This window comes from Crocodylus siamensis, chromosome 1, assembly GCF_052110815.1.
Source record: "Crocodylus siamensis isolate JL-2025a chromosome 1, ASM5211081v1, whole genome shotgun sequence".
NCBI classification, from domain to species: Eukaryota; Metazoa; Chordata; order Crocodylia; family Crocodylidae; genus Crocodylus; species Crocodylus siamensis.
The window spans coordinates 378438094-378510182 of NC_143395.1; the positions used below are offsets into that span (position 1 = coordinate 378438094).

At 43.3% G+C, this 72089-nt stretch overlaps 1 protein-coding gene and 1 long non-coding RNA gene across 2 annotated transcripts; both read left to right on the forward strand.

Annotated features, from left to right (window-relative positions):
- Positions 1-5469: 5469 nt before the first annotated feature.
- On the forward strand, positions 5470-13666 carry HMGB1 (high mobility group box 1). Its single transcript, XM_090028123.1, has 5 exons — positions 5470-5627; positions 7848-8010; positions 8353-8498; positions 9583-9757; positions 11751-13666. Exons 2-5 carry the CDS (start codon positions 7861-7863, stop codon positions 11925-11927), a joined length of 648 nt encoding a protein of 215 aa, XP_089884249.1. The 5' UTR covers positions 5470-5627; positions 7848-7860; the 3' UTR covers positions 11928-13666.
- Positions 13667-17899: 4233 nt separating this feature from the next.
- Positions 17900-44174, forward strand: LOC149875121 (uncharacterized). The gene is made up of 3 exons (XR_016439234.1): positions 17900-18250; positions 28782-28900; positions 37901-44174. It is a non-coding gene; the product is annotated as an uncharacterized LOC149875121 (long non-coding RNA).
- Positions 44175-72089: the final 27915 nt, after the last annotated feature.

The window sequence follows — 72089 nt, forward strand, 5'->3', positions numbered from 1 at the left end:
GGTCAGACTAGATGATCTGCTCAGGTCCCTTCCGACCCTAGAAACTATGAAACTATTTTCAGATCTCATCTCAATACAGTGTCTATCTTCCCATCTTCGTCTAGGTTTCTCATTAAAAGGTACTCAGATTGTCTATTGGACCAATTATCAATAGCATTTGAGAACAATTATCAAGAGCGTTTGGCCTCTGCACAGCCACAAAGGCATTGGCAAGCATTAGATCAGGGCTCTCCAACTTTGGCATTGCTGGGCCCACATGTGGCATAAGCATGTGGCGGTGAGGCCTCATACAGCACAGGCAGCATGTTGTGGGGCTGCCCCCTAGAGTTCTCTGCATTGCATGCGGTGCTCCAGCAGTATGTGGCCTCTACTGCATAAGCTTTGCAAACTGCACCAGCAGAACACATCCCTACTCCCCACACCTGCTGCGGGACATGGCAGTACCTGGCCTGCCCATCCCCTATGGTATAGACCTCTGGGCTCCCTGCCCCCCACTTCACAGCAAAGGGAGAAGTGGCCTGGGAAAGGTGGCTGCTGGGGCATGTGGGCTACATTAACCCAGGGCGGGCAAAATACAGCCCATAGGCTGAATCCAGCCTGTGGGCATCTGCCAATTAATTGTATCCTACCCAGCCCTTCTACCCACAAGGGTGCAAATGAGGAGCTCATATATATACACCTCCCAGCATACCCTATTATGCCCCACTCCCACCTTTGTGGGTAGAAGGGTCTGGCCCTGCCAGCATACAGTTTCTGGGCAGGGGTGCTGCTGCCAGTGCTGCAGTAACCAGGGTACCTGCTTGGCTTCCCCAACATCCTACTCCAGGCAGCGGGTAGGAAATAAGTGGGGGCAGGGTGGGACGGAGCTGCAGCTGGGTAGGGGCAGGAAGTGTGGGGCTAGGGTGAGTGGCAGTGCCCAGCAGGGTGGCAGGAGTGCTGAGCTCGGGTGGGCAGGATATGGGGATCCCCACCATGGTGCACAGCCCCAAGCAATGGCAGCAGGAGCACCAGATGGCAGGGGCTCAGTGTAAGCACTGCTGCCTGGCACTGTGCAGCTCTGGCCAGTGCTGCACGTGGGGATGAGGAGTGCAGTGCAGCCAGGCTGCCTCTATCATAGGGACTCCGAGCAGCACACATGCAGCCCCTGGCACTCACGAAGCGCTGGAAAAGCCCCACACACTGAAGCCAGCTGCCTTCCCCACCTCATGCTGCACAGGTCCTGGGACTCTGCCAGAAGTGGAGAGGAGTCCTGCCCACTGCTTCCCCTTGGAGTCCTAGAACCTGTGCAGTGGGAGGGAGGGGAGACAGGGATTGGGGATGGCAGCCAGCTCCAGTGCACGGGGCTTTCCTGGTGCTGCGCAAGTGCCGGGGGCTGCGTGGGTGCCACATAGAGCCCCCATAGAGGTGGCCCAGCCAGGCTGCGCTCCTTGCCCCCACATGCAGTGATGGCTGGAGCTGTGCACTGCCAAGCAGCAGCATCCGCACCAGGCATGAGCGCCCCAAGTGGCCCCACCTGTTGGTGCTCCTGCTGCTGCTAGTAGGGGTTATGTGCCATGGGGGTCCCAAAATTCCTCTGTGATCCCTCTCACCCCGCAGAAGACACACACTCACACCCTGCTCCCACAACCCTCCACATATACACCCCCAACATACCCTATTGCCCCCCTACACCCCACCATACACCGTCCCACAATACACACACTTTATACCCTACCATACACACACACACACACCAACCACACCCCATAGACAGTATACAAGAATAAGACTTTATTTCTGAGTTATGATGCGATCGCCACTATTATACACTATGCAAACACAAATCACAACAAAAACGTTTTGTAATAAAATTAAAATATGTTATAGTAGGTGTTTAACTTTTAGTGTATGAGTTGTGTTTTTTTCTGGTTCCAAGATGGCAACCCTTCCCTCCCAAAAGGAGTATTTCTGGGGAACAAGGGAGGGACTTCTGGTGGCAAAGGTCAGGGATTAGGGGAGAAACTTTAAGTCCCAAGATGGCAACCAGGGGCTGGGGCAGTTGTCAAGGGGTAGGGGTACCCATGTGGCCTTTGACGGTCCAAAACTCATTAAGCAGCCCTCAAGCCAAAATAATTGCCCACCCGTGTGTTAACCTCTTACAGCCTGTGAGCCACCAGTTGGACAGCCCTGCATTAGATAGCTGTGATAGAGCACTTGAATAGCAAATTTGCTTGCCTTCCCACTGACGAGCAAGAATTTTTTCTTCAACCAGGAAATAAACAATTCAGAAGACGAGCAGCCATGATCAGTAAAGAGCATGTAGCTTTATTATCAACTTGAAACAAAACAAGTCAGGTATTCTACAGGGTTGATCAGGTGAACTCCAGAAGAGAGATGCTGTCAGAAGATAGCTTTAAGCAAGTCATAAGGTCTATGTAAGCTTCTTCTCGCATGCAAAGAATGAGTGATCCTTTTATCTGACTGAGGCCTGTCCACCCTCATCTACATAAGCAAGTTTAAATAAAAGATCTGAATTTGCAGGAATGGGAGGAAAATAGTTCATGAAAGTTAGAAGAACATTCAGAATAAATCCTTAAAAAATGAAGTTTGAAGCTCTGCCTTTCTGCATTGTCAAGAGCAAATCCAGAGGTGGTTGTCATCTTGTGAGGCTACACAACAGCGGCATGGAAGCATACCTTAAGGAGGAGGGGCGTATCTGATGCCAATCTCTTAAAGACGGTATTCACTTCTTCCATTGGGCAAAAGGGATAACTGTATGTAAAATATTACTCAGGAAAGCAGTATGGATTTATCTGTTAAAAAAAACCAAACTGACAAAAAAATAGACTGAACTGATTGTGAAGCATCATCCAAGAAGCAGAACAGGAAGAAAGTCTTGAAGTCAACCATAGCAAATTGGATCAAAGCTTGCATAGGACATTCCTCCTCTGGACGATATCATGACTTATACTAGCAGATCAGTACATATATCAAAGGCTGAGAGAGTGTAGGCCTCCTCATATAAGACTTAATAGCAACCGCTTTAGAAACACTATGAACTGTTGATTTGGCCAAGGTCAAGCAGAAACTCTATTGTGAATCAAGCAATAGAATATGTATCTTATGCTTTCTTGCCTTGTACCTTTACCACCAGGGACCCTTCATTGGAAGGTCCTTCTTCATTGGAATGAATATGTAAAGCAACCACTTGAATGTGTAAAGTAACCACTAGACTTGACTTTGTGAGGATTTGTCTATGTGCAAAAGTGTGTTTATACTAGCTGATTCCCATCAGGAAAAGGAATAAACTAAACCAGTACAAATATGTGTGGACTTGGTTTTGTATGAATATATCAATTTAAAAAATACCTGTCAAAACCTAACATAGCTATACTTGTACAACTGTTCAGGATACTTGAGGTGTAAACTGAACAGTGTTCTATGCTGCCTCCTTCTGAAGGATAATTACAGGGGTGACTGGTGCATCCTGAGCCTGTGGGGGCACAATTTGTGGGCAGGTCCAGCGGCGGGCAAAAAGCCCCATATCCGCTCCTATGCTTTGGTGCCGCAGCTTAGTGCCCCTCCCATGCCGCCAGCCCACGCGGCAAAAAAACTGCCCTGTCCTGAGCAGTGGCAAGTCAGGGGCCAATCTCAGGGGGTCATGTGTCCCCACTACCTGTGGACAATTTATATAGATAGTAGTAGATACAATAAAAAGTTAAGTGTTGCTGTTGGATTTTAAGGACTTGTTTGGTTTATTTATTTAGCCTTCTTAGGATTCACTTTGCGCTGTAGTCACTTCCCATTATTGAGGGCTGTTTGCTATGCTTCTGCCAGAAAGTGTTGCTTTTACCTATTAATTTACCCAGCTGATCATAAGAGAAAAGAAGTTGGATCTAATCTTTTATTTTGACCTATTTTATAATTCTAATTTTTACAGAATGTATATTTACCTATTTGACTAGTGATATTCCTTCCTCATATTTTGTATTATTCTTGTTTGGGAATGACCATATGCAAATAATTAATTCTGAATATTCCATTTTTGTCATGCTTTCTTCAAGATGTCCATTCCTCTAATTGAAGTGAATTGGAAATGCTGGTGTGGCTATGTGTTCTGAAAATGGTGCTACTGGCACTTGGATTCGTGCTTCTCCTACCTTTCAGTCACTTCCCAAACTCTGAAGAATGTATGGAGGTTAGTTAATGAGAGCTGCTGTCCATATTATCAGAGAAAATAAATTAAGAAGTAAAAATAGCATTTTCTTTGTATACTTGTTTAGCTTTTTGTATTTGAGGATCTTAGCGCTAGCTAATTCTAACAACTCCCTGTTAGAGGATGGGAGGGTTCTTAGTTATCTCTAACCTCCACCTATAGTCATTTGCAGCAGAGCAAAGTAGATACTAATTTAATTTGGTAGCATTTTACAAAAGTGCAAGAAAAGGAGCTCAAACAGGAATAGAAGAAACCTAGATTTATGTTTGCCCATGAATTTTGAATCTCTCTCCTTTAGAATGTGCAAACTGCCATATAAGGCCTTATTCTTAGAAGTTTTGAACACTCAGAGGTCTAATTAAATATGTAGGCTTAAGTATTTTCGCCCAAAGAAAACTGTTGCAGAGCTATAAATATGACTAGATCTACCAAGTTGTATTATTTTAAGCACTAGAGATCATTTACCTCTAAAATTTTGGTGGCTGAAATTAGTGAGACTCATATTGGTGAAATCATGCATGTCAATGATGTAGTTAACAGTAAAAACATTTTGTTGTGTTACAGGATGAGAGGCTTGTGGCATATGCACTACAACAGAAGAACAGGAGTCAGAAAACCTGGATTTGATTCCTAGAGACTTGCCACAGATGCAGGTCTAACCCTCCTGTACCTCAGTCTCCTCTTCTGTAAAATGGGGTTATCTTGTTAATGCTGTTATAACAAGGGCTTGCTTTGCAGAGGGCTCTGATATTCTAGCTGAAAAATACTCATAGGAACCTGTGACAAGTTCCGAGTGGTGCCCGGGGAACAGCTGTCTGAGCTGCTTGCACCGCTAGTAAGGGTCAATATTGGCAAAGGGTGTAAGAACAAGCTGTCCTCCTCGAGCAGCAGGACCCTGGCGGGTAGGGTGTGTGGCTCGGGAACCCTCTCCTCGGGGCTCTGGGTATGCTTTATGGAGGCAGAAGTGGCTGCCCGGCTGCTGGAGCGGAGCTCCCTTTGGCTGGGCGGCAGCGTGTGGCTGCCTATGAGCCGCTCTCTTCATACACAACAGCACAGCACTGAGCCCAAGCCTCCGAGCCGCACATCCCGCCTCAGCCAGTCTCCCCTCCACTCAGTTTTATATTTGCGCGCCCTTTCAATCCTCAGTGACGTGTCCCCCGCCGCGCCCAATCCGAGGCGCCCTCTGGTCAGGACAATGGAAGGGGCTCCGCCAATCGGCGCGGCGGCTGGCTTGGCGGCGGCCAATGGGAGCGGGCCTGTGTTGAGAGTAATGTTACCAGCGCTGAGAGTGTGAGGAGGCTGCGTATCGATCCCGCTCTCAGCCATTGCAGTGCATTGGGCTCCGCCGCGACCCAGACCCAGCAGCATTGGGGGCCAGCGGCGGCCGGCGAGGGGCTCTGTGGCTGGGCGAGCGCGGGCGGCAGTGACGCGGGTGAGCAGGAGCCGGGGCCGGGGCCGGCGGGGTGTTTGCGGCGCCGGCTCAGCCCTAACCCAGCCCAGCCCCGCGCGGCCGGCGGCGGACGCGGGGGCAGAGGCAGCGGTAGCCCCGCTCCGCTCGCTCCTTTCCTCCTCCTGGGGGCTCCGGACGGGCGGGCGCACAAAGGCGGCGCGGGGCGAGCGGGGGAAGGGGAAGGAGGTGGCGCGCGCGCGTGTGTGTGTGTGTGTGCGTGCGCGCCGGGCCGAGGGAGCCGCTCGCAGCGCCCAGCCGCAGCCGGGGCGCGGGGCCCGGCTCGGTCGGGCGCCGCCGGGGCTGGGCGGGCTCGGCCGCGCGGGCCGCGCTCGCTGCATGTAACATGGCTGACGCGCGCCGAGCGCAGACAACAAGGCGAGCGGCGGCTGCGCCGGGCGGGGGCGCAGTTCCGGGAGCCGCGAGCAGCCGCCCTTGCTGTGGGGCGAGGCCGGCAGTCGCGGCGGGGCTCGGCTCGGCCCGGCCCGGCCCGGCCCGGCCTGTCATGGCCGAGTGTGCGCGGGGCGCCACACAAAGGGGAGGAAGGAGCCATGTTCTCGCGGCGGCCATGGCCGCAGGGCCTCGCGGCGCGGCGCGCCCCGCCCGCGCAGGAGCCGGTGACCTTCCTCGAGCCGATAGGAGCCAGCGCCATTGCGCGGCCCCGGCTCTGCCCGCGCCTGCCGGCCCCAGGCCGCTGCCTTTGGGGGAAGAAACAGGCCCCGAGACGCACACGGGGGCCGGGGCTTCACCCACGGATTAGCCCAAAGCGCCGCCCGGCCCGGCCCTGCCCGCTTCTCCCAGCTCGCGCCCGCCCTCCCCCCACCCCCGGCCGAGCGAATCGGCTCGGAGCAGCCCGCCTCCCCCCGCCCCGCGGCTTGTGCAGAAAATGGCCCTGAGGGGCCTTGTCGGTTTCACTCCACCTCCTCGTGTGAGGAGCCTTCAAAATGGCGGGAAGAGGGGTTTAAACGCCAGCTAATGGCAGAGTCCGGGCTGGAACTCTGAAGTGAGGCGAACTTGGTGGCTCAGCCGGGATCTTAATAAACGGGGAGGAGGGGAGCCTGGCTCGGGTTGGGGCTTTTTTTCTTTCCTGCTACCTCCGTCCTCCTTTCTCTTTATTTTGCTCCTTTCGTTCTGCCAGGAAGAGCTGAGCAGCCCCCAGCGGCACGGCACACGTCCCCAGATTAGTCCTGGGTAAAGGGGCTTGTGCCTGGAAGTGTCTCCATTGCAGACCTTGTTTACTTGATAGAAACTTCAAACCGGACGCGTTTAGTCAGACCAGAAATCTGTTTTTGTCCTTACGCCAAACCGATAGGAAATGCTGCTTCTGTGGCATTGTGAGCAGGCAGCGGGTGCACATTTTACTCCTCTCAAGGAGCAAAGTTTGTGTGGGTCGGGGGGTACAGTGGCTTTCCACTGAAAGCTCAGAGGAAATGGTCTCTCCACTTCTGCTGTGGGGTTAAAAGTACTCAGAAATCTTTTTATAACCCTTCTCTTTCTACTATTTAAAAGATAGGGAGACAGTAATCTCCATGAACACTGACTGGCTCTTCATCATAAGCAAGTATGCTTTTCAAGCCTTTGGTTTCAACATGTCTGAATGCAGTATTCATTCCAGTATTTCTAGTTACACCTTGTAAGGAAGAGTTGGGTTTGCGTTATAATTGAAATAAAGTAACAACAGATGGCGTGGCTCTGTGTTCTCATAAACATTACTGTGCAAAGCATATACAGGAAACTAAGAGCAGTTACTCGAATCCTAAGCCCCGACAAGGATACTATCAACTGTCATGCTTGCTTTTCCCTCCTGTCCCACCATCTAATTTCTTCCTTTCTGATAAGTGGTTGCTGCTCTGCAGAAGAGATGCAGCTTCCATTGAGACTAGTTGTCTACAATTCATCTAGCCATAGGCACTCTTGGTTACAGATGATCATTTATACATATCCTTCAGGAAGTGTTTCTGATGATGGTTAAATGTTGGTTACATTCATGATGCTGGTTTATTGCATCTACCAGGCTACCTCAGAAACTAGTAATTATTTTTATAAATAGGGACCTTTCCAGGAGAGGAGAATTTAATTTTAATATATTCTAAGAGGTCCTTATAAAGTTAACATGTTCTTCAACATACTGATCCCTTCTATCTTGCTGTCACATTGTATGGAAACAAAAATGTCTGAAGGCTGGCTATTCCTTTATAATTTCAGAAAATCATCAAAAATGGGCAAAGGTGATCCTAAGAAGCCGAGGGGTAAAATGTCTTCATATGCATTCTTTGTGCAAACTTGCCGAGAGGAGCACAAGAAGAAGCATCCAGATGCTTCAGTGAACTTTTCAGAGTTCTCAAAGAAGTGTTCAGAACGATGGAAGGTAAGAACAATTTAAAATATTAGTATAAGTTAGGGTCAGCAGCATTTTTGGGCAGAGCGCCAAAACACCCACAAGTTACAAGATGTTGGCGTGCTGGGGGTGGACAGCAGGGGAACTGCGAGGGGCCCAATTCTTGTTGCAGACCAGCCTAGTCCCTTCACCTTGATGTGTGCGCCAAGCAAAATGCTTTCATGTGCCATGCTCTGGCACCTGTGCTGCAGGATGAATATTACCCAAGATTAACTTGTACTTGTAAATGTATTTGCAACTGTAATGTTACCCCTGCTATAAATTCAGAGGGGACTCCGATGTACTTTTGCATTGTTTTTATTCATTTTACAGACTATGTCTGCTAAGGAGAAAGGCAAGTTTGAAGATATGGCAAAAGCTGACAAGGTTCGTTATGAAAGAGAGATGAAAAATTATGTACCACCCAAAGGGGAAACAAAAAAGAAGTTCAAGGATCCAAATGCACCCAAGAGGCCTCCGTAAGTAGATTTTTTCCAGTTACTATTTTTTTTTAATTCAGGAGCATTGTACTGATGCATCTCCATAAAGTAATTTCTCTTAAGAGTCCAGTTACAGTACATAGAAGTACACCATTTTTTGTACACTGGTGCAAGTATCCCTGCTTACAATTGTAAATGCCAGGGTTTGATTTTAAGTCTAGTCCACTTCAACTGCTGTTTGGTTGGAACTTCATATGGAACTGTTGCTATAGGTCCAGTTTTGAAAAACAGATACAAATATCTTTTGCAAGCCATTTTGATATATTTTTGTTAACAACAACCACATTTAAAACTGTTGTAAAATATTAGAGACCCATACTATAACTAGTCTGGCATGAGTGGAATATTTGGCCCACACCGTCTCCCTTTTGAAGTCCATAGGGTTCTGCCACCATTGCCTGGTGTCTTTGAACCTGCATGAAATAGCTTGCAGGGGGCTTACTCCTTAAGTGGACCACATGACTGAATTCAAAAGCACTGCCACAGGGGTTTAGTACCACAGTAAATTTTTATGGCTTATTTTAAAAATAAAGCCAACATTGAGAGGAATGAGGAAAGTATGTAGGAATGGGGATTTTTGTTTTGGCAGCTTCTGACATCTGGAAAATCTTTAGGGTATTCTAGTATTTGTTGCAAGACAGTTCATGTAGCATCCATGTTGTTACAACTGTTAAAGACAAGGAAACTTACTATATGCCACTCTGGCATCCTTTGCTCAGATCCTTTGCTCACTGCTGATTGGCAGTACATTTGGCATGTGAAATTAACCTTTTCATAGGTCTTGCTAAAAAAAAAAAAAAAAAGGAGGACCGGATATTCTGTAGTCCTTGAGTGTAAGGATGCGTTAAGTTCCCAAAGCCAGCATTAAAGTGGTTACTTCGTTGTATTAGATTTAAAGGTTAATTATACAACTTTTGTGTGGGATAGGCAAAGCCTTTCAAAGTGCTTTTGAAGGGTTATGATGAAGTGTACTCCAAATCATAGTGAAGATTCTACCAGCATTTGCTGTCTGTGGTCCAGTAGATTAACCTTTTCAATTTACAATTAAAATTTTCCTTTTCAGTTCTGCTTTTTTCTTGTTTTGCTCTGAGTTTCGTCCAAAAATCAAAGGTGAATATCCTGGGCTGTCCATTGGAGATGTTGCAAAAAAGCTGGGAGAGATGTGGAACAACACTGCTGCAGATGATAAACAGCCTTATGAAAAGAAGGCTGCTAAACTGAAGGAGAAGTATGAAAAGGTAAACATCAAGGTTTAGTGTTAGCTGGGTCTCTTCTCATTCAGATTGTTTTGGCTCTGAATAGCTCTGAACAGATGAATCATTAATCATCGTAAATGACGTTACCCCTTTTTTATGGCTCAGTGGTGCAAGCTCACTGTCCTTCATTTCCCTTGCTTAAGTCTTGACTTGAGTCTGCCCTTACCCCCGCCATACTCTTACAGTGGATATCAAATATATAATTATGGAAACGTCAAATATCTTTTCATACTTAGAGAAAATTATTCTAATTGCATGTCCATATAAGAATTTTGATACTGAAGAACTGCTATGTTGCATGTTTTCTGTTTTCATTCATCTATATTTCAGTTCTTTTTGATATTTTAGTAGATACCATTGTTTTAATATTCAGTACAGATACAGTGGTTCATAGCAGCATCTAAGTGCAGTTTGAAGCACCAGGTGACACGATAAAAGATAAATTTATTTTTTTTGTCGTGAACATATACTATATAACTTTCTTCAATATACATGTCAGTTATCAAAAGTGAATTTTTAGTTTATTCTCCATAGTGTAACGTAAGGGGACAAATGAGAAATGCTAGTAATAGACATGCATTCTCCTGGATACACTTTGTGCCTTTCATCTTTCCAATAATGAACATGCTATTAACCTGATTTCTTGTGTCATTAAAACAAAATCCTGTTTTAATGATTTGAAGCTGTATTGGATGTGGGGATGTAGAGCAGTTCTGACTGCATGTTGATTTCTAGAGCAAGATTTCCATCCCAAAATAGGCGAAGGGAGAAAGGGATGCATGACCTGATGTTCTTTATGAAGGATCAGTGTACTCTCCAAGGAGCAATGTTCTGTGTATTACAGCACAGATGCTATCATTGATTATGTTCCCTTACTAGCAAGTTAAACCACTTTAGAGTTGTGGCACACTAGTGGGCAAGTGTAACTGGTGGCCCTGTCTAGTTGTAGGGAGGAACTATCTTGCAGATATATTGTAGGATTAGAAGACTTCCTGTGCAGCTCTTCCTGTGCAACTCAAGGTATTATTTGGCCTTTGACATGTAAATTATTCATACATAAAACCATATTTTTGTATGATTAAAATGAATAGGAAATTCAGAGCTGAAAGTAAATCCTCCTGGCAGTTAATGGTTATGTATCTAAAGCTTTTTTTAGTTTGTAAGAGGATGTTTTAAAAATTACAGAACTGGTAACCTTTAGTTAAAGCTATTTTTTCTCTTTACTAATGTCAGCTAGGGTTGATATGCTTACCCCTGTATTTTAAATCTGAAGTTTTTATGTTAAATATTATTTCTGGAGAAAACTTCTGAAGATCTGTTATTAAGTATTCTGCTGATAGAAGGTTGACCTGTTAGTGTCACTTCTTTCCAGAATATATGATAAATTTTTAGGATATGAAGGAATGATGGGAATAGCAGTTTAAAAATGTTACATAAAAGAATATTATCAAGTTTTAAGCCATTTGCCCCAAGGCACTCATCTATAGGATAATATCTTCTAGAGTTATTAGAGATCAGTTATATTCCCTGCTCATTATATTCTATAAACCCAGAGGGTCCAACTGTTCTTATGACTTCTTCCACTGGCAATCACTTCAGTTTGACTAATTTTTGAAGAACTAAGTTTTTTGCTTTGTGAGCCAATACAATACATTTATTGCATGCAGAAGGTGGCACTGTCTACCCTTTAATTACACTTCTTGTACTTTTTTGTTTTAATAAACTTCAGTTAGTCAGAATTCTATATAATTGCTCTTCACTGAGGCATAACATTGCAAATATTAAACCACATCACTGTGTTTTGGATGGCTGATTATAATTTTGTGTGTCCTAAGGAGTTTGTGTGCATTTCTTTGAAGATGTAGAGATGAGTGGCTACATTATATCCACAAATTCATACGGGTCAATTGAAACTCCAACAGACCTCTTGTCTGGTTAAATCTAAGACCTGTTTGCCATTTTTTCCTCTTCTAAGGATATTGCCGCATACCGGGCCAAAGGAAAGACTGATACAGGCAAAAAGGTAGTTGCCAAGGCTGAGAAGAGCAAGAAAAAGAAGGAGGAGGAGGAAGATGAAGAGGAGGATGAAGATGAAGAGGAGGATGAAGAAGAGGAAGAGGAGGAGGAAGAGGATGATGATGATGATGAATAAGTCTCTTTTAGAGCAATTTCTTTCTTGTCTATAAAGCATTTAACCCCCCTGTACACAACTCACTCCTTTTAAAGAAAAAAATCGAAATGTAAGGCTGTGTAAGATTTGTTTTTAAACTGTACAGTGTCTCTTTTTTTGTATAGTTAACACACTACCGAATGTGTCTTTAGATATCCCTGTCCTTAGTGGTATTTCAATGGCCACTAACCTTGCCTGGTACAGTGTGGGGGTTGTAAATTGGCATGGAAGTTAAAGCAGGTTCTTGTTGGTGCACAGCACAAATTAGTTATATATGGGGATGTAGTTCATTTTTCATCTTCAGTTGTCTCTGATGCATCATAAAAATAATTGTTGTTCTGTTAACTGAATACCACTCTGTAATTGCAAAAAAAAAAAAAGTTGCAGCTGTTTTGACATTCTGAAGGCTTCTAAGTAAATACAATTTTTTTATTAGTATTGTTGTCATTTTAATAGGTGCCCTTGAAAAATCATAATTTTTCTTTTTTGAGGGGAACTCATCTTTGCTTTATTAAGTATGCCCATTTGGGATCACGTGAATATTACAGTTTTCATCTTTTCATATAACCAGCTGATAAACAAAGCTTTGATCTGCATACCCTGCATAATCATGATAGGGTAGGAAAAGAAATATACAGGCATATGTTAAAAGAATATTCTTCCGTAACTGGAAACAAAAAAAAAAATTCAATCTCAACAAACTGATATTTGCTCAGATTTTTGTGAAATATAATATTCTATTGAGTTGCGTAAGTTTACCAGTCTTGGAGAGTTGAGAAGTATAGAGTTCAATTTTACAGCACGGAATACTTCCAATAAATAATATGCTGTTAAAAAATTCTGTCCTAGAAGGACTAATAAGGTGTCCACCCATCCTGGTGTGGAGGGAATTTACATATGTGACTCCATTGCTATGTAATGAAAGTTGTATTTGTAAATCTCTGAACACCTGAGATGAGCATACCCCTAAAATGTATGAAGTTAAAAATATAAAATTACCATATTAATTTTCTGTGACACCATGTCTAGTGATGGCCATGGGCTTTATACCATGAAACTCTCCTGGTAGCAAATGGCCCACAGGAAAGGATTTTACTTTCTAAGGTTTCTATAAATGGTACCATTATTATTTGTTAAATCTATGTAAATTCATATTTGTATTCTTAAAATTCTAGTTTTAGCCCTTTAAAAAAGTTGTATATTGTCTCAAATTGAAAATGAGATAAGATGTATTTTTCCTGTTAGGTTTTATACCGCACTCTTGATGTCTGCCCATTTATAAGTTAAATATAGCTGTATGGAAAAGTACATTTTATTAAATTTTGCATTAAAAAGTGAAATGTTTAACCAGTATACCAACAACGTCTAATTTGATCAAATATAGTTCTCTTCCAAAACCAAAGTGAGGTCTTTTTGCATATTCAGTAAAACTTCAAGTGCTGGCAACTGTAACTATTTTCACAATATACCTGCTTACCAGTTTGGGGGACAATTTGGCAATTTTGTGGTTATAAAAATTATGGTTCTCTTAAGTGCCAGTGTTTAAAAATAGCATTCTTGTAATTTTACACGCTTTTGTGATGGAGTATTGTTTTGTTATACAATTTTGACTTTCAGATTCTTATTTCAATTTGCATTTGTTTATGTATAACTTCAGGAGAAATACTGAACACCTGAATCCTGGATGATACTAATAAACTAATAATTGCAGAGGTTTTAAATATTTAGTTAAGTGACTCAGTTAATATCCTAAGGGTTTTTTATTTTCAGGTTCATTTGTGTACTTGTTTTGAATTCTAAACAAAAAAGCCATTGCAATAAAAGACCTCTTTATGGAGAGCAGGGGAGTTAGGGGTTCATTTAAATAGTTGATCAGACTGTTCACTCAAATTATCATAACTTATTAAAAACAAATTACAGGTAAATCTTTCCTTGGACTATACTTAACAGGATCCTGGTTTCTTGGATCTGTTTCAGTGCTTGACTTTGGCAAAGCTGAAACTCAGAGTGGTTAATCAATTTTGGAAGGTGGCTGGCTGCTTGAGAGGGACCATATTTATCCTTTTCTCTATTATCAGTTCCTTGGCTTATGGGAAAACTGTAAAGTCAGATACAAATATGTAGTACCTCCAAGGCTGAGGAAGGTAAGTGATGTTATGTTTGCTACATTTAAAAAAAAACAACTGATGGTAACCAGTTTTCTTCAAGGCTAGAGGTTAAACCGCTGAAGCTCCGGAGATCTCGGAGCCAAATTCTGCAATCAAGTATGTATCAACAGCTTTTGAGATCAAGTTGTACTTGTGTACCTAAGGGAAAATTATGGTTTAAGGATCTCTTACTACATGTAGTGCCTTTGTTTTTTGTGTCCTTACATGACAAGGTATTTAGTAGAATTCAGAGATTCATTGGAATTAGGCCCTTGCCGTAAATGCTTCTCTTACGGTCTTGAACTTGAAACTTTTATGCTGTCAACTGTGCCTCTTACTGCCCATGCCACTGCCACATAGAGTGGAGGTATCAGTGAAAATGTTTGTTGGGGTAGTTATAAGAATGAATTATTTGTAGGGAAAAAATGCCTCCCAGTCTAAAACACTAGTTCTGTTTTAAGATGCAGCATGTTTCTAGGAAAGTTACATAGCACTGGGAAGGATCTCGCATCACTCAGGCCAGCCCCCTGTTTTTGCAAATTATATATTTGTAACCTGTTCGTAAGAACCCAAACCAGTTCTAAGTCAAACCTGGCTGTATATTCCAAGACTTGTCAAGTTAGGCCACTTATCAATTGGCACTTGTTTCTATGTGCCTTAATTGAGCTTAAAAGTGTGTTTGTTAAGATCACAGCCATTTAGACATAGGTCTTCACAAGAGAACTAGACAGTATTGTGATAAAAAAATGTAAATGTTTTAATCTTCAGATAAAAACTTTAATTTTGAAAGGATTTTGCTAACTACAGGTAAGGATTGGGGTGGAAAGAACTTCAATGTTGGAAGTAAGGAGCAACTGGTTAAAGTCTATAGCATGGGTCTCGCAGTTAGCACTTGTTCTGTCACAAAGTTGAAGGTGCTACCACTGATTTTCAAATTGGTCTACATCAGTTGTACAAATTCCAAATTCCATTCTATTGGGTTAATCAACCATGCTAGTGTGTTGTGTAGATTTAACCAAATCCGCTTTTCTTTTTTCTGTACAGAAGCCCTTAGAAATTTGAAGTAACAGGTATCAGTTGGCTCAAAAGATGTCTGCAACTTAATTAGGATAAATACTAAGCTGAGACTGAGCCCATCTTAATCGCTTTTTTAATGCAACAGACCCATCATGAGCATGATGGCTTGAGGCTGAGTAGAAATTAGTCTCTTAAAGTTCACAGAAAGCTGGGTAGCTAAATCCTAGCAAGAGGATAACCCGGACAGACTGGAATGAAATGTAACAGCTGTTTTTGTGACTGACAAGCAGAGCTTGAGAAATATCCCTTATTTTTACTAGCCTGATCTATTGTCCTGCCATTTGCTTGTCCTGTGCCCTCAGAAAAGTAAAAATCCATTTATATAATATACATATTATCAAGGCAACAATCTAAAAATTCAAAACTTGCATGTGTTAAGTTTTACACATTTTTGTTAGATACTTGTCAATCATTTGACCACCTAGAAAACAGCTCTGATGATAATTCAACAAATAGTTTTCCTAACCAATGCTAGTTACACCATCTCTTGTTTGTTACAATCTTTTCTTTCCTGGCTTCAGTCCATACTTGTTTTTATAATGGAAAGGGTGTCTTTTCTGAATCATTTAAGGAAAATGCTCTTAAGAAAGAAAAAGTATTGGATATTTTGTTTTTATGAAACGTATTGTGGAAGGTTTTGTAGGCTTGTCTACATAGAAGTTATTCTTGGTAAAAGTTTTACTCTGCTTCAGGTGTAAGCAGAGGACTCTGCTTTAAGGCAAACCTGAAAAGGGCACTTAGGACAAGTTTCAGAGAAGCACATTCCTGGCCATAGAAGGGAGATTCAAAGAATTTTTTTTTCCTGTACAGTCAATTAGAGAGTGGGGTAGATGCCTCCAAAAGTTGACCTACAAAATCTTGTAGGTGGAGTAGCAACCCACTTAGAACTAGCTGGTAGGACATTGTAAGTATGGGGTGGGAGAAGAATCACAATGGAGTTTCCTAATCACTGTTCTGGCTGGAACTGGAGTTTAGGTGCTTCTTTTCATTTGAGGACCAGTGTACTGTCTTCTGAGGCTATGCGCTAAGCTCAATTCTGGCTGCTTGCGGGGTTGAAGTTTTTTGAAAAGTTTTTAAAATACAAAAAAATCCCAAAAATGCTTTGTGAGGAAGCTCCTCTGTCTGTATAGATCGGGCGCTTCAGTGGGGCTTTTGGTACTTTTATTTAAAGCTGAGTAAATCTTTCAGATAAAAACACCCAAAAAACCCCATTAAAGTGTCTGACACATACAGGTGTTGGGTGAGCTGGGCCCAACTAACATGCTGCCTTTTCTGGGCATGCACTGGGCTTGGTGTGGGAGTGCACCAAGTTTAAAGTACTGTTTTTGTTCTTGGGTTTTGTTTTGTTTTTTTTAAATATTTGCAAGCAGCCTTTGTAACAGCCAGTGCTGGTGATGCTGCCTACCTTTTGCATAATGGGCAACTCACCCAGGAAGTGGGGGACCTGAGTCATGCTGCTACCAAATTTCCTATCTCCCACAAAAGTACTGCAACCACCTGGATGTGGAGTAGTCAGTGTGTGGGGGGATTGAAATGGACATACGTCACTTGCAGAAGCTGAGCTGCACAACTAGGATCAATAATATGAAGTACATAAACAGGCTAGAGATTTTTTTTCTCCTGTCCCCTCAGCCAAATGCTATCATCACTAGCTTACAGAGTAAGGCTTATTTGTTTTTGGCACCAGGTTGCTTATTGTGACATTACTGCCATCTCCCACCTATGCTTCTGAGTGAAAGAATACTTTTTGGTACATATTAGATAGATATGCTCTGAACATACCCACCAGGATCCTCTAGGGACTTAGGTAGAGGTTAGAGGCTGCTCTACGTGGTATATAGATGTGATACTGCTTGGGCAGGAATTGGGCACATTCCTCCTTAAAGTTCAGGGAACTTTTGTGCTTTACACAGAAGCCTTAGTTTTAGGTGCTTTGGGGCCAACTTTGTTTTAGAATCACTTGGGCAAAGACAAGATGTCAGACTTCCTTTTATCTGATACTTGAGTAATGTTCAGAAAGAAATGTACTTGTTAAGGGTTTTGTGGAACTGGAATACCTTTTTATGACTCTCTAACATACATTATGCAGCAACTTTTGATGACTTTTTTTTTTCTTTAGGTGAAACACAGAGCTTTATTTCATATGAAAAACAGAATTTAAGAGTGACTGTCAGGTATTTCCTATGATCCTCTGTGCCATTAAACATATTGGGTTCCACTTAGGGACCACCTACTTTTGAAACTCATCTTACAGGAAAGATTGCTATTCAATGTGACCTGCAAAGCGGGAGCTCTCCTTTTTGTTTCTTTATGATATGTAAAAATATGTGAGCTCTAAAATAAACATATCTTTGGGTTTTTGTTTTGTTCTGTTTTGTTTTTTTGTTTTTAATTAGAAAATCCAGCCTCATCTCAAACAGATATCTAGAAGGCTATTGCAATGGCATCTCAAAGAACTAAGATGATTACAGGTGAGCAACAGAAATGGGAAGAGGTTTCTAATTGTATTTATTTAAGACCTTGTTTATATCTGTATTTCATTTAAATAATTAGGACTAGGTAAAGGAAACCTAACAATTCAACACTTTTTAATCAATTAAGCTGTTAAAAGCTCGTTATCACTAAGACCTCCTGCAAAACCATAATAGATCAAAATTTATGTTTTTAATGTTTAAACATTTCAGACTTAAACAGCAGGAAACATGAGGAGACACAATTCAAATATCCTCTGTGGAACCTTTATAAAATGCTACTTTAAGTGAGAGGTTATAGAAAGGAGGTCTTATAGTGCTAACGGGTGTCTGGGTAAAACATATTTGATACCATGGCAAATGAATTGTAAGAAATCTTTGACATCTGGATTGCAAGAAATTATGGATTAGATATTACGTCACTTTTATTTTTAACATTGCAGGGAAGAAATTCTGATGTGATTGTCCATCCGTGCAGGAGTGGCTTGCAAAATGTGTATGCAGCTGATGCCCTCAACATGGCAGAGGTGGATTCTTGTCTAGCTAAATCCCATTAAGAAAATGGCCTGAAGACTAGGACTGTTGCATTTCCTGCTGATCTAAGAGGAAGGTAGGTACAAATCCGCTTGACCAGCACCTTTTTTATTAAGTAATAATGATTTTAGGAACAGACAGAGGTTATGTTTATACCAAGAGAATTGCTGTTTGGTCAAAATTGCCAGCCTACAGTCATTCATTCAGTTTTTCCACAAGGAAACATGCCCCCCTCCAGGAAAATGATCTTCCAGATTTGACACCTGGAAAATCACCCCTATGAGAGAGTTTCTCTTTATTAGAATGAACACCTGTATGCTTGACTCCTCCCTGATCAGGAGTTGAGCAGCAGCTTCTTCTGTGCCTTCCTCAGACTGGGCAACTGTGGTCTGGGGAAGGCTGAGGGGCATTTCAACTCCTTCCAATTACAGGAGTTAAGCTGCTGCTGCATACTGCCTGCCCCCACCCCCTCTAGCTTTCCAGAGACTGCAGGGAGCATTGCCTCTGCTCCCCCTGCCTCCCAGAGCCCAGGAGAGGAGTGGAAGAGCATCCGCACATTGCTCCCCACCCATTCCCAAAACCAGGAAAACTACAGTCTAAGTAACAGGCAGGGAGTATTGCCTCACTGCTCCATCTCTCCCCAGACACTGGGAGGGGAGGAGCAGTGCTGGATCCCTGCACTTCCCCAGTCTGGCCTTTCTCTGCCTCTCCAATCCCCCTTGGGGTGGAATTAATTTCCAGAGCTAGAAATTAATGCCTATCCATACCTGTTGTCAACTGTCTTTTATGCTTTCTCCTGATGTTGCCTTTTTAAATACCACAGGTCATTAGAATCCAGGAAGTTCCTTACAGAGAAAATGACATAACATGCAAAAGAAGAAATTTTGGATGGATTTTCAACTTTGTTTGCCCTACTAAGAAATGTCTTTTATTAAGCTAGTAGCGTTGCTGTCAGAAGAGGGAAATCAGATGATTTTGAACTTCCTTAGTGGCACACAAATCTGAGTATAGTTGTTCTTATCCATAGATGTGGGTTAGGAATAATTTTTGTAGAGCGTGAGATAGATATAAAATTGTAACATTGAAGGAGTTGTCCAAGAAAGGGTGTTAGTTGTGTGGAGACATCATTGAGCTGGTTGCAGTATGGATCACTACTGGCTGATATAGCTGTAAGAGAAAGCACTTATAGCTATATAACAGTTGTTTTGCCATCTTCTGGGCAATAGCTTCCATCACAAAGGATCTTCAAATACTATTCCCTGGTCATTGGACTGAGAAACTAAATGGATTAAACCAGTAGTCAAAAGTGTGAGATTCCATTCTTTTGGAGCAAGGGAGGCTCTTACCTTGAGAATCACTTTGAAAGGCTCCAGGCTTGTCTTAAGGCTGTCTAAGCAGGTAGGGGGATTGATTAAGATATATAGCGTAAATGAATGCAGTTCTTTATGAATTATCTGGAAACTTTTTGTGAATTGGATAATCCACTTCAAAAGTGATGGAATTAATTTAAAGACGAGTTACCTCAGAAAAACCGTTTGTGTGCAACCACCTGCAATTTGGATTCAGTTTTCTGCTGCTGGCAGGTTTCCCACTGTTAACCTGCACTGCAGTGCTTCATACCTGGGTCAGCCTGTTTGTTTACCTGAGTTCCCCCTTTACTGCATTAAGATCAAGTTAACTGACTATTTCCTTTCTGTTTACATGCTGACATAGCCAGCTGCGTGACATTTGTGATTCCATACTCATATATCCATCTCAAACATGGCAGCCATGCCTGTGCATCTGGGTAGACTAGTGCACAGATCATTGAGTTTCTTTTGTTTGTTTCCACGGTCTCTCTAGGTGTCATTAATATTCTGAAAATATTTGCACCTTTGCCACCCACCCATCGGTAAGCTCCATTACTTTCACAGATGTTAGGCCATCAGGGCATGGCTGAACATCACTTTTGAATTAGTGTTCAGTAAAAGGCTTCATGAGGAAGTAAAGGGTCAGGTGGGCCTTCCAGGCTGACTTTGGAAACACTTCCATTAACTCTGTTCATGTCCACAAAGGTCTGAGGCATAATTGTTCTTTTTCTCATTGATATTCAGATCACAGCCTTCTCCAGTGCACTTCAACCAGGTCCTGGAGTACCAGGGAAAAAAATCCTCCTTCTCTTGCTGAACTCTGAATCGTGTATGGCAGGGACAGCGAATAGGCACAATAGTCCCATCAATAGCACAAACACAATCTGGGAGTCCTAGTTGTGAAAACTCATCAATGAATTATGCAGTACCAATCTCAATGTCCCAGGGCATCAGCACCCACTTTATGGCAGCATAAACCTCCATGACAATAACCTTGACAAATAATCTAGTAGCACCTATCCTGTGAGCAGTCAGGAGCATCGAGCTTCCCTTTCTTGACAGGAACTATCCCATTGGTCTACTGCCACTGAAGCTCAAAGGCTGAGTTCTGCACAGATCTTGAGGGAATGGTCTCTAGTAATTCTGCCACAACTACTGGTCATCCCAGATTTACTTTACTATCTTTTCCTACTAGTCACTGATAGTTTTCCAAGGCCAGACACAGTGCCGTAAGTGAAGTTGCTCCAGGGGCGCATCTACACATGCTATTACTGCACATGAATAAACTCCAGAGCTTATTGCTTTGAAGTTTATTGCTCCCAAGCATGCCATTTGAACATGCACCCTGGAGCAATTAACTCCAGAGCAATAAACTCCAGAGTTTATTCATGTACAGCATGTGGAACCAGGTTGGAGCAGCCTCAGCTGGCAGGGGGTGCTGGGGGTCAACCTGCCAGGCTAGAGCTGTCCCCCAGCTCAGTGTGTTGTGGAAGGGCTGCCTGGGGCATGAGGGAACTTCACTGCAGAACTAGCCAGCAGACAGCCCCTGTACTGAAGCACCCTCGTGTCCAGCCAGCCCCTCCAGCATCTACACATGCACTGCTGTGGAGTTTTTTTACTCCAAAGCAGGATAGTACTTGTATTTACAAATGCTATCGTGCTGCAGAGTAAATTAGTTTACTCCAGCTTAATAAGGGTTCATGGGTAGATGCTGAGACATTTAGTGCACAGCTAATTAGTCAACTGCAGTAAACATCTTGCGTAGATGCACCCTGAAAAGTAGTCGGACAGAAGTAGTCACTTCATTTCATCCTCTTTTTCCTTTACTCAGATCAGCTTGGCAGCACAGCAACTGACTCCCTCTAACAGAAAGCTTGTGGCTCTCTGTTCCTTTAAGGCAGAAATAGCCCAGCCAGGCAGCTCCCCAGGCTAGGCAGGAGGCAGCAGCTGTTGGTTGCCAGGGCAACTGGGCAAATGAGGCAATTAGCAGGTACTGCAAGCAGCCTGCTAAGTGGAAGTGGGCAGAGCCTGGGAACAATTTAAGCCTGGGGCTTAGGTTGGCAAGCCAGCCTAGCCCGGTCAGCCCCAGGGTTAGGAGCTGCTCAGGGACAATGGACTGCTTGCTTTGCTGCCTGCAGGAACACTGAGGCTCAAGGAGCTCACAAGGCACCCAGGCTGGGAGGAACACCAGTGCAAGGGTTTGCCGCCTTAGTGGTGTTTGTGTTTCTGTTATAGCCCAGGGGCTTATGGTTTATGTTGCTGTTTATACCAGCAGTTTGGGTTGGGACTGTAAGGAGTGGTTTACAGAGGCCCCATTAGTGCCAAGGGGCATGCAATTGCCTTGAGCCCTGCCAGGGCCAGGCTCAAGGTTTGAAGTGACTATTGAGCCCGGAGCACCAGTGCTACACTGAGGCCACAGGGCCAAACAGGGGCCTAGAACTTGAGAGGGGCTCAGCAAGATGGGAGCCAGGGATGCATCAAGACTGGGGCCAGGGGCCCAGTGACCAGAAGGGATAAATGTGAGCTAGTGCCTCGAAGCTAGGTCTGATACAGTGGGCCCAGGCTAGCAGGCCTAGCTAGTGTAAAGGGTAAGAGGTCAAAGCCCCACAGAGTGACTACAGTAACACCCACAAGACTTGGGGCATGGTGTAGGAGAGGAATTGGAGCCATGCAATTAGCTCCTAAAGCTTGAGGTGCTCTGCGGCAGCATAGCTATTGAGTGAGACCCAGAGAGGGGCCTGAGAACCAGTGAGGCCCAGTAGGGTGCTGGGGAACCTTAGCAGGGGTTCGTGTGAACTGGAGCCACGCAAGGGCCCATGAGCAGCCTCCCTATTTATTATCATTATACCATCAAAGCATGGCAGGAAAGATGGGAAGGTGCCCTAGGGGTTGAGGGGGCATGTTCACTCCTGGACTTCAACCTGTTACACTCCCCAAAAAAGTCATCTAGCTACACAACTTCAAGTACAAGTTCAGTGGCCTTTGTGCATTTTAATGATTGCAAGACTAGAAGTGGTATCTAGTAGTATTCTATGGAAACTGGTAGCAAGTTACATACAATGAAAAAGGTGTACGAACCATGGAACACCAGGAGAGGAATCATGGAAATAGCTATCTTGACTTCCAAATTCAAGACTTCCAATGAATTCTGCTACCTATCACAATGCACTCTAAAAACATCTAGAATGTTAAATCCCCAACAGTGAGACAATATTCTGCAACATTCCTACCCCAAATACTATGTGCTTATTTTAGGAGTATACTCAGTGTCATGTGGACACAATGTTTCAAAGAGTAATCAATTAAAACTATCAGTTTAGATAGAGTTAGTTTGAATTGGTTATTATGGAAAAGGTTACACATAAAAATAGTCTGCAATAACTTCCCATGTAGAAAAGTCTTTAGCTAAGAACAGTGCTGAATGTTTTGGGGCAGACTTACTGGTAATAATACTGAAACATTGCTTCGGAGGAGAAACAAGATGAGCTGTTCAGGATGCTTGCACTGGTTTATTCCCTTTGCCAAAGGATGGATGAGTATTTCACAACTATGTCATTATCCATGCCTGGGATCGCAAAGATGTCTGCATCACCCAAACTGTTCTAGGAGTTGATGATTGTTGGACTGGTCACCAACTGATCCACTTGGTTATGTCACTCAGACTGACTCCCAAACAACAGCTGCAGCAGAAGCAATGCCGATGGAAGATCAGCATGGAAGGACTTAAGGACCCAAGTAAGTGAGACCTCTTCTACCAGTGCCTTGATGAAAAACTGGTGAATTCCAATCAGCATCCATAGGAGAATGTCAGCAGCATTTGGGGTGCCCTCAAGGCCATCATCATCATCTGTGCTTGTGAAGAGACGCTTGGATTCTCTACTGGGAAACATCAAGACTGGTTTGATGATAATTACTGAGAGATCCAAGAGTTGATTGATTAGAAGTACAAGGCCTTTTGTGCTTGGAAAAACCACACCAACTCCAAGCAAAAGAAATTGAATCGCTAACAAGCCAAGGCAGAGGTCCAAAGGCAGATGTGCAATATGAAGAACAAACGGTGGGAAGATGAGGCTAAGAAGACTCAACATCTCTCTGACATCCATGATATGTGCAGTTTTTTTGGTGTCATCAAACACATCTATGGTCCAAACACTCAGACACAAACCCCCTTGAGACCTAAAGATGGAGGAGTCCTGATCAAGGAAAGGGGATCCATGAATACCCATTAGAAGGAGCATTTTAAAGACCTTGTCAATCAAGATTGCTGTTGAGGAAATTGTTCTCAACTCCATCCTGCAACACTCAGTCAGAGATGATTTCAGAATCCTTCTAAGCCTTGATGAGGTGAAGAAAGCCATCAAGCAGATAAAGAACAACAAGGCATCTGGAGCAGATGGAATCATCACCAAAATCTTCAAACGGAGAAGAGGAGATCATATTACAGCTTCATGCCCTCATCTGAAGGATCTGGAATGATTAGGAAATCCCAGGAGACCTCAGGGATACCTTGATTGTGACAACCTTCAAGAAAGGAGACAAGTCCGATTCTGGAAACTACAGAAGAATTTCCTTTCTGTCCACCACAGGAAAGGTCACTGCAGGAATCCTCCTAAACTGTCTCCTTCCATTTGCTGAAGAGCTCATCCCAGAATCTCAGTGTGGGTTTAGGGCATCAGGAGGCACAACTGACTTGATCTTCATGGCTAGTCAGCTGCAGGAGAAATGCTGGGAACAACATAAGCCTCTCTACATGGCCTTCCTTAACCTCACAAAAATTTTTGACTCTGTCAGCTGAGAAGTGATGTGGAGGATCCTTCTGAAGTATGGATGCCCACCAAAATTTGTCATCGTTCTCTGCCTGCTCCATGATGATATATGAGCGGTAGTTCATAGTAATGAATCTATCACAGATCCCTTTGAGGCTAAAACAGAGTTAAGCAAGGCTGTGCCATCATTCAAACACTGCTTAATATTCCTTGCCCCAATGCTACCCTAACCACAAACAAACTTCCAGTCGGATTGGAGCTAAACTACTACATGGATGGTAAGCTGTTTAACATCAGCCGACTCTGAACCAAAACTAAGATCACCCCAACCTCATTGAGCTCCAGTACACTGAAGATGCTATGGTGTGTGCTCACTCAAATGAAGACCTTCAGGCAGTCGTTGATGTCTTTACCGAGGCATGCAGGAAAATGGGACTGACATTTAACATTCAGAAGACTAAGGTCCTCCACCAACCAGCTGCTAATAAACAGCCCCCAGCTCTGGTAATCCAGATCCAAGGTGAGACTCTGGAGAATGTTGAGTATTTCCCATATCTCAGAGGCCATTTCTCGCAGAAGGCTGACATCAACAAAGAAATCCAACATCACTTCAAATGTCCTAGTGCAGCATTTGGACACCTGAAGAAATGGATGTTAGAAGACTGCAACATCAGATAAGAAACCAAGCTTATGGTTTATCAAGCAGTCATGATCCCCACCTTGCTGTGCAGAGCTGAGACATGGACAATGTACCAAAGACATCTAATGTTGCTGGAGAAGTACTAACAATGCTGCCAGAGAAAAATCCTCCAAATCCAGTGGGAAGGCAGGTGCACCAACGTTAGCATTTTCCTGCAAGCAAACACCACGAGTATTGAGGCTATGATCATTCAACATCAACTTCTTTGGGTTAGCCTTGTCCTCCGGATGTCTGTCTGTAGACTCCTGAAGCAAGTTTTATTCTTCCAATTCAGTCAAGGTGCATGCCCAAGAGGAGGAAGACTCTGTTGCAGGGATCTCAGTATCTTAAAACCTCAGAACAACAACAACAGGAGACGGAAAATTGGGAATGGCAAAAACAGCATGTCGTGGACGAAATCAAGAATCCAGCACCATCCACCCCGCATGGAACCACCTGTCAAAGTAGCAGTAGAGTCTTTGGTCCCAGATAGGCCTTTGGTCCCGTCTTCAGACAGACAGATAAGACTATCACAGAAATTTTTAATCTTCAATTGCGAGGGATTGTCGAAGAAGAAAATTTCACAACTGGAACACCCCCATATTGAAGGATTTGCTAACAGCAGTTTCTGATATGGCAGAAGAAGACATCAATTTGAACCTCCCAAGCTATTCTTATATTAAACAAGAAATTTTGAGCCTACCTATAGCCTGATGTTAAGAACACTCACCCAGAAGAGGGGAGTCTTGGTTTCTGGTCCAAACATCCAGGCCTATCCCTGTATTTTACATGAAAAGGTAATTGAGTAAAAAGTGCAGCCTGTCCTGGGAGCAGAATCCAGGATTCACGCATCCCAGATGGAAGCCCAGATCATTTGTTTCACAAGTCACACTCCCTCTTGAATGCTTTCTTTCTAGTACTTAAAAAAAAAAAAAAATTCTGGACAGTTGCATAGCTTCAGGAGTGAACTATGCCTACCCTCTGTGGCGGGCCAGTAGTGGGTGCTTCAGTGCTGAGCCGCCCACCTCACTGTGCCCGACCATCTTCCAGGCTCCCAGTACCTCCCTAGCAGCACCTCACGTCTAACTGAGCCTCTTTCTGAAGCACACCTGCTAACTTGGGGGTAATGCCGCCACCATCCAGGGTCTGGACTGATCCTGGCTCTGTGCTCCCTGGGAAACACAGGCCTAATAGCCCTTGTGGGTACTTGACCCACTTCAAGACCTTGGGGTGTTTCCCTTAGTCTGAAGCACAAATAGTGGTCTCCCTTAGTCAGCCAAACCAAGGAGACCCCACGGCATAATGTACACCCTCTCCCAGTAAGTCTCCCATGCTAGGTACAAAGGAGAACTTTATTGGTTACAAGGAGTAGGTTTTGAATAGGGTACAGGGTAGAGCAATAGCAGAGCAATCCCATAGAGCAAACAGGGTGACTGGGTGGTCTGTGATCACGCATCTGAGTTCCTGCAAGCTATATATCTAGTTAGATCTCAGGTAGCTTACTCATGAGTATCATCCAGAGGCAGGTGAAGATTCCCTCTGGAAGCAGGCAGTGCATTGATCATGAGTTTCAAGAGAGAGCAAGTTCCAGAGGATCCAGCTTCTCTCTGATTTTTCATCATGGCTACTGCCTATCCTCCTGGGCAGGCCTTAGCTTAGATAGCCCTTACAACCTTATTTACCTGATCCAATGGAGGCCAGCACCTGTTGGCTGCCAGCCAACCAATTTGAAATGCATCACTGGTTGCCAGGTAGACTGGCAGGGTCTCTAGCCCCCTCCCAGTCAGGTTGCCATTGCTTAGAACAATAGGGAGTTTAAGTCTCCACCCAGGTATGTGATACCAGTCATGTAGGCATAGGGAGCAGGTTTCCCCCCTTGCTCAGGAATGTATCCAGCTCAGGTTACAACTCAAGGTTACATGAAGAGATGGGGCAAAGGGAGTCTGCCCTTTGCAGTGACCATGTTAACCGAATTGTCACATAGCAGTTTTTGAGGAGAAACAGAGGTGGCATTCTGCCACATCCTCCAACTAACATAGAGCTCGATGATCAGGGTATTTTCCTGGGAAGTGGGAAATGTGGGCAACTGTTTTAAATAGCTTCTTATATATAATAGGATAGGCATAAACAATTCTTGCTTGTGTTTTAAAAGAAAAGAGCGAGCCCTGCTTTGTTTTTTGAAAGGAAGAAAGTAGGTATCTACCTCTGGGAAAAAGCCCGCAGCTGTGCATTCCAAGTTTCATAGATTTCATAGACACTAGGGCTGGAAGGGACCCTGAAAGATCATCAAGTCCAGCCCCCTACCCCAGGGGGTGGAAGTCAATTAGGACAAAAGATCCCAGCAAGATGAGCATCCAAGTGTTTCTTAAAAGAGTCCGGAGTAGGTGCCTGCACCACCTCTGAAGGGAGTCTATTCCAGGTCTTGAGGGCTCAGACAATAAAGATTTTTTTTTTCCCAAGGTGGAGTACATTACTTTTGTCGGTATTGATGTCATCTGGTTTGTATCTGCTCACTTTTTGAGCCTATCCAAGTCAGCCTGGATCATCAGCCTATCCTCGGGTGTTCACGCTCTACCCCAAAGTTTGGTGTCATTGGCGAACTTAGCCAGTCCGCTTCTGACACCACTGTCCATATTGTTGGTAAAGACGTTAAAGAGAACAGGTCCAAGAACGGAGCTTTGGGGGACACTACTGGTCATGGAGTACCATAATGAGTCACTTCTTTCAACTACTACTCTCTGGGTCTGACCTCAGAGCCAATTCCCAGCCATAGGACTGTGATGTAGCCGAGGCCACAGTTAGCCAATTTTTCCGTAAGGAGATCATGGGACACAAGATCAAAGGCTTTTTTAAAGTCCAAGTATATGATGCCAATTACTTCTCCTTTGTCCAGGTGATGTGCCACCTTGTCATAGAAAGAGATGAGATTGGTCAGGCAAGACCTACCTGCAACAAACCCATGCTGGCTGTCCCTCAGGATGTTGCCATCAGCCAGCTTGTCAAGAATGGTCTCTCTGATAATTTTTTCCAGAATCTTACAAAGGATTGAGGTCAATTTGATTTGCCCGTAGTCCCCTGGATCTACTTTCCTCTCTTTCTTGAAGATGGGCACCACATTGGCCTTCTTCCAATCTTCAGCATGAGTTTTTGAATATTTTTACCAATGGTTGGGCTGTGACACCTGCCAGATCCTTAAGTACTCTGGGGTGTAATTTGTCAGGACCCACTGACTTGAAGGTGTCCAGCCTCTCAAAGTGTTCATTTATAAAGTCTACAACGATGCTGGGTATAAATTTGCCCTCACCCTGGCCGTCCCGCATCATGCTAGGCAGGGTGGTCCCTTTGGGCTGATGAAAAAGCAGCTCCAACTAAAGGGTAGGAGGGGGAGTGGAGGGAGAGTTTAGGGCTTAGCACTTCCTTATTGGCTAGCTCTAGGCATTTTTGGGATGACTTTAGGTGACTGTTCAGCGTGCTGGCTATTTTGGAACCCATTTTGAAGTGTATAACTTTTCCCATGCCTTGCTTAATTTTCTGGATTTCTGTGGCAGGCAGGCATCAAACCTTTAGCTCCTTAAGTCCTTTTTGGATCTAGCCCATAACCTCTCTGGGCATATTTTCATAGCAGAATTCTGCCCCTAACTCACTTCCTATCCATATAGAAAAACCTAATACAGTGGTGCTTAGGATCATGTATCTGGATTCTTCTGGCTAAGGTCCCAAACAGATTTTCATGTGGCCTACTAACCTGCTACTTTACAGTGCAATTGCAGATTAAATCAGTCAAGTGCTGACAGTCCTCTAATGCCTTCCTAGAATTCCATCTGTGTGGCCAGGACCGGCAAGTTCTGCCACAATCCACTGAAAAAGAATCACAGACCAGCTCATCATACTGGAGCACAAAGAACCACACAAAGTCCTAGCAACATACACAGGTAAGTGCAGCAGCAGCGAGCATGCAGTAACTTCTCTGTGTCTTCTGACATCTGGCTGCTCAGACGTGAGTGCCAACCATCTGCATGAACTGTACAGTGAAGATAGACCCTTGGGTCCCGGTTACTCTAAAAAGGGCACAATAATAGTCCACTATTTTACAGGAATGTTGTGAGGAAGTATACATTAAAGATCACAAGGTCCTTGGATGCTATAATTGTGCTCATATTACCTTAGCTAGATGCCAGCAGATTTAGCCATGTACATCAGAAGCAGAATTGGGCTTGTCTATCTATACAAGCCATTCCTGATTAATACTATATGTAGACACAGAGTATCCACAGATGGAGTTAATCAAGAATAACTCCATGTTATGAGTAGAAAAACCCTAACTCTTCCTACTAAGTCCATAAGAGTTTTGCTAACTGATGTCATTGACAGCATAACTAGGTCTTGGTATTGACAGATGAAATTTAATAAAAGTACTGCATGTTAGAAAATACTGAACATTCTCTTCAAAACTAATTCGGATCATAATGTCACTATTTGGCATTTTTCATATGAAAGTCTCAATACTCAATACTTTTTCTTTGAGTCCCCTGTTTCTTTTTAGGCAGTATTTTTCACCTGAATCATTTAATGTCTTCAGAGTACAATAGAGTTGTGATTTTTTTTGAAACCAGCAACTTGCAGGAAACATACAGTCTCTGAATAAAAAAGAGGCTCTTATTACAACTTCCCCTTTATTCACTATTCCCAGTAGCAGAGAAGAAAAAATACAGGAAGTGAAATAGAGGGTTAATCACATACAGCTCTGAAATATAAACAGATAGACTACATTTCCCAGAATACTGCTGAGGTCTGTAGTTCTTATCCACTACTTATAAAAAGTCTCAAGGCATTGACATGTTTTGTTTCTAATGAGAATATTCAAAGAGAAAAAGAAACTAGCCAGAAATTTTTAAGCAGCATATGGGAGCTTGCAGGAAAAATGCACATATGTTCAACTTCCTTGAAAATGGTGTTCAGTCTAGCCTGATATTAATACTGTTTACTAACTGGCCTCCGGCTTACTAAGCAACAACTTTCTTGTATGCTTTGTGTTTAAAATATTTTCATAATTTTGAGTTGTTCCATAGGGGAATACACATGCTATGAAAATACTCTAGAAATAAATTACTGAGCTTCATGAGTATTTGTTCATACTTATTTTTTCATGCAAGGTGTCTCCTAAAAAAGTATGTCTGGATTCGACTTTCCAGCAGAAAGTTTATTGTAATAACTGAAGATAGTTCTAAAGGATAAAGTGGACACTCCTTATACATTTCATTTGTAAATAGAGACACCTAAAGGGTTCGTATCAGCCTTTTGTAAATTTGATAGCTACTTTAAGTTAAATGGTAATCAATGAAATAAGAAGTGTAGAGTAGGCGCACGCATTGATTTCAAGAGGTCTGCTCCTGCGTAGAGAGCAGTGACAAAACAGTTGAAACACCTTGTTAGACCTCCAAAAGCCTGAATTAAAGCTATGCTCTGACCTTATGCCAAAGGCTGCCTCCAGTGAACTCAGCTGTAAAAGCATACTTGGTCACTTAGGCTGTGGAGTCAGAGGCAGTTGGAAGTGTCGCTGATCATACTACTTTCGTCTGTGCAGTTGGTTACTGCAGCAGGGCTGGGGAAGGGAGGGAGGGCTGTGGCTTGGGATTGAGGGGCAGGGGAAGGGCATGGGCATATGCTTGCCTCCCCTGCCACACCCCTCAGCCATGCACACATAGGTGTCCACCTTTTTGAAACTGGAAATATGGTAAGTCAAGTGTATGAACTCTAGCTCACTGGCACTGCAGCAGCCTAGATCTAAGCACTTGGAATGTCATTAAAAAGGAAAATTTCTTTTAAAAATTCCTTTTTGAGATTTACATTAATGTTATTTTTGTTTGTTTGTTATTGGCGATTTGCACAGCTAAGAAAAGGAACTATATAAGTTGGTTTCACTTTCTGTTCCTCATCTCTTAGTGTAACACTGCAGGTCTTTTGTTTTTCAAATACCATAAATGTGCTTACAGTTTACAAGAATCTGATATAGTGGAAATGCTGAAAATCATGACAACTATTTTATTGACATTATGTTAATTTTTTTTTTCAAACTTAAATGCTGGGTGTGAATTACCTGATTGTGATGTTCATTTTTTAAGGAACAGACAGAGAGAAGTATAGACTATAGATCATACATTAAAATATAACAAATGTAATATGTGCACTTAGCTGAATGCAAGAGACACTACATGCATATATTTGATGACTGCTCTGCTTTTATGTCTGTGGAAACTATTTTCATATATGCTCACTTTATGAGATAGTTTACTTTTATTCTTCAGAGATCCTTTGTTCCTTCTAATAAAACCCGTTTTCTTTTACTCTTCTTTTGGCCCTTTGATTTTCATCTTCCTCCTCTATATTTTTCTTTCCATACTTCAAACATGGTATCTTTAATTTGCTGACAGTAAAGACCATGTAATCAGCTGGTGTAAACTGACATAGCTCCACTGAAATTGGGCCACAGTAATGATTTACACTGTCTGAGGATCTGAGCTGAAATAGCTTGTCTCTGCTGTCCTCTGACTCACTGCCTGTTCCACTATTAATACAATTTATTCACCAGAACATTTGGTGTCTCTGAGTAATTTATAGCCAGAAGCTTATTTTTCTGTAGAAAAGGGGAGAAGGAAGAAGGAGCACTCTCAGGAGTTTCTGTTTGCAGTAGCTATAAAAATGCTTTTCTAAGCAGATGGTTTACTAGTTATTGGACTAAAATACATTACTACTACTATTTTGAGCTAAGGTTGACTTCTGACATGAAAGTTTTTTCATAGCCTTACCAGCAGGTAGGTACCATAAGAGAAATTTTCAAATGCAGGCAGGAGATGGAGAAACCCAAGGGCCCAGTGTTCTTTATCATCTCTTCATAATCAGTGGTTTTAAGATTGTAAGGAAGCAGGAGCAGGGATTGACATTTTCCTCTTTGTTTGTACAGTGTTCCACACAGTAGGACTGTGCTTCAGTTGAGACCTGTAGTCTCAGCGATCACTGCAAAATGAGGTTCCCGTTAGGTCCTAGGTACTGCTGAAACTCTTTGGCCCACATTCCTTTCTGTTCCCCTGTTTAAAGTTATTGGTGATTAAAGTGTCTAAATAGATGTCTTTGGGGCCACAAAACTACAGAGGAATGGTGTTATTTTTCCCTTGTTTTAGCCACAGCAGTAGATATCAAGGTACTGAAGGCTCTCCAAAGTTGGCATTCCATGTTCCTGATCAGCAGTGGAGGCAGCATCCTACTAGTATGAAAAATATAATTGGCTATTTGGTATTTCATTGCAGTTTTGGTTCTTACACCTCAAAAAGGATATAGAAGAACTTGAAGAGGTATAAAGAAGGGGGCAGTAAGGTTGATTAGGAGTTCAGAGGGGCTTTTGTGTGAGGAGCAAATAGGCTAGGACTTTTGGGTGCCTGGACATGAGTGTGGAGGCTGTTCCGATGCTTTGTAATTACAGCATGTCAGAGCAGACTCAATTAATTGAGACTGCTAGAGCATGGCAATTACTGTGCTCCAGCAGCCTTCTGTGTCTCATGTATCAGTGTCCCCATGCTTCAAAATGGTAGTGGGGGCACTTGAACTAAAGCTTATTGCTGCCATTTTGAAGTGTGGGGATGCTGATACATGACATACTGCAGCACTTTAATTAGAGAGGCTCTCAGATTCACTCTAATTAAAGCACCACCCCAGCAATGCCCAGAGATGGGTAAAAGTGCCCTTTCAGTGTAGAAAAGAGACACTTGAGGGGGGGACATGGTAGAGCAGGGGAGGGATGCTAGAAGTTTACAAAATATCGTATGGTGCAAAGAGAGTAAATATGATTTACTATTTACAGTCTCACAGTATTAGAACTAGTGGACATAAAATGAAATTGTGAGATAGTAGGTTTGAAACTAACAAAAGGAAGTATTTGTTCATACAGCATGTAATTTACTTTTGGATCACATTGCCACAAGACATTGTGGAGGCTGGTACCTGAACTCAGTTCTAAAAGGGACCCAACCAGTTCTTTGAGGAAAGATCCATCAGTAGGTATTGATTATGGTAGTAAGGGGTGCAGCCTCTGAGTCAGAACTTTCTAAACCTCTGAATTGTGGAAGTTGTAACGGGAAAGGAGCAAGGTGTGGAAAATTCTGACACATTACCTGAGTTATAGATAAGCTTGCAGGTTGGCTGCTAATAAAAGAGGCAAAAGATAGGTCTACAGCCTGACCTTTCGTTACTTATGTCTTAACAACACAAAAACAGTTATCAAAGTCTATCTAGCGACTCATGACAGCACAACAAATTCTTACCTATATTGGCTGGGAAGATTCAAGTGTGGGGAGGCAGGTGGCATGCAGACTGGCAGCAGGCCTTCTTGAAGTCTCCAAATTCTGAATTCTCCACATTTCCCTCCAGTTTATACCCAATATTTCTAGATGGCTTATTCAAATATGCTAATAAATGTTTTCTCATTTGTTTTACTTAAACTTCTCTGTTTCATTGAAACTTGTGGGACTTCACTGAACCAGATCTCTTGTGGACTTGGAAGGTGTCAATTGGGATATATGTTCTTGTGAAAGTTACCCTTTTGAAAGGGAGGATTCCTTGTTGTCTTCCCTTCACCATTGTAAACACCATTGCTGTTCAACCTGTCCTATTTCTTCTTTACCTTAGTGACCTTAATGACCAATGTATGGTCTTCACTGACAAGTCAAAGTCATAGAGAGGTATGGCTGGAAGGGACTTCCAAAGGTCTAGTCCAATCCCCTACCTAAGGCAGTATGATCCCTATCCAAACCATTCTATACATAATCTAAACTCTAGATAAAACTACCGTCAACCCTGACTCAACACAGAACTAACACTCTTACCTCCCACAGGTAAAGCAGGAAAATCATGGCAGCCAATGTGCTGCTTCTCTGAAATGTTGTCAGTATATGCTGAAGAGGTCCCAGGTAGAGGGCCACATCTCTTGCTACAGAGGAAGGGACCCCCCCACACCTTCCCCTATCCCCCAGTCCGCACTAATCTGACCATGGGGTAAAATTCTTTCCTGACCCCAGATATGATGATCAGTCTGATCTTGAGTGGAGAGGCAAGACCTTCTAGCCAGCAACCTCCATCTTTGGTCCCAGCAGGGACATTGGCACAATTCAGTCAAAGTCCCTAGCCTTGGCTGTAGCCAACACTCAATGCCTTTGGAAAGGCTTAAAAACACCCTGACACATAGCAGAGAGGGCATAAGGGGGGAACCAGAAAAGCCCAAAGCATAGGAAATACTCATAAGAAAACATAGCTACACCTCAATCATCCCCAGCCAGTGGCTGTCCACTCTCTTCTTGAACACCTCTAGCAATGAAGAGACCACAACTTCCCGAGGCAGTCCATTCCACTGCCTCGCTATTCTCTGCCAGTTAAAAGAAATTTTTTCTAGTTATCTAATCTAAACTTGCTTTGCTGCAATTTCAAGCTATTGGACCACATCCTTCTCTCTGCAGCAAGACAGAACAAGTGTTTTCCCTTTTCTTTATGGCAGTCCTTCAAGTATTTGAAGACTACTGTTGTATCCCCTCCTAAGCTCCTTTTCCACAAGCTAAATTTGCCTACCTCCTTTATCCTGTCCTCATATGACTTACCTTCTGAGCTCTTTATCATCTTTGTTGCCCACCTCTGGGCTTTCTCCACATCCTTTTTAAAATGTGGACCCCGAACTGCACACACTACTCAAAATGAGGCCTAACCAGTGCAGAATAGAAACACTATCAGCTCCTGTGTCTTGTACTTAATTTTTCCATTGGTGCATCCCAAAACTGCATTCACCTTCTGTGTGGCTGCCTTACACTGAGCCTGTGATCTATCAAGACTCCCAGGTCCTTTTCCACAGTGCTGTCATCTAGCCAGGTGTCACCCATTTTATATTTGTGTTATTGATTATTGCTTCTGAGGTTTAGCACCTTGCTCCAACATGTTGCATGTGTCTGCATTGACAACTTCCCAGTCTGTTGAGATCCTTCTGAACTGTGCTTGCATCCTCCAGCACATTCACAGTTCTTCCCAGTTGTGTCACTTGCAACGTTGCTTAAGAAGCTTTCTATGCCAGCATTCAAATCGTTACTAAACATGTCGAACAGCACCAGGCCTGGAACAGACCTCTGTGGGACTCTACTTGAAACCTCCTGTCATTCTGACATGGATCTGTTAATAATCACCCTTTGGTTGCAGCTGCTGAGCCAGTTATCTATCCACCTTGTAGTAATTTTTCCTAGCTCACATTTCTTCAGTTTGTTTATGAGAAGGTCATGTGTTTTAATGCCAAGAGCCAATTAAAATGTTCCCGCCCCCCCTCATCCCCCATCCCAGAGCATGGGTACAGATGCTTATTGATTGCTTCACCAAGTATACTATATCAACAGCGTTCTCTTCATTCACCTAAGTAGTTACTTTTTCAAAGAAGGAGACTAGTTTGACATTATTTGTTTTTTCATAAATCTATGCTGGCTCCTTCAGATGCTTGGAAATGGCTTCCTTGTTGGACAAGGCTGGTTTGTTTTTACAACTTATAGGACAACCTTAACACAAATATATCTATTATAGCAAAACAGCATCTAATAATTTGGTTACCCTAATAGTCATTACTATAAGATAAAGCTACGATATAGTCTGTATGGATTATCTAATTTAAGACCTTGCATTCTATTTAATTGGATCTAATTACTGGTTTAGCTGGACATGTGGACTCATTCTAATCAGAACGCTCCAGTGTACTGCAGCATCTTGTGTATTCAGCGTCTCCATGTTTCAAAATGGTGACTGGGGTGCTTTAACTAAAACTAGTTAAATAAGCTTTAGTTAAAGCACCCCTGCTACCATTTTGAAATGCAGGATGCTGAATACGTGAGACACTGTGGGCATTTTAATTACAGTGGCTCCCAAGAGCCGATTTAACTAAAATGCAACTCCACCCCCACCCTGGAGCCATGCGTACATCAAATGCCTGTTGACTGCATCCTTTGGTTTGCTGGCCAAGCTAGTTGTCAGCCCACAAAACTCTGATCACCCAGAGACAGGCTTTGGGAACTTCTGCTTTGGCCACGCTTCTGCAGCTTGGCCTAAGCCCACTGAAAATGGCCAAGGCTGGCAATACATCCCCTGTTTACCCTCTCCCGCAGCATCCACTCTGTCCCACTATATGAGAGAGCATACTAGGCTAAATGGACCTATGGTGTGACCTAGTAAATGGCATTTCTTATGTTCTTAAAGTATACAAAGGGCCTAATCCTGCAAGTATGCACATACATGAGTAACTTTATTTGCATACTTTTTTCCATGACCCAGCTGAAAGTTTGTATTTACTATAGCTTTTCCAATCATATTCATCAATGAATTAATCTATTGGGTATGCTGCAGCACGCTAAGTTTTAATAGAATTATACTGACATTGTAAAAAGTGCCTCCCATTGTAATACTGTTTCTGCATGTTTGCATTGACATGCATTGTACAGTATTATGAACTAAAAGGGAGCCATTATTATGTCAATAGAAGACGGGGAATACATTGTAATGTAGAGGAACATGTTATGACCTCAGTGGTACTGGCTGGAAAATATATGGATGCTTAAGAAAAAAACAAACCCAAAAACCAGACAGATGTACAAGTCAAGAGCAGTTAAGTGCAGTCACTTTTAAAAGTTATTTTTCCCTATAAACTAGTGTTCTTCAAGAAAATAAAATATGTAGTCATTGTGACTAAAGGACAGTTTAGCAAAATCACACCCTTTTATTCTTTCAAAAAAGAAGTGCATTTCATAGTAAAAAAAAGTTTATTCTTCTGTGTCTATAAAATAGTGCATTTTGATGGAACAGTTAGTGCTTAGCAAAGATACTAGGAACAGGTTTGCTTTACTTCTGGATTCAACTGGTAGTTGTTTCCAGCTCTGTACTGAGCAAATATTAAATAAAATGAATGCATTGCTTTGGTAATGGTTAGAACTGTTCCATAATTATTGTTGCACAGATATTAACACTTAATTCATGACCCAAATCCCTTTTGTTTCACACTCTTGATTTAATTTAGTCTCTGAATTTAGGATACTCCTTTTTCAGGAAACAATTTAAATTTACAGTAATATTTTTCTAGCCCAACAACAAATGAACTTCAGGGAGAAAACATTTGCAATACTGTTTGAAGTTTTCCCTGATATTATTACGTATTTTCAGGCTTCCATAGCTAAAACGTTATAGGGATCTTGTAAGGGATCTGTGCAGGTGGATCACTCGAGGAATCACATGGCTTCTGGCAAGGGTTCTCCTCAAGTGGAGCTCATTGCTGTGTTGGCATCACAGTTCCTATAAACTCCAAACTTCAAACAAGTGTATTTGGTTAGAAATTTTCTGGGAGTTTTTTTTTTGTAGGGGAGAGGGAAGAGAATGGAGTTTCAGTTTTTAAGGAATTTTCTGTTTCCAAAAAATAGGTCAATAGCAACTTGAAAGGAAAAAAAAAATATATATATATATGGTTGCTCTACAAGTTTTTGTTGGTTTTGGTAGTGGCCATTTTTATTTCTCCACAGAACTGCATGCTGTTTTTTAAAATAAATTATGTTTAATTTTTTTAGCTTTAAAATAGAACATACTTTAAAAAAAAACCCTTTTGAAGCTAAATGTTTCTGTTTAGAACAAAAATCTCTGAAAAATGAAAACACAAAAGTGCCAACTCTTATAAAACTAATAGAATGACAACTTAAATTTACTGAAATTCCTTCAATTATTTGCATTTCTTTAATAGTGCAAGTTTTCACTTGTAACCCTAAATACAGAAATAACTATACCTGATACCTTCAACAGAGAAAACAAAGCCTTTCCCAAACTTCTGCAAGCTGTGTCTCTGTCAGGGGAACAAACCTAATGGTTTCCTCATTCCTCCACAGGTTCCAGTGTATTAAAGGCCTATCTACTTCCTCTATACCCATTCTGCATATGACCTGCTTGTCCCTGCGTGAGGTGAGGAATATGCTGTATTTTGGGAATTGCTGAACTAATATTACTGTCAAGTCTACTGGCTACCTTCATTATCTATCTCTGGCAACCTTCACCCTAGCTAAGCTTACCGCATAAAACCCACATGATGTTGAGGTTCCAAGAACTTGGGCCAGGTACAAGAAAGACCAGGAAGACAAAAGGAGTTACATGAAAGTAGGGGAAGAAACAGGACAGAATAGGGGATTGGTGGGGTCAAGTAAGAAAGCAGGAAGAGCAGAGTTGGTGGGAGGGGATGAGGAGTCCAGCAGGACTCAGGAACAGAAGATTGAGCTGGTGAATTATTGGTGCTTGAAGAGCCCCCATTACACCTCTCAACTGGTATTCCCAAATGTAGTTCCTAAATGGTGTCCCAACTTCAACTGTCTCCCACCTACTGGTTCCAAGCACCTATCCCTCATCTCTCACTTCACCCACCATATACATATCTGCCTCTGGTCATGCTTCCTTATTCAGTTCTATCTGTCCCTTTGCTCTCACTTTCTCCTTCCTGGAGCTTTCTGATGCTGGCTTTCCTTGGCTTTTCCTATGAAAGGAGCATCACCTAAAGACATGATTCTTCTTACAATGTGAACAACTGCACAGGGGTAATACATTTTCTACATGTGTCCAAGGAGTGCAACTTACTGTTTTAATCCATCATTTATTTTCTTAAGTCTGTTTTTTCTGAGCCTGCAGACCAGTGGTAACACTTTTATTAATAATAATAAATTAACTAACAGAATGTCACTTTGTTTAATCACTTTTTGGAGACTTATAATTTAAACAAATAAATTGTGGCATAAACTTACAAAAATAGTGAAAATCTATTTGAATAGAAATACAAAAAAAAAGGTCTCTATTAAATTGATTATTTATTGAACATATGGTGGGATTTACATCCAGCACATACTTCTTAATCTCCATCTGTATGTTACAGTCTTCTGCTAGTGTTTTGTTTCTATTTAAAAAAGCCAAAAACCCTCATGCCCAGCCATCAGAAATTGCCTTTTAATAAAGTTGTACAAAAAACAGTCTTTATTTTGGATTTACTTCCTTTTCTGTTAGATACCTGCCTCCCAAAGTGGAATCCACAGCAAAGAAGTAGGTTCCTATACAAAGCATAGGAAGAGCTATGTCTCTCAGAGCAAGGTTCACAATATCCAGAACCCTGATTGGGAGTGGCCCCAAGGAGATGCACAAAACACCACAGGATTGTTCCCACTGATTTTAAAACTAATATTATCTGGAGCAATGCCAAGTCGGGGAGGAAATGATGATTCCAGAGTTGTCATTAATTTTCTGATCCATTCAGGAGACAACAGTACACTTGGGCTCTACCTCCATTCTTGAGGCATGTTTGTATGTATCAGTTTATACTGGGATTGTTGTTACCAAGATATAACAAGTCCAGTTTTTACTTCCAAATCCTCATAGGAGCTTTGAGTAGAATTCCACAAAACACTATCAAACATCATGGTAAATTCCACTATATCTGCCACTTCTGCTTTGCCCAGTCATTTTGCAGTTCTGTTAATAGTAACCAGGCAGAATAAGTGAACCACGCATGTAATTTTTTATGGTGTCTCTTTTGATATATGTGAAAGTTTGAATTAAATGAAGATTTATCAGAACCTTGGATTTCATGACTTTAAGGTTCAACTGAATCCAGATCGTATGTTTCTTCTTTAAGACAATGATTAAAATGTTAAAAAAGGAACTCAAATACTTGTGTTTGGTTTGTGACATAGATGAAATTCCAAGCTATGGCTGATACTTTTTTGCTTAATTTACATTATAATGTCAAAGAAAAGTGTAGCATCTGAATGTGTTCCATATATGATGTTCTGTAATACATACATATTTATTGCAGTAGTTAGGTTGGGTTTTGTTTTCTAAAATGATTATTTAATGTCTAGCAATAAATTGTAACAACAAAATAATAACAAGATTAATTACAAAAATCAAAATTCATGTTACAAATAATTGTTAAATATTGCACAGCAAACATGTACCTTTAAATTTTTTTTTGTGAGAACAGAGTTGTTGATGTATCATTTCATTCTAATATATTTTAAAATTGCTTTTGTTCTTAAAAGCACTTTTAAAAATACAGAATAATACTTTGTGTACTTCACTGTATTAAATTTGCTTTCTGTTTGTACATGTGTGGCTTAGGAGGAACTTCAAAGACTTCTGTGAAATTCTTGGGGTACCAGTATGGAGGAGAGCAGAATTTTTGTTGCTAGTTCCTTATATTTTGAGTAAATGAAAATCTTTGTGGGAGTGTGAATGCCTGTTCCATCACAATAATACGGCATGACTTGGAGTCTTCATATCCCTTAATGCTTCCCTGAACAATATTTATAGCAAAGCAGTGAGGTTAAAGCAGAACAACCCCAATACCATTACAAGCCTGCTGACTGGACTGTGGAATCCTTTCTTTTCTTGTGACAAGATATTTAGCAGAATTCACAGGTTTGGTGGAATCCAGCAAGGTTACACTATAGGTCTTTCTGCTATAGTCTCAAACTTGTGGCCTCTGGGTTGCGAACTGCGTGCCTTAGTGCCTGCTCCACCCCACCACTAGTAATGTGGAGTGAACAGTATTAAGGGAAATAATATATGACCCAGGAGTAACTCTAGCTACTTTGGATTAAGTAAACAAACAGGTTTATCACAAGATATTAGGCATTTCAGTTAAAATAAGACATGCCAAGTATTATAGCATGAAAAGAAACTGAATGAAAAAGTGTATTTGTCTGAACACTGAAAATCCATTTGTCATAAACTCAGACCTCCACATCTGTCCCAACATGAAAAGATTCTTTATAAATATCCCCTTGAATTTTATCTAACACCCTGTTCACAGACATACAATCGAAAAGTATGCACTACCCTTCATTTGTCAGGAAGCCAAATATAGTTCAAATCACATTGACTATGAACTTTATTTAATAAAAATACGTCTAACTTCCTGTTGAAGACTATAATAGGGTACAGAACCTCTCACCTCATTGCTGCTTCAGACTGGGCCTATGTTGATAATAATCATGTTACAAACTTCTTAATATGCTGAAGCTTTACAATGCAAGTTATTTTGTATGCCATAGGGTGTGTGGACTGACTGATGCCTTTGTGAGAAGTGCCTTTAAAGACTTCAGGGTTTGCTTTCCCTTGGAAAGCTTTGACATGCTCTATGGAAATGGGAGCCATAATCTGTCAAAAGAGGCGGGGCTTGGGCTTTATATAAAGCTGCTGCAATGCAGCCCTTTAAAAGAGATTATTCAGCTAAAAGATAGGGTTAAAAGTGAGCCCAGGAAAGGGGAACCTCTTAGCCTGAAGGGTGAGCAAAGCTATTTTTGCTCTGATCCTGTCAACATTGTCTCGCCAGCTCAGCAAGGCACTGGAAGGTTGCAGCCCCTGAATTCTAATCTTGGGCAAATTACTTAATCTCTGTATCTCACTTCCATGATCTGTAAAATGGAAGTAGCAATATTTACTTACCTTAAAAGAATGTTGCAAGGATTATTCATTAATGCTGGTATATTGCTTTGAAAATACAGGGCCAGTTCCTGGACTCTGGCTGAAGTGCACATAGTGCATGTTGAGAAGGGGATGTAAATGTAGCTCACAACTCAGAATTGCAGTATCCAGGTAAAAGTCCCCAGTGACTGCTCAAATTTATGCTAACTCCAAGAAGCTACAGCCAGGTATACTGTTTATTCTTTCTCTCCTCTGCCCACAATCCTGAGAACAGTTGCCTGGGAGCCTTTGGAGTGGCTTCACCACAGGAGCATTCATTTACCCTGAGGTGGTTTTTGGTGGTTGAGGAGTGGGGAACAGAAGTGCTCCTAAAAAGAGAAAATGGAAACGCTGGCAATGGAAACACTGGCCGTGTCTGTATGAGACGCTGACTGTGCAGTAGCTTGTGACTTACAGAGTCAGTGTCATGAAAAAGCCATCATTCCTTGGCACAACTGTGCAGTAACTCCAGCTACTGCGCAGTCATTAGTGCTTGTTTATACAAGTGCTAAATGACTGCGCAGTCAGTGTCTGATGTAAACACGGTCACTATGACTTGCAGCTGCTACCCTAAAAGAGATGGACCATAATAGTGTTGTTTAGTTAAATGTCAGGTATTATTTTCTCAAAAGAAGCCATGGACAGGGAGTAGACACTAGCCTGATTGCTATGTAGCATGTCCACAGACTGAGAGGCAAGACTGGCTTTTTTTTCTTGCAATTATAAACCTCAACTAAAATTTGTCAAGACCAAGGTTCCTGGATGCATTTTAAGATGATGTTTATTGATAAGTGTACTGAGAACTGGAGAGGCTCTCCAGTCAAATTTCTACTTTTGCCCTGTAAACTAGATGAGGTATATTAAAAAGAGAATGTAAAGAAGGAAAAATGTAGTACATTTTGGTCTAGTGTTTCAGTGAGAAGACCCAGATGTTATTCCATGTTCAGTTACTGATTTGCTGTATAATCATGGATAGTTACTTAGCAGCCTTCATTTGGGTACCTAAACCCAGTGCTAGGCTTCTTAGTCACCTGTTTTTTAGATAAGGTGCTACACACCTGCTAATGCATATCAACTGAAGGAGATTTTGAACTGTTTCATCAATGTTCTGTCTAATGGATCTATGAGTGATGGCTTTAGTATGGAATTCAAATTGTAAAAGCTCTCAGGTGCCATAGGGCACCTATACATAAGCAAGCAAGGCTGCTTTGACGTACTGTAATTACAGAGTGTCAGAGCAAACTCAGTTTGTCGAGTCTGCTGGAGTGTGTAATTACCACGCTCCTGCAAGACTCCAGCGTCTCGTGTGGCAGTGTCCCTGTGCTGAAAAATGGCAGTGGGAAACCATTTTTCAGGGTGGAGATGCTGATACACGAGATACTCTGGGCACTCTAATTAGAGCAGCTCTTGGAGTCATCCCCCCCCGCCCTCCAGCTCCTGGAGCACATGTATAAATGCCCACAGCAATTGGCCAATGCAAGTCTTGGGGTAAGTAGGTAGGCTTTTTGACTCCATAGACAGCAGGATTGTGTTTGTAGCTTCTGATGCTAATTTGACAAACATAACATCCATTTCCTGATGGGGGGGGGCTTTTTTTCCTGGCTGCTGATTGGGTGGGAACACTAATTGAGAGTATTTATTATACTTTTATACCAGAATAAGAATATGTAATGCTCTGATAACACCCAATACCACTGTGAATTTACAGCACTACGAGGGAACTTATATATACATTAGTATAATAAATGCTTTGTTTTTGAGCCACAAAATCAGCCTTCATTAGTCAGATAATTGAAACTTCTAATCATTTTTCCATTTGACAAAGTGAGTTATAGAGTTTAAGCCTTTAACCTTGTAATGGGAAAGAAATATTAATAAACTCTAATACATCTCAATATCCAGTAGAAAAGGTTTAATAATTTTTCTTTATGGTTCATTTGTTTATTCAAATGACTTGGAAGATAAACCAGCAGCAAGTATAACTAATACTATACAGAGAGTTAATAATAAAGCACAGTTTATGTTACAGCCAGAGATTAAATAGATAATATGCCAAAGCGTATCCCGTAAAATTCTGATCTGGGTTACGCTGGTGTGAATCTAGAGAAATGTGGCTGGAGTCTATGCCTGTTGTGACTGCTCTGAAAGCAAAAGAGTGGTACAGAGAGAGTGTCTGAATCTGGCAAAAATGTCCATTTGCTCTGCTGGAAGTGTATGGACCTGAGTTTTTTTGTGCCCTGCATCATCTTTAAGTTTTTTCTGCTATCCTTTGCAGAGTGAGTATTAAGTGCAGGTATTCTGGTTTGGTAGTGTTTTACTCTCATTTAGCGTTGGTGTCAATGGCTAGAGAAGAAGCCATTTAACTGAGAAAGAAAGACTGAATTTAGCCAAAGAACATCAGAGGCCTACTAGCAGTATTCAATGTGAGTGTTTGGAAGACTGAAACAAATTAAAGACTCATAATTTAAGAAGAAAAATTTTTAAAGGGTCTTTTGTTTATATTTCACCTGGCGATAAACAATAGACCACTGATCTTTGATTTAAGTATCATAATGTTTTATATTATATGTTTGAAGTCTGGCTGATTTGTAAATCGCATGGAAAAATGTGTTATGTTGTATTTATTAGCTGTAAAAATGATATAAACAGCATCTCTGCATATGCCCTTGGTGTTCATGACAATTTAACCATACATTCTAAGTGGAATTTAAGATAAATCCCAACCAATTTGACAGTGTATTCCTTGGTCAGTTCCACAGCTGTTTAATTAAAATACTGAAGAAGCCATATGAAGAAACATGTTCTTAGTAGAGTTGCCTACAACATTTTGACTGTGCAGCCCAAATTTCCCCTATCTGGTGAGATATCTTTAATTTTAAATCGCACACAAGTTTGGTGTAACTTTAGTTTTATTTTTGTAAATTATTAACATCCAAAACAAAGAATCATGAAACTGAGCATCAAAATTTACATGATAGTACTGAAATCCATTACATTTTGAGTTCCTGAATAAATATATTTTAGTATCCCTCGTCTTGGAATTCTGTTACATGTTATACTCCACATTTGGATCTTGCTAGGCAGAGGTACAACAACCTACCATCATGATACATAACAGTCTCCTTGGGTCTGTCCTTGTCGTCTATGCTGTGAAACACATGTACTGTAAAAATTAAGGGTGCACCTACAGAGATTTTTTTGGAATGATACGAATGGCCAGTTTTTTAAGGAGCCGTATCAGCTGATACCGATCTGATTCCAATATGCAGCCAGGCAACTTAGAGACCAGTGTCGGGCTGGTAAGTCTGGTGTAGGGGATGAGGCATGGGGGAGCAGATTGAGGCCCCCATGGTGAGGGAGGGAGTGGGGCTGGGGCTGGGGCAGGGGCTGCTCAGCTGGGGCAAGGTGGAGCAGGGTGTGGGATGGAGCCGTGAATGGCTCATCTGGGGGTACGGCTCCCAACCTGCACGCACCCTGGGGGAGCATGGGGAGTATGTACCCTCAGATCTGCTTGGGGTGAGGGCAGGCTGCCACTGCAGGCTGGGGAGGTGCTAGGTTCCTCCCAGCAAGGGGTGGCTTGGGCTGTGTTGGGGCGGGTGGGTGGTGGCACTGGGAGTGGGGCTATGGGGGGGCTGCAGCTACCCCAAAATTCACTGTAGCCACCCCATAACCCCAAGCCTAGTACCACTGCTGCCCACCCCAAGCATAGCCCAGCCCAGTCCAGCCCCTGCCAGGAAGAGCCCGGTGCAGTCTCCATCCCCAGCCTGCAGCAGCAGCCTGCCCTCACCCCTCACAGATCCAGGAGCACAAACCTGCCATGCCCTCCCGGAGTGTGTGCAGTGTGGGAGCCACCCTCTGTGCCCCCCAAATGAGTGCCTGCTCCAGCCCCACTCCCTCCCTCACTGCAGGGACCTTGATCTGCCCTTCCCCCCCCATGCCCGTGCCCTCCTCCCATTTCCCCCCACACCAGATTTACCAGCCAGATGCTGGTCTCCAAGCCACCAGGCTGCACTCCTTGCCCTGTGCATGCTGCTGCTGTGCGCGTGCCCAAGGCATTTATCGGCCACATTATCAACCACATCAGGGACAAAAAGCTGATTTCTGATGCTTTCAATATTCCCCATATTGGTGCCAATTTGATACAGGACTGATATATCAGTGCACCTCTAGTAGAAATATTGCATGTTTACTTGTCCAGTTTATCAGTGGTCTAAGGGCTAATGATTGACATCAAAAAATGCCTTCATTCTCAGTTTTCTAACTCCTGATTTCCTGTGTTCAGATATTAGTGATTCATAACAGTGTTCCTCCAAGATGCTTAGAAACACAGCTTTAATCCAGTGCCCTACAGAAAATCAAGGCAATCCAGTGAAGCTTCCCCCCTGTATGCAGTTAGATAGATGGCCGAAACATTTCAGTATATTTTAAAATGATATCTCCTTTCAATTGCTCAATTTTCACTTTTATGATTCCATGATTTCACAAATTCTTATCTCACTGTAGAATCTTCCAGACCAGACAGGATGCAAACCACTAATTAAAAAAATAACCAAACACCTACTAAACAACCAAACACCATACCAAGAAACCTCAAAGAAATCCATAAAGGGCTCCTTTTATCCATTATATAAAAGTAAAGGAGTTCTGTTTTTCTTTTTCTTTACAGGTGATATTTAAAATTTGTAGGTGTAGATACCCAAACAGTCTCTGCCCCCATGTGTGAAGTGGAGCCATTTGGGGTCCAGGATAAGAGGCCAAATAAGCCGTAAGTGCTCGGCAACTATACCCTTGTTGACATTTGGGATATTTAGTGAATTGGTGATAGTATAACCCACTAGTCAGAACATGTGGTGTTTCCTTCTGTGTGGACATTGCACTGACTCATGAGTTCACTGTTAGCTCCCAGCCACAGAGCTTTGCTCCTAAAGCTGAAGACCTGATGCATCTAGCTGTGGAAAGCCAGTTATCAGCCAAGGAATCTTAGCTTAGACAATGTTCCTACAGCCAGACCTGTTTTCCCACTGTGTCATATTTGTTTTCACTGGGTTTAATTTACTGTAAAAACAGGAGTCTCTAAAAACACATTTAACCTGTGAACTTCAAACAAGTGTAAGGCACTCTTAACACTCTTTTGAAAATCCTAGCTTAATCTGTTAATAAGCTATATGTTAAATATATTAAATCAGGGCTCTCTTTTAGCTAGTAAAGGAAGGCTAGAGACAGGGAGATGGTACTACTTGGGAAAAGATTTTGTCCTACTGGCACTTGTCCACAGGAGCCATTTTCCCTCTTCAGTTTCTGTCTGAAAATAGCAACAGTGTGTAATTTGAGGAAAAGAGGAAGCAACTGTGGGAATTTTTAAGGGGGTGGAAGGGAATAGTTAGAGTAGACACAGCCAATATGGGAGGCCTGAGGAAGTTAAAAATGGCAAACAGAGAAATTAACAATTATGAAAAATTCATGGATTTCCTGGATTTATTTCCCTCCCCTTCCTACCTCCCCCCATACACAAATGTCATTTTGCTGAGTTTGTACAGAATTTAATCCATTATTATTTTATGAAACTTTTGGCTTTCCTGGATGCAGAAGCTGTTGTCCTTGTACATCTAATATGTCGCTGTCTTTTTTGGTCTCTGGCCAAGCAGACAAACAATAGCATTAAAATTGTGAACGTTCTCCTTCATCTTAATGGATGTGAACTTCAAAGCCTGGTTTTAATCTTATAGATGCAAAGGTTATTTGCTGAAAGCAGAAACACTTGGCTCAATCAGTACATTTACAGTTGTTAAACAATCAGGAAATACACACAATTGCATCTCCGATGGGTTAAATTATTAGTGAATCAATGGTACTCAGACAGCTGATCTATGTTCTCCTGTTCTATTTGCAAAAGACTTAGGAGCACCTAAATGCCAGAGAGAATTGTTACAGCTCCTATGTTAGCCAAGGAAAGCATGTGAAAATGCAAGAAGTGAATCAACTTTCCTATTTCTGATAGCGTTTTAGACCAAGTTAACCTGTGCAAATCAGGTAGCAGGGGCTAAGGGTCTGGTATTTCCTGTGGAATAGGGATCAGTACCCATATCCAAGTGCAAGCAGACAAATGGGAACAAAGCTCCCCCGAGTTACTGTACCCACACAGGTATAGCCCTCACTGTTGTGCATCACTGGGACCTATCGATGGTTCTTTGTGTTGCAATAGGATAAGATTCTTTGTGATTCATTTCCTGAAATTGTGGGAAAACTTGCCTGCCCTGGACACACAGAAGAAGCATTGGAGGATTGTCAGCCCGTGGGTGTTTGAACATGCATCCTCAATTACTGCAATGAGGGCAGCTGCCCACTTGACCAAAAGCTTCTCTGGGGCTTGAGTCTAGAACCCATGATGGGCCAGCTACTCACCCCTAAACTGTGTTGAAAGGATTTTGTTATGTGAAAAAAATACAGCTGGGTGAGGGGTAACACCCAAATAAGAATCTTGATTTACTCTGAAATGAAGATCTACCAGCTGGATTATAAGGCTGTTGTTTATGCCTCAGTGTCCCTCTTTTCTAAGCTCACTTTCCTCTTTGTTGATGTAAACTGTTTGGGAGAAGTCTCTTTTTATCAAAATGAGATTCTCTTTTCTTTCTGAAACCTGTGTGGAATCCACATGTGGAATTTGAATATAAGAACATTAATTTTTCTTGACTTTATAAAACATAATTATTAGGCTGGTTTATGCATGTGCCTTTGAAGGAAACATTCCTGCTCCTTTCTTTTATTATGATCCAGGTGAGAAGATGAGATTATTTTCTGGTTGGTAGTAGAGGGCTTATACCAATTAGATCTGAGGTTTTTAAAATATATACATAACTTAAAATCATATCTTCTTGAAAGATTGGTGGGGAATGTAGAAGTGGATGGCAACTTGGGCAGCAGTGACCATGAGATGATAGAGTTCAAGATCCTGACAAAAGGAAGAAAGGAGAGCAGCAGAGTATGGATCCTGGGCTTCAGAAAAGCAGACTTTGACTCTTTTAGGGAACTGATGGGCAGGATCCCCTGGGAGGCCAGTTTGAGGGGGGAAGGAGACCAGGAGATCTGGTTGTATTTTAAAGAAACCTTCCTGAGGACTCAGGAACAAACCATCCCAATGTAAAGGAAGAATAGCAAATATGGCAGGTGGCCAGTGTGGCTTAGCAGAGAACTCTTGGTGAGTTTAAACACAAAAGAGAAGCTTAGAAGTGGAAGCTTGGACAGGTGACTGACTAGAGAGAAATATAAAAATATTGTGCAGGCATGCAGGGATGAAATCAGGAAGTCCAAGGTGCAATCAGAGTTACAGCTAGCAAGGGACATGAAGGGTAAAAAGAAAGTTTTCTACAAGTATATTAGCAAATGGGGACTGGGGTGCATGACTTATGAGGAGAGAGACTACAGGAACTGGGCTTATTTAGTTTCTAGGCTTACTTATTTCTCTTCTCTACAGAAGAGAAAACTAAGGGGAGATTTGATACCAGCCTTTACTACTGGAAAGGTGGTTCCAAAGAGGATGGAGCTAGACTCTTCTCAGTGGTGGTAGATGACAGAACAAGGAGCAGTAGTCTCAAGTTGCAACAAGGGAAGTTTAGGTTTCATAGTTTCATAGTTTCTAGGGTCGGAAGGGACCTGAGTAGATCATCTAGTCCGACCCCCTGCCATGGCAGGAAACAATACTGGGGTCAAACAACCCCAGCAAGATGTTCATCTAACCTCCTCTTAAAAACCCCCAGGGTAGGAGCCAGGACCACCTCTCTTGGAAGTAGGTTCCAGATCCCAGCCGCCCTGACCGTGAAGTAGCGCTTCCGCCTAAACCTCCCCTCTGTCAGCTTGTGACTGTTATTCCTGGTCACTCCTGGCAGTGCAAGGGGGAACAGGGACTCCCCCAATGCCCGCTGATACCCTCTGAGTAGTTTATAACAGGCCACTAGATCCCCTCTCAGCCTTCTCTTTTGGAGGCTGAACAGGTTCAGGTCCTGTAGCCTCTCCTCATAGGGCCTGCCCTGCTGTCCCCTGATCACGTGAGTGGCCCTCCTCTGGACCCTCTCAATACTGACCACATCCCTCTTGAAGTGCGGCACCCAGAACTGGACGCAGTATTCCAGTTGCAGCCTGACCAGTGCCGCGTAGAGGGGGAGGATCACCTCTTTGGACCTGCTCGAGATGCATCTGTGGATGCATGACAAGGTACGGTTGGCCTTCCTACCTGCCTCCCCACACTGCCGGCTCATGTTCATCTTGGAGTCAATGATGACTCCAAGATCCTTTTCCGCCTCCGTGCTGACAAGAGGGGAGTTCCCCAACCGGTAGGTATGGTGCCAGTTGTTCCTCCCCAGGTGCATCACCTTGCACTTGTCTGTATTGAATCCATCTTAGTCACATCTGCCCACCCTTGTAGCCTGTCTAGGTCTGATTGAAGCCTGATGCTACCTTCTAGTGTGCCCACATCCCCCCACATCTTCGTGTCATCAGCAAATTTGAACAGGGTGCTTTTTACCCCCTCGTCCAAATCGCTGATGAAGATGTTGAACAGCGCGGGCCCAAGGACCGAGCCCTGCGGAACCCCACTGCCCACGTCCTTCCAGGCTGAGAAGGACCCATCCACTACCAGCCTCTGGGTGCGGCCCTCCAGCCAGTTGGCGACCCATTTGACTGTGTGGGCGTCGACACCACAGTCCCCCAGTTTCTTAATGAGAACAGGGTGAGAGACAGTGTCGAATGCCTTCCGGAAGTCCAGGAAGACTATGTCCACTGCTACCCCTTCATCTAATGATCTGGTAACCTGATCATAGAAGGCCACCAGGTTGGTCTGACAGGACCTGCCACTGATGAACCCATGTTGGTTGACCCTAAGCATGCAGTCCCCAGCTGGGCCCTCCTGGACGCGTGCCAGGATAATTTTCTCAAACAGCTTGCCCAGGATCGAGGTAAGACTGACTGACCTATAGTTTCCTGGGTTCTTCTTCCTCCCCTTTTTGAAGATTGGAACCACGTTGCCCCTCTTCCAGTCCTCTGGGACCACACCAGAGCACCACGAGTGCTCGTACAGCTGTGCCAGGGGTCCTGCAATGACCTCGGCCAATTCCTTAAGGACTCTAGGGTGGAGATCGTCTGGGCCGGCTGACTTAAATACGTCCAGCCCCTCCAGAAGCCCCCTAACTAGTTCCACGCTAACCTTTGGCCCCGGTGTGCCTCCCCTGGGGCCCGAGGGGGGCCCAGCAGGGAGGTGGCTGTTCTGGTCCCTACTTAGGAAGAAAGAGGCAAAGAAATCGTTAAACATGTTAGCTTTGTCATCTGGTGTGACAACCAAATTCCCCAACGCGTGCTGCAAGGGCCCCACGTTACCCAGGACCTTCTTTTTGCCCCCTATGTATTTAAAAAAGGACTTCTTATTGTCCTTAATATGAGAAGCTAGTCCTAATTCCATCCTTGCCTTGGCCTTCCTAACTGCCCCCCTACAACCTCGAGCGACTGCAGAATAGTCATCCCTTGTGATGACCCCTTCCTTCCATTGGGTGTACGCCTCCTTTTTAGCAAGGAGACATTCTCGGATGCTTTTGGTGAGCCACGGAGGCTTGTGTGCTCTTCTGCTCTCTTTGATCCTCAATGGGATTACCTTCCTTTGTGCTTGGAGGATCGCCCCCTTAAGGAGCAACCACTTTCCTTGGACATCTGGCTCCCCTCCCCTCTGGGACCTCAGTGCATCCCTGACTATCCTCCTTAGCTTCCTGAAGTTTGCCCTTCTAAAGTCTAGGGCTGCTGCCTTACTGCATGCCCTTGCCACCTTGCGCTGGATGGTAAATTCCAGCAGGCGATGATCCAGCAGAGGATTGGCTGTCGCCCAGGTGGTTGAGCACCCGCAGCCCCCTCACCAGGTCATCACCCGTGGCCAGCACTAGGTCCAACAAGGCATCCCCCCTGGTGGGGCTGTGCACCTCCTGGGTTAGATGGCGATCCTGCACTCTGTCTAAGAACCTACATGAGCGGTCAGGTTGGATACAAGGAAAAAACTTTTCACTAGGATATTGGTGAAGCACATAGAATGGGTTACCTACAGAGGTGGTGGAATCACTATCCTTGTTAGTTGTTAAGGCCTGGATTGATCTAGTTGGGGTGGTCCTGGTTTGAGCAGGGGGTTAAACTAAATCAGGAATGACATGTAGGGGGTGCACACTGGTGCATGTGCACCCACTGTGCGTGGTGGTGCACCCCCTGCAAAAAGGCCAGTGGCATCTGTAGGGTGGTCCCTGATCACTCCTGGCTGCCACCAACGCTTCTGGTGGCACCTGTGGTGGTTCGCCAACTCATGGTCCGCACTTGCCACCCTTCCCCCACCACTGCCAACAGTGCTGGCGGTGTCTGTGGGAGCTCCCTGCTCACCTCTTCCGGGCTTCTGCTGCCACTGTGCTCCCGCTGCCGCTGGTGCAGCCATGCCCCTCCAGCCGCTGGGGGCAAGCACCGTTCATGAACTAAATGACCTTCTAAGGTCCCTTCCAACTCTAATTTTTTATGATTCTATTATTCTATGATTTTGTACTCATGTTTCCTATCTGAGGAAGAGGAGGAGAAGGTGCTGGAGTTTGTATTTTGTGGAAAATTCCTTAAAACTTGGGTCACTTTTTAAAATCATCTCTGTGTGTAGAGGGGAGCTTGGGAGAGCTGTGTCTCCAACTAAGACATGTTCTTGTGGGGTTTATGAGAAGGGGCTGAGCTTAACTGAGAGATTTGGAATAGAAACTGAAATGGTCAATTACTTCTGCTTCCTTTGGTCCCATACAGAAGCTGGTCATACTGGGAGACCATCTCTTAGCACCTGGATTGGCTGTAGCAGAGCTGTACCCTGGGGAAGCAAACAGGTCTTGGAAGTGCTTGAGCTATTCTGTCTTAGTGTTGCAGCAGTGGGGACTGTACAGAGAACATGCGTGCAGGCCTTTTAGTACAGAACAGATCTGCTGCACTTGCATACTCTGGATTTTGGCAGTCTCTGCTTTTTTTTACTTTGTCCTGGCTCTGCTGTTATCTTGGATTTGTGAGACTGCAGGTCTGACAGACTGTCTGTCTCTTGGCTAAGCCAGGGAATGGAAGCTATAGCTATATCAAGCTAACAAGGAGAGAAGTGCAATGTTTGAGGAAAGGTAAAGAAAAAAGCAAAAGGATTTAAAAAACACCCCAAAGGTGGTATAATAGGGTGCCATCTTCAGCAGCACTTGCCAAGCCCACAAGGACACCCCAGAGTCCCTTATTCCACCTTTCCTCTGGAAACAAGCTCCCCTTCACTCTCCTGCCATGTCTTGATGTTCCTTGGTTCTTGAAGGGAAGGCTGCCCCAAGGCTTCCCAGGTATGATCTATGCTCAAACTCACAAAGGTGAGGAGCTCTTGACTTAAGGGCTAATTGCATACTCCAGCCTTCCCTTAGCATGCCCCATGCCTTTCAGATATTATCTGTGTGCCTCTGTTGGGGCTTCAGCCTACTCAGCTTCTACCCCTTTCTCTTTAGCTAGGTCCACCAGCCTAAACCCACTAAGTCGAGTCTGACTCTGAGGCTCTAGCTCTTTAATACAGTAATTACTACTGGGCCCCTGGCCCTTGTCTACTGCACCCCTCTGGACCTGGGCTTTCCAGCCCCTTGTGTTTTGCACCCTCTGGCCCTGGGCTCTCCAGCCCCTCTGCATCTGTGTCCCACAGATGCTAATGAGATCTCTACCTCCCCTACAGCCTCAACCACAAGCCACTGGTTTTAAGCTATAACATAAATAATAAGCCCTTGGGCTATAAAACAAAATTAAGCTGGCAGGCTGTGCTTTGAAGATTCGGGTCTTAAAGGGGCCACCCTGCCTTCTGATAACAGGGCTGGGGTTTCCTGTTACAGGTGGCAATGACATTTCAAAGGGAAACTAAGGGAAAAGAAAGGGACAGACGGCTGAAAATTTTCCTTGCTGTCACTTTGCAAAGGCAGAAGAAAGTAAGTCCTTATTCTGAAGTTCCCTGTTTAATGGTTCCAGGCCAAATTCTCTCCTCAGAGGCACCTGTGCAGCTTAATCAGCTTCAGGGCGCCTTGTCTACACACACCTGAGGCTACCTCCATCTCAGGCTATGGTAACACATGAGTTGATGGACACTTTGGAATCCACAGAAAGCATTGTTTCTGGTTCTGGAAATGGACTGAGGTTAAGACAGAGCTGAAAGGTTTATTTGTTTCCTGAAATCAGTGCTGAGAAAATGGCAGCATGCACTTTTGAACTAAAACACCTTCAATGTATTTTAATTCAAAAGTAAACTGCTGCCATTTTCTCAGTGCGGACATACTTTTCGCCATTTATTCAAATGTACGTGACGCAACGTGGGGTGCTTTCAAAACCACCTGTCACTGCATCACACATATCTAAAAATGCCCTTAGTGCCAATCTGTACATATATTCAGAAAAGTAAAATTGGGCAAAAAATGGCTGGCCCAATCTAGCTTTAATTCACCTAGGACTACGTAACCCCAGTTTCATAGACTGGGCTAACCTGTACCAAATCTAACCCAAATGTGTGTACCAGCACTGCCCTAGACAGATAGTGCCTGCCTGCCATCATGCAAAGCCACTAGTGTGACCCACCCGCCCCCTACACACATACACTCCAATCCTGCCAAACTCTCCCACAGACCCTGATAGCCCCCCAGTCCTGCGCATCCCTCCTACCACCTTGACTTAAATCAGATTCTTGGAACTGGTGAATGTCTGCACAGTTGGCACTAGATCTACAATAACCGTGCTTAAAATATGCAACCTGATTTTAAATCAGATCCTGGGAACATCTGTATGTGGCTGAAGAGAAGCAATAGAGTGCATGGTGCATGGGATTGTAGCGTGAGGCATAGCAGGTAGCAGAAAGATATTTTGCATCATATGCATGTATTTAGATTGAAACCTAAAGCTGACTACTCTGGGATTTTATCTGCCTGCACAGCTGTACAGGTACAGAGCCCAAATGTAAATGTGTCTTAGACTAGTGGCTGTGACTCCAGTACAGAAAAAGCTCTGTTCTAGCCATTGGCCACAATATTATCATCAGCCCATTAATAATAAACATTACTGGTTTGATTTATTTTCTTATGGGGGCTTCAGCTTTTGGGGAGAGAAAGTTGTAGCCAAGCAAAGCCTAATATTAACACTCAGAACAACTGTGTTTTAGGTAACTTCCTTTCAAAACTATATGCCACACACAAGTTGGTGCATCTGTTTCTGCTTTCAGTATGCTCTCGTTAATCTGTTTTTAAGAATCCAGTGCATAAGGTTAATCAACGTGGACTGGATTATAGGAAAGATTTTTAGAAGGGAGGGAAAAACGTGAGATTCCTCTTCCAGGGTTTTCCCTGAATTTTGGACCCCACAAAGCGGGCATCAAGCTCAAGATTCCTGTAAGGCCAGAGTCTGTTGTATGAAGGATGAATAAAACTTTTACAGGATTACATACACATGCACACGCCTTCACGTGTGTGCACGCACAGACACATACGCACAATATTATATATAACCTCTCTCTCTCTCTTTCTCTCAGTCCCTTTGTGGATCTAGTCCTTTGCTTCCCTATTTTCTCAGGTTATATGTGTGTGTGTATATAAATAATAATATTTAGTACTACTACTACTATATTATAAATAATGTATAATATTATTATATAATATTATATTATTATAAAAATAAAACATAATAATAAATTGTAAATAATATTATTTAATACTATATAATATTGTGTGGGTCTACAATATTATATATGTGTGTGTGTAATGTATAATGTAACATATAATGTATATGTATGTATGTATACACACATTTACGCTCACACAGACATTTGCGCGCACGCACACATACACACATAACCTGAGAAAATAGGGAAGCAAAGGATTAGATCTACAGAAGGACTTAGAAAACCTCTTACTATGCTAGAGGATGCTTCCAGGAAATAAGGGCATGCATGCATAAAGCAGAAAGGCTTGGTTTTGTTGTAGTACTCATGCACTTAGGCACCATCTACAAGATTTAAGAGCAAAAAGTGTCCTTATTATCCTAGTGCTTGGAGGCACTAACCTATGAGAGGCACAGGGTAAAATCTCCTCACTGCGTGAATCAGAGTTAGAACTCAAACCAAGGCCTTTTGCGTGGGACATGAAGAGGAGTAGAACTATTGTTTCTGAATACCCTTGAGAACCTAACTCAACCCCACACAAAATTAAAAAACTAATAATTTAAAAAATGTCAAAACAAATTGTTCTTCACTCTCTGCTTTTATTTCTGGCAGCCCAAAACCATTCACCAAATTTGAACTGAATTTCCAGATAGCTTTTGTCAAACAGAAACTGCACTTTTCTGTGAGTGTGCTGTTTGCCAAAAATAATTCACTCAGTCCTACTGTTTTAAGGACCTGAAGCAACTCCTGTTGAAGTCAATGGAAAGGCACTCACTGGGCGTGTCTACACAAGACGCTAACTGTCCAGTAGCCTAATTCTATTGTGGAGTAGTGTGTCATGGCAAAAAGTATGCTAATATGCTACTCCTCAGTACACTACTGTGCAGTTAGCATCACTAAAAAGCTGTGTGCTGGCACTACTGCGCAGTAATGCGAATTACTGCTCATTGATTTAGTACTTGGTTATACAAGCACTCAACTTAATGAGCAATAACTACGGCACATTAATGAACATGTAGATGTGTCCACTGACTCCACTGGTTTCTGTATAAAGCTCTCAATTTCAGCTTTTCTGCTAAAAGGTGAAGTGTTTCTTTCAGTCGCTCTGCTCTCTTACGCTAGCCAATTCCTTCCTCAGCTGCTGTGGCTTTGGGCATCCTGTGCAGGAAGATGATACCACCAGGGCAACTTATTGTTGAATCTGCCCTTCTGAAACTGGCTTTGGTTACTGAATCTAATTTCCTTATCTCAGGATTGCTATCTGCTGTCACCAACATCTCCACTTGCTTTGAGGCACAGTAGTACTTCATTACACTTACTCTGTTAACTGTTGCCTGTTATATCTTAAACATACAGCACCTTGGTTAGGGAAGGAGGAGTTTGACAAACAAAATTATGCCAGTTATATTTTATCATCACAAAACAATAGTTCCAGAAGCTTGTCACGTGGTAGCTTCACCCAGTACAACAGACTGTAAAACAGAAGCTGAGTGTTCATTGAGAATGCTTTCCTGGGCATCCAATTCTCTATTGTGTTCCTCCAGTTTTATGCCATTGCAACTCAATTAAGGTCACTAAACTATAAGCAAGCTTCAGTACAGTAAAAATTAACTTCAAGGGGTAAAATAAATTGATTCAGGTTTATTTCTCCTGAAAGCTGATTTATTTCAGAAGTCCATCATGAAGCTTTGTTTAATTCTTTGGTACTCAGCAAGCTATTTTAATGTATTCCAGCAACTCTGACATTAGTACAGGAAATTTCACTTTAAAGTCCAGGCAGCACATTGAGCCTTTCCCAGCAAGTCAGCTGAAGCAGGGGCAGCTCAACAGCCGAACAAACCCAGGAAGTACAGAATGTGCCATGTGAGTCAGATGTTTCTACTGTAACAACCATATGATCAAAAAGTTTCTCAAACAAAACCATTTGCTGTCAGGACAAGCTGGAGCCAAGACTCTGTGTTTCAAGTATTTAGAGTTGATTTTGCAAATGTCAGGAGGAGTTACTTAGTGCCACCCAGTGTTGGCAGCTAGAAAGAGGAAGGTTAAGTACGGTTACAACTGACTGTTGCTCAGTTAAACACAGGAAAAAATACAACCTTGGCACTCGCTTTCTGTGTCAGGGGTGAGCAGTTCCTTAGGAGCATGAACCAATCAGGAAAATGCTGCTTTCACACAACAGAGCAATGTTTTAGCTGCCTGGGTTTTTTTGTTTTTTTTTTTACCTTTGACTTTTATATGAGTTTTCCAACATAGTTTGTTTTGAACAGCTGCAGGCAGATCCTTTAGTCACATGATATGCTGCCACTGAACAAGGCCCACTCTAATCTTACATTGATCTGAAGAGAAAGTTGTACTGGCATTTCTAGTCAGATGTTCAAGGACTAAGAGCAGAAACTGCTGTTTGTAAATGTATTGTTAAGAGTCTTCTGCTTCTTCTCCTTATCCCCTGTTACTATGAACACAGAGCAGCAAAACAATCTCTCCTCCTTCTCTTTACCTCAGCTGTTTCTGGTGACCTGCCTTTTCCCCCGAGACCTGTAACACTATATTGGATCTCACTTGTCATTTCAGGCAGGGAAATAAATGCCGTCCCAGTGAGAGATTATTCAATAAGAACAACAACAACCGCCACCTCACTCCTTTCATCTAACATTGCAAAATACTTTACAGAAGTAGTTAAACATCACAAGCCTAAATTATCGGAGAGGGAAACCAAGGCACAGAAGTTACATGAACTGCCTGCCCCATGTCCAAGTGAATCTGTGTCAGAGTGTAGAATAGATGTGAGCTGCTGTTTTGTGCTTCAAAGAGCTGCAGCACAGAATTCACAGGCCAGGTGATACTGTATTTAAGGTGGCTCTAAATAACCCTCCAGTTTCTGGGCTTGTAAGAAATTCCTCAGGAGGCAGCCTGCTAATTTGTTTTGCAGTGCCTGTCCTGGGGAAATCCATCCTTTGGTCAGATCCAGAGTTTTTAGAGCTCCTTTTTATCTATTTCAACTCCTTTACCCAGTAGCAAGAGGCTGAGCCAGGGGTTAGGATTCTCCTTAGATCTGCTTACCACCAGTCCTTTATTCTAAGTATAAGACTCTAAAGGGTATAGGTGAGATGAACCTACATTAGTTCATTCTAATGTTAGTATATGTGCTGGTGAAGCAAATTAAAGAGTAAATTTAAGTACTTTAAAGATAAAGCCACATTTTGACCCTCTTACTCACTTGATTCCACTCTGACCACACACACATGAGTAAGAGGTTCCACATTGCATGCCAGTGACCCCATAACACATGTGCTCAGTTTACAAGTAAAAAAATACTGTTATTTTTTCCTAACTGCCAACCCTGCAAATTTCCCCTAGGACCTGGCAGTCCAGCTGGTTCTTTCTGGCTCACACTTAATCACCAGTAATAAAGATTCTGCAATTGTTATTTATTTATTTATTCATGGTACAGTAGTGGTCAAATGCACCGGGTGATGAAGAGGCAAGAGAATTTTCAGTACTTCTGCCATTGAGCTGACCATTTCAGGTCCTGATTCAGAAAGCTGCGTATTGAAGTGCACTTCTGAAGAGGGATGTTTACTCAAAACACAAAATAAATAAATGAATAAAAAGGTGGAGGAATAAAAAACAACAGAGAAGTATGATGTTTATGGGGATGAATGGCACTTCACTCACACATGCGCACACACCTATTTCCTCAGTTAACTCTCTGTTTTGGGGGGGTTTGTTTAGTTGACTAATTTGTTACAGGGGTCACAGAAGAAGTAGGTTTTCAGGAGGGGCTTGGGTGAGAAGAAACTGGTAGGTTTGTAAACCAGTTCTGGAAGGGTGTTCCACCCCCAGACAGGGTGGCTGCCTCGAAGAAAGTGAGAAGGCAGCTGTGGAAGAAGCTGATAATGCATTTGGCACATTACAATAAATATTACAAACACCTTTTCATGAACATTTCTCCTTTGTACAGGCTGTTTTTTGAGAACTTCACTTTTTATGTGAAAAAGTTATTATTGTTCTTCCTTCCTTTTATTCCTGCCTGTCAGCTTAGCAGCCATTATGGGGCCAAAGGAAGTCTTGCCAGTCATTTGGTTTCTATTGTTTAGTGTTTGCAAGTGTTTGACTGTAACTTTATGGCTTGTACATACAGCATTTGAGAGTCCAAGGTGGTTGCCAAGGGCAGAGCAATAGAGCTTTCTCTGTGAGGGGCTCTCAGCTCTGGATCACTCTTTCCTTCAGATCTGAAACAGTCCAGTCCTGTTAATCCTCTGTGATGTCTACATACTGTGGAACAGTGTTAGTGAGTCCCATTCTCAAAAACATTCCCTGCCCTGCTCATTTCTGCTGTGTTTTGGTGTTTCTCCAAGACCTACCACCACTCTAATGGCAGCCATAAGACCTTTTCTGGCATTCAGTACACACAGAGCAGGCGCAGAGCAGGGCATGCTTTCACGGGAGCATTTGCTTGCACATTCTGGCAGTGTAGATGCGGCCTCAGAGCCTGCTGCAGGGCACAGCAATCTGTGGAGGGTGCTAAGGCAATGAGTGAATATGAATCCAGTTTGTGGTGGGAAGGAGTTTGGAGTTCTGCTGGCTGTTAAGTTTGATTTGTCTTGCAGGAGCATTTTGGGCCCTAAGTGTTCCCACCCCTTTATTTTTCTTATACAAATCTAACTGATTAATAATGGGAGGGCCAAAAAGCCCCAAGAGGGGTTGAAACCCTGGTGTAGAAAGGCTGAATGATCATAAAGGAAAAGCCAGTTCCTTCTTAAATAGCTGACAGTTTAAATGAAGACACAACAAGCTGAAATAACCAACAAATTGAGGGAGAGGCAAACAGGGAGGTTAGCAGCAATGGCAACACTAGTTTAGGCAGACAAGCTATGTGCTCATCTTGCAGGTCTGAGATTTTTCGAAGGCCATAAATAAACAAGAGATATTATGATGTCACTAATCTTCATTGGCTGCCTGCCCAGCCATGTTCAACTGCCAGGTCATCTGATGTCTCACAGCAGAAGTAGGTCTTGAAGAGGGATCTCTAGAAGGACAGGATTTGCTGCTTGATGGATTAGTTCAGGTATCTCAGTCCTCTGAAAGTGCTACTGTGCATCTTGTACACACAAAACCCCTTTCAGACACTTGGCAGTATGTCAGAAATAGGTGCTCCAAATGTTTGTTGCTATAGGCTGAAGTCCTTGCTGTGTGCCTAGGAAACACGCTGTTGTCTGGTAATAAATGACAGAAAGGAAGGTACAAAGTCTTTATTAATTAGTTACGGGAAGAAAGTACACAGCAACTTCTAACTCAGGTACAGAGACTTAGACGCATGCTTATCTTTAAGCATGAAAGTAATTCACTGAATCTCCATGTGAGGACTACTCTTTTATCAGCTAGGCACATCATACCTTCTCCTGCCTGTTGGTGCCTCACTACTGGTGTCACGAATGCACCATACACTGGTTGCCACCCCCACCTCCCTTTTCTTGTGATCGACAGCTTGCCACTATTCCAGGGGTGGTACTACTTTAATTCAATGGCACAACTGCAGTGTGAGTGGCCCCAGTACAGATGCAGCATGTGCCACCAGAAGCAGGTTTTCTGCTGCCAGAGTTACACCAGCTTCCCCAGAATGTCAGAAGCTTAGCTAAAAAAAACCAGTTTCTTTCAGCAAGGCTGTGTCCACTCGGGGGGGAGAGGGGGTTGCTAGCAAAGCTACAGCAGATGCAAAGTACGATCTTTTTATACCCCTAGTTGACAGCTGTGGCTGCTAAGTCCCTTGTCCCCAATAGAGACAGAAGATGTGGGGAGAGAGCTGCCAGCTAACTCTGAAAAACAATAGAAGGTGGGAGCAGAACTCATTGCCCCGTAGAAAATGAATCTCCACCTCGGGCATGCTTTTTAGGGTGCTGCTGCACCTTCCCATCCTGGCTCTAACATTGCCTCCACCGGGAGCAGGACTGGGTAGATGGGACATGACAGAGGAAGCTTAGGAGGGAATTCAGGGTCTTAAGGGAGGAGCAGGATCTTCAGTGCAGAGAAGGGGAGAGCACAGGCATCTTTATGTCCTCTCAGGGCTCCAGCATGAGTATTTATCAACTACTTTTCTCAAAGGCTAGTTACAGAGGTGCTGGAGGCATCCCTTTCCTTAACCTCTGCAGGTGTGACAGAGCTATTGAAGGGAAAGAACTTACAGATCTTTTCTTATTTACAGGAAGCCCCAAAAGGAACAGATTGGTGGGGTTTCTGTTTGTTTGTTTACATTTTGCACATAAGTGCATAGAAAAATCATCATCTTCCACACCTGACTAAAGCTGGCTCCAGGTTGGGGCCTGTCTGTAGGCACTGAGATGTCTTCCATACCTTTTCTGAAGTTCAGGGAAGAGGAGGACTATTTGGTACCAGGAAATCCCCTCTGCTCCCAACGGAATTCAGGAAAATAGCTCTATGTGGGCAGAACCAAAGACCAGATCAGACTGGCGGAATGACAGCTTATTGTCTACTTAAGTTCTCACATTTTAGGAGTGTTGATGTGGGTCTTGGTTTTGGGTAATATGCTATCTAGTCTGTGTTACAAATACACTCTATTGTATACTTTAAAGCAGGGGTATCAAACATAGGGCTTGCAGGCTGAATTTGGTGGGTCACCAGAAGTTGGGGGTATGGCCTGCTGTGGAATTTGGGGCCGTTTGGCTGGCCATGACCATCGGTGGCAAGCTTGGTCCACAATCATGGTTGCCCTTAGATTCTGGCTGCCACCAGTGGACCCCCTGTCACATCCAGACCTGCTGCCACTGGCCATGTCCCTCATTGCTACTGAATTGGCCACTGCTGTGGTGGTCTCAGAGGCTACCCCCATGCCCCAGGTTGGATCTAGCCCATGAAGAGCCCCATGGTCGAGATCTAGCTGAGGGCCACAGGTAAGCTTTACATCCCTGCTTTGTAAGTTTATTTCATTGTTTCTGGTACGGGGTTGCTGAATTTGAGAGTAAGTGGGGTGGAATTCTCAATAGATAAAATGTAAGTGATGTCTTCTCTCTCTCTTGTTTAAATGATGGTCAGAGTCAGAGGTCAGAGCCCGTTCCTATGAAATCCCAGTCTGTTAGCTTTATTTATTTCTGCTCTTCAGAATACATTGCAATATTTTTTGCCAGATTGTTTCCCAGCCTCAGGGTCCAGGTACTATTCCCGCAGGATCGGAGAACAGTGTTGGCCTGCAAAGACTTTTTGTTTGATTAGCCCGGAGGTTGTGACTTTTCCACTCTAATTTAAATCATACAAGTCCTCTCTGATTTTTATGATAATAGCATTAGGTGATATTATGCTGTTGCAATTCATATTCTTAGGGCTTGTTGTGAACACCCTAGAAGCTCTAACAGAGCACTTTTCCCATTGGCTGGGTGAGGCAGCTTGTTCTGGACACAGCGCCTGTGCTCACTTGGCAAAATTGACTGCCGAATCTCTTTAAAGCATTAGACAGTAGGTCTGTGCGAAGCAGCTAGTATTCACTTTGGATTCAGCCAATTCAGGGGACAGTGATTCGATTCAGTGATTCGAATTACTGTCCCGATTCGATCTGGCTGAATCTCCAAATCAGCCAGGCCAGGCCCACCCCTTGCCCCTCTCTAAGCCCAGCAATGGCTGCCCCAGCTCCCAGCACTTGTAAAAAAAAAAAAAAAAAAAGGCATGAGCCCCTTGCGGCCCCCCCCCCCCCACTCCCTCAGCCTCCCCACAGGTACCCCACACAGGCCAGCTCCAGCCCTTTAAGAAAAAAAAAAATCCCTGGGACTCACCGCTGCTGGCAGGGGGTGATCCCTGCTGCTCCCCACTGCCCCACACCACTTAGGGGGGGTCTACACGAGCCCCTGAAGCCCTGAGGCTGCACCAGAAGTGATAAGTCCTGGGGCTTTTCTTGTTTTTTGTTTTTTTTTCTTAAAGGGCTGGAGCTAGCCTGGGCAGGGCACCTAGTACTTACCAGCTCAGAGTCAGCTGCAGCAGCCACTGGGGACTGCCCAAATCAAAGCTCTTCAAATCCTTTCCGAAGATTCAGAGAGCTTTGAATGGATTCAGACCTTTAAATTGGTCACCTGATTGGCTTCGGATTCAGACCTTTAAATTGGTCACGTGATTCGATTCAGATTCAGAGATTCAGCCACTGAATCGGGCTGAATCTCCTCTGAATCGAATTGCCACCCGAAGCTTCGCACAGCCTTGTTGGACAGATCCTTGTTACCTGAGTTGGATCTGGCACTTAGCTAATTGTTCTCTGTTCTGTTATGGAAATTAAGCTAAGCTGTTATGTTCTTATTGTCTGAGGCTGACATTTTAGGGGCCAGTGGCAGAGCTTTCTCTGTAGAGGGTCCGTGCCTCTTGTCCTGTCCTGCAGTTTGCCAGAAGTAGAGTTTGACAAATCACTCCTTCTGTTTGATAGCCTGCTTTCTGCATGCCCTTTCACAGCATCTGAACAAATGAGCTGTTGCTCATAAAACCTTATGCATCTCCTATGCAGTTAGTTTATAAGGTGCAATCCTATGTGTTGTTATGTAAACGACATTTACTTTGATTAGTGTCAGTTCTTTTTCATCAGAATATCCTCCAGACAGTCTGAGAGCACTATGGCTGCAGAGACTTCTTGGTTGCAAGAATAAGCACAACTATTGGTTACCTTTTTTGAGTGGCTGCAGGCTGCATTGTCACATGGACCAAATGCTAGTATTTACACATTTTTTCTTCAGGGCACCAAACTCCTGTTGAACTTACTCAGGTAACATGGTTGTGGATACAGTACAGAAACCTTTGCTGAATAGAAAAACACAAGCTCTGGATAGGAAGTAGGGCTTGGTGTTGTGTTTTAAAACTTTATAGCCACAGCTGGATGATAGGTGCTCAGAAATTCAGCATAGATAACAGGAAAAGAATTAAATCCAGTATAGAAACAGTTGGACACTGGATCCTATAAGAGTGAGTGTGGAATCATTTGCACTAGACATATTCAAAGCTATACTTAGGAGACATCTCCTTGGTATGGGTCACAGATACCAAAACTAGACCTACCCTGAAACAAGTAGAAAGCTCCTTTTCAAACCCATGAGTCTGTATTGGGTTTTTGTTTTTGTTGTTTTTTTTGGGGGGGGGGGGGGGTTGTTTTGTTTTTAAAGCTGTTCCAGTGACTTAGGAAAGGCTTCTTTCTGGCCTGGCTATTTGCTCTCTACTTCCCATAATTGGCACTTTTGGAAGTATGTCAGCCCCTGTCTGTCATTTAGGCTCCAGTATTTCTGTAAGTGATGATTTAGTGCAGCAGGGAGCGGGCAGGCTAACAATCCTTTGGTTGAAAGGAGGTGTTTGTTAATCACATCTCCAGCAACCCTGGCAGACTTGGTACCATTATTAAATTCGTAATGTCCACCTGTCGACTGTGCCAGGTGGTTGCTGTGATGGGAGTTGTCACTGTCGTGGAGTTTTATCATATCAGTGCGAGTTCCACAGCTCGGCTTTCTTGTCCTGGATTTCTGCGTGGCCATATTCTGCTCTCTGCCTTATCAATGTAAATCAGAAGCAACACTATTAAAGTCAGTGAAATTGCTCCAGAATTACACCATTGCAAATGAGATCAGAATCTGCTTCACTAGGGCAAATTAAGCTACTTCAACTCTGATTTGTTGGTGCATTACCAAATCTTAACTTCAGAACATTTGGGCTAGGGACAGAAGTTACACAGAAACTGGTGTAAGTGATCAGAAACTCATTTAAACCTGTGACAGAACAGTAGTTCAGTGTACATAAACCAGTTTGAAAATGGCTGAAACTGGTTTAGGATAAACCTGGCTGAATGTATTATCTGACTTAACTGATCGAGGTCAAACTGGTTTATGGAACTTCTGTCCCAGACCCCTTCCCAGTTTAAATTAAATCAGAGTCCTGAGCATCTCAGCATGCTCTACAGCCCTGGGCTGGGCTGTGCTGTCTGCTAAGAGAGCAGAGCTGGCCCTGCCCCTCTATCCAGAGCAGGGGTGGAGGCATGGCCAGACACCAACCTGGCACGGCCCCCTAAGGTGAAAGGGGCAGGGGAACCCCAGCTGGGGCCTGCCTGGCTGGGGCACAGCAGCCCCTGTCAGGGGTGCTCAGCCTGTGCAGGGGTGAGTGGTGGAGCTGGCGGCCAGGGCTGGCAGACCCCAGCTGTGGTCCCCTGATGGGAGAGGGGAGGGAGGGAGGAATAAACAAACCCCCTCCCTGCCCCCTTTGCCTCAGGTAAGCATGAGGTGAGCTGTGGCGGCAGTGGTGCTGGGAGGGGTGGCTATGAGGGCTAAGTGGCAGCAATGCTAGGTGGTGCTTGGGGGGGCTACAGCCACCCCAAAATTCACCTGAGCCCCCATAGCCACCCCTCCCAGCACCACTGCCACTCCCCCCACGCAGACTGCAGCAGCTGTGCCCAATCCACTTCCACTCACAGAACAGCCCCCTCAGCCCCCGCACTGGGAAGAGGCTTGTGCTCCCCAGGACATCATAAGAGGGGCTGCTGCCCCTGTCAGGGTCCCCATCCCCACTCGCCACTCCAGCAACAGGGGTGGGGACTTGGCCAGACTTTGGCCAGCATGGTCCCACCACGCACGCACCTTGCCTGGGGCTGGGGCTGGGGCTGTGGGGCTGAGCTAGGCTGGCCCATGGGCACTGCAGAGGACAGTCATGGGGGGGCCAGAGCAGGCCACAGGGGGAGGGCCCTTCTCAGCCCACTGTGGCTCGGGCTGGAGCTGTGGGAGCTGTGTACCCATTTTGCTCCCAGCTCCCTGCACCAAGGCTGGGCTGGGCTGTCACAGAACCACTGCAGCGGGAAGGGCAGTCCCCCTCCTTGTCCTCCCCTGCCATGGAGCTGGTGGGGGCTCAACCCTTCAGTGCCAGCCAGGGGCCATGTAAGGGTTGCTTCCCCCCTCCCCCTCCGGGCACACCTCTGCAGACCAGGGTGGGGGTTACAACCCCTCCCCAATCATACTCAGGTCTACTGCGGCTTGGCCACACCCCACCCCCCAGCTCAGCTTCCCTCCAGCCTTCCCTGCCAAAGGGAAGGGAGGCCTTGCTCTAGCACCTCCCAGCTTCTAGCCTGAGCCACTGCAAGCGTGTGGCAGCATTTCAGGAATCAAAACTAAATGTCTATTCACTTGCTTGCCAATTCAATCTACACAGATTAGACTAACCTGAAAAAATTGAATCAGTTCAGATCTGGGCTTTTTGAATGCCCATATTTAGCCTTAGGACTTTGGACCAAAGTCCTAAGACTTAAGTCCAAAGTCCAGACAACCATGCTTCATGACTTCCTGTTCGCTGACTGTGCATTATGCGCAGGTTCACAGGCTGACATGTAACAGTCCATTATCAACACGAAGAAGACCAAAGTTATGTTTCAATCTGTGCCTGGTACAACATCCCAGGAACCACACATCTCAGTAAAAGGCTGTCAATGGTTGACAGATTTGTCAATCTAGGCAGTACCCTTTCCTGTGCTGTCCACATCGACGATGAAGTCAACGCGAGACTAGCGAAAGGCAGTGTGGCCTTCATCAGACTCCATAGGTCAGTCTGGGACGCAGAGGCATCGTAAAGTCGATGAAACTGAAGGCTTACAAAACCATCATTCTCCCGACCGTCCTATATGCCTGTAAAACCTGGATTGTCTACCAGCATCATGCTAAGAGGCTAAACCACTTCCACCTGTGCTGCTTGCGAAAGATACTAAAGATCAAGTGACAGGACAAGATCATGGACACCGAGGTGCTCAGATCAGCTCTCCCCAGTTTTCACACTACTGAAACTGGCACAACTAAGATGGGCTGGCCACCTTTCAAAAATGCCTGACATTGGCCTGCCAAAGAAAATCTTCTACAATAAACTGTCAAATGGAGTATGCTTTCGCGGTGCACTAAAAAAGTGGTACATCCTGAAGGTGTCCCTAAAGAGTTCTGGCATTGACCTGGAGTACCAGGAGCAAATTGCTCATGAACATCCATCCTGGAGGTCATCAATCCAGAATGGAGCACTGGCCTTCAAACAGCAGTGTATGGCAGAAGCAATGAAGAAATGCACGGTCAGGAAATTGAAAACCTCCCATATCCAGTCCTTATCACTCTCCTGCCCCTGCTACAGCAGACTGTTGAAGGCAAAGATCGGGCTTATATAGGTCACCTATGTACCCACATGACCTAGCCTCACGCCACTCCTTTCTCTTTCCTTTTTCTTTTTTATCCTTTTTCTTCTCTCCCTCCTTTTTCTTTCCCACTTCTTTTCTTTCTTCTTCCCCCACTCTCTCCCCACTGGATGCGGTCATCTTCATCCACGAAGGACAACATGCTGCTGCTACTTAGCCTTAGGGCTCCCTGTAAAGCTGCTCAAAGGAGGTGCCCAAATTGCAGATCTTAAGATTCAGTGTACTGCCTTCCCTCACCCCTCTGAAACTCCTTGGCCTGCTAGTTGTGAAGCTCAGTTTCAGTGAGGATGGAAGGAGGACTGGTGAGACATAATAAAATGTTCAGAAGAGAGGTGAAACTCTGGCCTGAGTAAAGTCAATGGAAGTCTTGTCACTGACTTCAGCAGGAGCAGAAATTCACCACTGGTATTTCTGTGGAAGGAGTTAGAAGAGTGTGTGGACATGTCTAGTTAAGCAGCATGAAGGGAGAACCTGTGAAATGCCTGGGACTGGGATAAACAAGAAACCATTCTTCCAATCTTCCAAGAGGCATTAGCTATCATCACAGAGCTCACAGTCGGTACCTATGCTTTGCTTTGGAGGTCTTGGGAACTGTTACTTAAGAGATTCTGTCACCAGCCAATTGAAACCTTTACTTAAGTTATGTAGAGCTTTGTGCTACTAAGTCCTGATGACTTAGAACTCAGACACTGAATTAAGTGGATGTCTACCAGACTCCTTGATTTGAGTGATTATGAGTAAACAAATTAGGAAAATAAAAATGGAACAGTTAAAAAAAAAGTCTCATCAGAAATGTGGAGGGGTGGTGGGGAAATCAAGAAAGCTTACATAGTATTTTTCTCTGTAGTTGCAAGACATGGTAACAGCAGGAAGGCAGAAGATAACTTTATTTGTGACAGGAGCATGTTCTGAAACACTTAAGTTTTCAGTCAGCTATGGAACTGAGTTGCAAAATTAAGAGAAAGGTTGCAATCTGTGTGAAGAACGAAATGTATGAGAAATGGTTTTAAACAAAGGGAACAAAAAGAACGTGAAAATATGAGGGCTTTAGATAGATCTAAAGGGACACAATATGTGTTAAATCTTTGCTACAGTAAAGCTTGAACGTGTTCTGAGGAGTGGCATGTTTACTAATATCCATAACATGCACAGCTTGCTGATTGTCTGTTCCAGCCCCAGCACAGCAGCAGGGTCTTGAACCTGTTCCATTGTGGCCTTGGGGCTGTGGGCATCTGACTTTCAACTTGATCCTGACAAGAGAGAGTCCAGGATCCTTCCTCCTGACGTGTGTAGCTTTCCTCCTTCCACCTGGAGGTTTGGTACAGCAGAAGGGTCCCTGGCTGATGTCACAGCTGAGTGAGGGTCACAGATTGTTTGTATTATCTCCATGGAGGAGTCGATGATAGCTGAACACGTCACTTACTACGATTTGGAGATACTGCTTACGCAGTCATAACTTTGCTACAATGTGAGTGTACTTATCATGTGTTTTACTGCTTGAACACTTGGTCTTTTGCATTTTAAGTACACTTAGCACATGCTAAGTGTAACATGCAATATAGCTCTAAGCGTGAAGAGTAAGTCTTGCAATACAGGGTCTAAGTTAGCCCCCAAAAGAGGTTGAATCATGATTGGTATCTGGGATAGAGCAGTCACAAAGAAACCAGAGGAAGACTTAGAATTAGCCCTGGATGGAGTGATCAGAATTTGCCAAGCAAAGGACATTGTCGTGTCCAGGCTGATAATAATGGAGGCCAAACAGTACCCTGATGCTCCAGATATGATACTGAAAGGAAAATGCTAAAAGAAAAAAGACCAGAAGCAGAAATGGCATGCAGAGCTCAGAGTCCATGAAAACAAAACATAGCTGGGGATGCTGTGGCAAACATCCAAATCCAAAACAATGCCTGGCACTAGGAAAAGATGCAAAAACTGCAGTTGAAAGTGTTTGCAAGCACCAGTAGAATATCCATAGCATGGACAAAAAGAATGACAACACTACCACCCGCTCAAAGGAATTCTCCATAGGAGTAATGGGCAATGTTTCAGTGGCAGATGACTGGACTGCCTGAAAGCAAACGAGACACTTATTGACTAGTTAGACACAGGTGCACAAGCCAGTGTGACACCAGAAAAAGTGATATTAGCATGGAAAGAAAAACCACAGGCAGTAGAACATAAATAAGTGATACCCAGGGCTTCAGGCAGTGAACTTATTCCCTACTAAGGGAGTATATGGACTAAATGTGCAAGTACATTTGTACATGTACAAAATGTACAAGTCTAGGACAGTATATCCTCACCTCTATTATCAACTGAGAGTGATCAGTAGTAGACAAGACATTTTTAGGGGCACAAGAGAGCTGAGTCTTATGATGTAACTGAAAAATATATTTTACAAACACATGAAAGTCATGGAGGAACTGAAAAATCAGAGAGATGACCCATAGAGATTTTACACTAGCCTCAAATGACCAGGAATGTTGAGAAAGCAATTAAAGCTGATCACATATGCACGAATACAGGCAAAGTCATACAAGACAGCCCATGTTTACGGCATAGGAAAAAATGGCCCCATGGACCAAAATAGGCTTAGACTTATTTATGATGGCTGGAAAAAATGTTCTTGTTTTAGACAAGCAATACTCAATCTATCTGGCCCCATGGGCTGGATGACTGGCAAGGGACCAGTCCAAGGGCTTCATGGGGTTGATCTGCAGGTGCAATCTGGTATGTTGACCTGACCTCATGCACCATATCTAGCTGCAGCATGACCCTCCATGTCAACCCAACCCTACAAGCTAGATCTGGCTGGATTGACCCCACATGCCAGCACTATCTGGTGAACAGGGCCATGTCATCCCAGTCTGCAGGGCTCCCCATGGGTCCAGATATTTGGCAGTGGGGAAGCAGTAGCAGTGTTAACTAACACAGCTCTGGAAGCCACAGCAGTTAACCCTGCCATTGCCTTCCCTCCTCCCCCCCACCACCAAATTTTCAGACCCATGGAAAGCCCTATGGGCCATAGGTTGAGCACCACTGTCCTGTATAGTCATTTTCACTTCACTCAAGTAAATTTACTGAAAGGTATTACAGCTAAACAGGTGGCCTGCACATCAAGTTTATTTCTGTTAGACATGGTAACCTGGCATATTAATCAGCCAGACATTGGAGGGATGAATTTAAGGGATTATCAATGAAATACCAGTCTAGAATCTGTAACTGCTGGTTGTCATTATCGCCAGTCTGAGTTTGGTGGAGCAAATGTCAAGCATCTACTTAGAGAAGTGGGCATGACAATAACCTCTGCCAGAGACCTCAGTGTCAGAGGAGACATATACTGAAATGCTAAACAGAAAAAACAGATTGTTCCTTTGAATATCTAAGGCCACTTAATATGGCCATTTCTTTTCAGTTGCTTCACATTTTCTTTTGACAAGCTTTATAATGATATTTACTACAGCTAGTAAATTAACTCACTCCTGGAACAGTTGCCAATTTCTAAATATAATGGTGTTTAAATTTCAATGAGTCATTTTAATGCTTCTGTCTCATAAATGGTGAAGTCTAAGCTGCCTTGTCACACCAAAACAAGGAGATGCCTCCCACTTACGTAGAGCAGTTGTCATGTGGAAGATCTCTGCACTTGCAGCGGTTGAGTAGCTTTGAACATACTGTTAAAAGGAGATGTTTGATTTAATATACAAGGAGACTTTTTATTTAGCCTGTCAGTGTAGTTAGAATTTAAAAATATCCTGTCTTAGCTTTAATGAACCCAGAAACACTACAATCTTTGCAGATTGGCTCTTGTGGAAATTAGGTAACTTTTGTTTAGGTTCCTCCATATTGATGTAAAGGCCCAACTTCAGGTTATCCAATTTGAAATTGTAACCTAACTGTTAACAGTGGGCTCATATTTATGGGGTCTTCTTCTCGTGTCTCTACACTTCTTTTGACCATTTTGTTACACATGCTTGTGCTTGTTTATTGTACTTTGCAAGGTCTTTGTAGGGTTTTATAGTCTGAGATTTTATCTGACGGTCATTCTGTTTCATAAACTTAGATCAAGAGGCCAGTGCATGCAAAACAGTTCACACATGGACTGAAGATGCTGTTTTTAGCAGAGATATATTGTTAATCAGCAACTAAATCAATCTAAAAATCATCACCACAATGTAGAATATAACATGGTTTTCTTTCTTTGTGTTTATTTTGTACCTGTAATTTTAAAATAAAGAATTCGAGAAAAATTGGGAGATAAAGCATTTTGTAATTGTAACTTTTTGCTAGGATGAGGTGTATTTGGTCAGATAATATATCATCATAATGCATATATAGCATCTAGAGTCCAAATCCTTTACCAGACTTTATAAGTAAACTATACTTGCTGGGTGCACTTAATCTGTTATGGATTGTAGTTAGTTCTGGGTTGAGACAAAAAACAAGTATACAGTGTATAGAATTAGTATGGAGGAGTTTGGATACAAGTGGAAACTATTTTATAATAGAAACCACAAGGGAGAATAATGGATAGACTTAACACAGTTTCCCAACTGGACTTCAAAACATTGGACCTAGCAAATTTTCTCTTGAGAAAACGTCATTCAATTTTTAATTAACACGAATGATTAGGACAACAATTCTGTGTCCGCTTTTAAAGATAGCTTATCAAATGGGAATCAATTTGCTCCCAGTG

What these genes read in the sequence shown, in the direction of transcription:
- HMGB1 (XM_090028123.1), top strand. Translation starts at nt 7,861, where the DNA reads ATGGGCAAAGGTGATCCTAAGAAGCCGAGGGGTAAAATGTCTTCATAT. An exon ending in AGTGTTCAGAACGATGGAAG is followed by an intron (nt 8,011 to 8,352) that starts GTAAGAACAATT and finishes TTCATTTTACAG; the next exon opens with ACTATGTCTGCTAAGGAGAA. An exon ending in TGAAGGAGAAGTATGAAAAG is followed by an intron (nt 9,758 to 11,750) that starts GTAAACATCAAG and finishes TCCTCTTCTAAG; the next exon opens with GATATTGCCGCATACCGGGC.